Source organism: Aegilops tauschii, chromosome 7 (genome assembly GCF_002575655.3).
Source record: "Aegilops tauschii subsp. strangulata cultivar AL8/78 chromosome 7, Aet v6.0, whole genome shotgun sequence".
NCBI lineage: Eukaryota > Viridiplantae > Streptophyta > Magnoliopsida > Poales > Poaceae > Aegilops > Aegilops tauschii.
The window spans coordinates 187,995,467-188,067,555 of record NC_053041.3 but is presented as its reverse complement, the minus strand read 5'-3'; the positions used below and the strand labels follow the sequence as shown (position 1 = coordinate 188,067,555).

General features: G+C 44.3%; 2 protein-coding genes, 1 long non-coding RNA gene and 1 pseudogene across 4 annotated transcripts; all 4 read right to left on the bottom strand.

Annotated features, from left to right (window-relative positions):
- Nucleotides 1-34,207: 34,207 nt before the first annotated feature.
- Nucleotides 34,208-37,139, bottom strand: LOC109738563 (uncharacterized). The gene is made up of 4 exons (XM_073503932.1): nucleotides 37,079-37,139; nucleotides 36,523-36,973; nucleotides 35,923-36,441; nucleotides 34,208-35,874 (listed from the first exon to the last, which is right to left on the bottom strand). The coding sequence occupies exons 1-4, from the start codon at nucleotides 37,137-37,139 to the stop codon at nucleotides 34,332-34,334; spliced, it is 2,574 nt and encodes an 857-aa protein (XP_073360033.1). The 3' UTR covers nucleotides 34,208-34,331.
- A 1,459-nt stretch (nucleotides 37,140-38,598) lies between these two features.
- On the bottom strand, nucleotides 38,599-41,697 carry LOC109738560 (uncharacterized; annotated as a pseudogene).
- Nucleotides 41,698-57,225: 15,528 nt separating this feature from the next.
- On the bottom strand, nucleotides 57,226-61,891 carry LOC109738559 (uncharacterized). The gene has a single exon (XM_073505835.1). It carries the CDS (start codon nucleotides 60,709-60,711, stop codon nucleotides 57,472-57,474), a length of 3,240 nt encoding a protein of 1,079 aa, XP_073361936.1. The 5' UTR covers nucleotides 60,712-61,891; the 3' UTR covers nucleotides 57,226-57,471.
- A 5,722-nt stretch (nucleotides 61,892-67,613) lies between these two features.
- Nucleotides 67,614-71,228, bottom strand: LOC120969991 (uncharacterized). Of its 2 annotated transcripts, XR_005764716.3 has the most exons (3): nucleotides 69,749-70,139; nucleotides 68,820-68,988; nucleotides 67,614-68,024 (listed from the first exon to the last, which is right to left on the bottom strand). It is a non-coding gene; the product is annotated as an uncharacterized lncRNA (long non-coding RNA). The 2 variants fall into 2 exon arrangements; XR_005764715.3 differs by having other exon boundaries at nucleotides 68,820-71,228.
- Nucleotides 71,229-72,089: the final 861 nt, after the last annotated feature.

The following is a 72,089-nucleotide window of genomic DNA, read 5'->3' as shown; positions in this document are numbered from 1 at the left end:
TGTTGGGAAACGTAGCATGCAATTTCAAAAAATTTCCTACGCTCACGCAAGATCTATCTAGGAGATGCATAGCAACAAGAGGGGCAGAGTGTGTCTACGTACCCTTGTAGACCGAAAGCGGAAGCATTTGACAACGCGATTGATGTAGTCGAACTTTTTCGCTCTGACCGATCAAGCACCGAACGTACGGCACCTCCGAGTTCTGCACACGTTCAGCGTGATGACGTCCCTCGCCTTCTTGATCCAGCAAGGTGTCAAGGAAGTAGATGAGTTCCATTAGCACGACGACGTGGTGACGGTGATGGTGAAGTGATTCTCGCAGGGCTTCGCCTAAGCACCACAAAACTATGACTGGGGGTGTAAAGTGTGGAGGGGGGCGCCGCACACGGCTAACGATTGTTATTGTGTGTTCTAGCAGTGCCCCCATATATATATAGGTTGGAGGGGAGGAGAGGCAGCCAAGGGGGCGCCCCAAGTAGGAGGAATCCTACTTGGGGTCCTCCCCAATTCAGCCTCCCCCCTTTCCATGTATGCATGAAGGGGGGGGGAAAGAGGGGGGTGAGGGAAGGAAGTGGGAATCCTAATCCACACTTTCCTTTCCCTTCCCCCTTTCCTTCTCCTCCTCCTATGGCCTTATAGGGAGCACCATCCCCTTGTGGGCTGGTGTGTTCCTTCACAAGGCCCATATGGCCCATAGGATTGTCGCGGGTACCCGAAACACCTTCCGGTGACCCGATAAGTACTCAATACCCTCCGGAACACTTCCGGTGTCCGAATACCATCGTCCTATATATCAATATTTACCTCCCGAACATTTCAAGACTCCTCGTCATGTCCGTGATCTCATCCGGGACTCTGAACAACATTCGGTCACAAAATCATATAACTCACATAATACTATATTTTCATCGAACGTTAAGCGTGCGGACCCTACGGATTCGAGAACTATGTAGACATGACCGAGACACCTCTCCAGTCAATAACCAATAGCGGAACCTGGATGCTCATATTGCCTCCTACATATTGACATGACCGAGACACCTCTCCGGTCAATAACCAATAGCGGAACCTGGATGCTCATATTGCCTCCTACATATTCTATGAAGATCTTTATTGGTCGAACCGTTATGACAACATATGTTATTCCCTTTGTCCATCGGTATGTTACTTGCCCGAGATTCGATCATCGGTATCTACATACCTAGTTCAACCTCGTTATCGGCAAGTCTCTTTACTTGTTCCGTAATACATCATCCTGCAACTAACTCGTTAGTCACTTTGCTTGCAAGGCTTCTTATGATGTGCAATACCGAGAGGGCCCAGAGATACCTCTCAGATACACTTGGAGAGACAAATCCTAATCTCGATCTATGCCAACCCAACAAACACCTTCGGAGATACCTGTAGAGCATCTTTATAATCACCCATTTACGTTGTGACATTTGATAGCACACAAGGTATTCCTTCGGCATCCGGGAGTTGCATAATCTCATAGTCGAAGAAATATGTATTTGACATGAGAAAAGCAATAGCAATAAAACTGAACGATCAACATCCTAAGCTAACAGATGGATCTTTTCCATCGCATCATTCTCCTAATGATGTGATCCCGCTATCAAATGACAACTCATGTCCATGGTTAGGAAACCTTAACCATCTTTGATCAAAAAGCTAGTCAAGTAGAGGCTTACTAGGGACACATTGTTTGTCTATATATTCACACATGCATTTAGGTTTCTGATCAATACAATTCTAGCATAAATAATAAACATTTATCATGAATAAGGAAATATAAAATAACAACTTTATTATTGCCTCTAGGGCATATTTCCTTTAGTCTCCCACTTGCACTAGAGTCAATAATCTAGTTCACATCGCCATGTGATTAGCACCAATAGTTCACATCGCCATGTGATTAACACTCATAGTTCACATCGCCATGTGACCAACACCCAAAGGGTTTACTAGAGTCAATAATCTAGTTCACATCGCCATGTGATTAACACCCAAAGAGTACTAAGGTGTGATCATGTTTTGCTTGTGAGATAGGTTTAGTCAACGGGTCTGCCACATTCAGATCCGTGTGTATTTTGCAAATTTCTATGTCTACAATGCTTTGCACGGAGCTACTCTAGCTAATTGCTCCCATTTTCAATATGTATCCAGATTGAGACACAGAGTCATCCGGATTAGTGTCAAAGCTTGTATGGACGTAACCCTTTACGACGAACTCTTTGTCACCTCCATAACCGAGAAACATTTCCTTAGTCCTCCAAGGATAATTTTGACCGTTGTCCAGTGATCTATTCCTGGATCACTATTGTACCCCCTTTGCTAAACTCATGGCAAGGCACACAATAGGTCTGGTACACAACATGACATACTTTATAGAACCTATGGTTGAGGCGCAGGGAATGACTTTCATTCTCTCACTATCTTCTGCCATGGTCGAGTTTTGAGTCTTACTCAACTTCGCACCTTGCAACACAGACAAGAACCCTTTCTTTGACTGATCTATTTTGAACTTCTTCAAAAAAATCCAAGGTATATACTTTGTGAAAGTCCTATTAAGCGTCTCGATCTATCCTTATAGATCTTGATGCCCAATATGTAAGTAGCTTCACTGAGGTCTTTCATCGAAATTTTTTTATTCATGTATTCTTTTATGCTATCCAGAAATTCTATATCATTTCCAATCAACAATATGTCATCCACATATACTATCAGAAATGCAACAGATCTCCCACTCACTTTCTTGTAAATACAGGCTTCACCATAAGTCTGTATAAAACCATATGCTTTGATCACCTTATCAAAGCATATATTCCAACTCTGAGATGCTTGCACCAGTCCATAGATGGATTGCTAGAGTTTGCACACTTTGTTAGTACCTTTAGGATCGACAAAACCTTTTGATTGCATCATATACAACTCTTCTTTAAGAAATCCTTTAAGGAATGCAGTTTTGACATCCATTTGCCAGATTTCATAAATGTGGCAATTCCTAACATGATTCGGACAGACTTAAGCATCGCTACGAGTGAGAAAATCTCATCGTAGTCAACACCTTGAACTTGTCGAAAACCTTTTGCGACAAGTCGAGCTGTGTAGATAGTAACACTACCATCAGTGTCCGTCTTCCTCTTGAAGATCCATTTATTCTCAATGCCTTGCCGATCATTGGGCAAGTCCACCAAAATCCACACTTTTTTCTCATACATGGATCCTATCTCAGATTCCATGGCCTCAAGCCATCTGTCGGAATCTGGGCTCATCATAGCTTCTTCATAGTTCGTAGGTTCACCATGGTCTAATAACATGACTTCCAGGACAGGATTACCGTACCACTCTGGTGCGGAATGTGCTCTGGTTGACCTACGAGGTTCGGTAATAAATTGATCTGAAGTTTCATGATCATCATCATTAGCTTCCTCTCTAGTTGGTGTAGGCATCACGGGGATGGTTTTGTGTGATGAGCTACTTTCCAATTCGAGAGAAGGTACAATTACCTCATCAAGTTCTACTTTCCTCCCACTCACTTCTTTTGAGAGAAACTTTTTTTCTAGAAAGGACCCATTCTTAGCAACAAAAGATCTTGCCTTTGGATTTGTGGTAGAAGGTGTACCCAATAGTTTCCTTAGGGTATCCTATGAAGATGCACTTCTCCGATTTGGGTTCGAGCTTATCAGGCTGAAGCCTTTTGACATAAGTATCGCAATCCCAAACTTTAAGAAACGACAGCTTTGGTTTCTTGCCAAACCATAGTTCATACAGTGTCATCTCAACAGATTTAGATGGTGCCCTACTTAACTTGACTGCAGTTGTCTGATACGCCTCCAATGTATCTATAATTTTTTATTGTTCCATGCTATTATATTATCTGTTTTGGATGTTTAATGGGCTTTACTAAGCACTTTTATATTATTTTTGGGACTAACCTACTAACCCAAGGCCCAGTGCAAATTGCTGTTTTTTTGCCTATTTCAGTATTTCACAGAAAAGGAATATCAAACGGAGTCCAAACGGAATGAAACCTTCGGGAGAGTTATTTTTGGAACAAACGTGATCCAGAGGACTTGGAGTGGACGTCAAGAAACCAACGAGGAGGCCACGTGGCAGGGAGGCGCGCCTGTCCCCTAGGTGCGCCCCCACCCTCGTGGGCCCCTCGTAGCTCCACCGACCTACTTCTTCCTCCTATATATACCCATATACCCCAAAACCAACTAGGAGCACCACGAAACCCTATTTCCACCACCGCAACCTTCTGTACCCGTGAGATCCCATCTTGGGGCCTTTTCCGGTGCTCCGCGGAGGGGGAATCGATCACGGAGGGCTTCTACATCAACACCATAGCCTCTCCGATGATGTGTGGGTAGTTTACCACAGACCTTCGGTCCATAGTTATTAGCTAGATGGCTTCTTCTCTCTCTCTCTCTTTGGATCTCAATACAAAGTTATCCTCGATCTTCTTGGAGATCTATTCGATGTAACTCTTTTTGCGGTGTGTTTGTCGAGATCCGATGAATTGTGGGTTTATGATCAAGATTATCTATGAACAATATTTGAATCTCCTCTTAATTCTTTTATGTATGATTGGTTATCTTTGCAAGTCTCTTCGAATTATCAGTTTGGTTTGGCCTACTAGATTGATCTTTCTTGCAATGGGAGAAGTGCTTAGCTTTGGGTTCAATCTTGTGTTGCTCGATCCTAGTGACAGAAGGGGAAATGACACGTATTGTATTGTTGCCATCGAGGATAAAAAGATGGGGTTTATATCATATTGCTTGATTTTATCCCTCTACATCATGTCATCTTGCCTAATGCGTTACTCTGTTCTTATGAATTTAATACTCCAGATGCATGCTGGATAGCGGTCGATGTGTGGAGTAATAGTAGTAGATGCAGGCAGGAGTCGGTCTACTTGTCGCGGACGTGATGCCTATATACATGATCATGCCTAGATATTCTCATAATTATGCACTTTTCTATCAATTGCTCGACAGTAATTTGTTCACCCACCGTAATACTTATGCTATCTTGAGAGAAGCCACTAGTGAAACCTATGGCCCCCGGGTCTATTTTCCATCGTATAAGTTTCCAATCTATTTTTACTTTGCAATCTTTACTTTCAATCTTTATCATAAAAATACCAAAAATATTATCTTATCATCTCTATCAGATCTCACTTTTGCAAGTGGCCGTGAAGGGATTGACAACCCCTTTATCGCGTTGGTTGCAAGGTTCTTATTTGTTTGTGTAGATATGAGGGACTTGCGTGTGGCCTCCTACTGGACTGATATCTTGGTTCTCAAAAACTGAGGGAAATACTTACGCTACTTTGCTGCATCACCCTTTCCTCTTCAAAGGAAAACCAACGCATGCTCAGGAGTGTAGGAGATATGCCCTAGAGGCAATAATAAATGATATTATTTATCTCTGAGTTCATAATTATTTTTATGTTCCATGCCATAACTGCAATGATTCTCGAGTCCGCAATATCCACGAGGCTCGGAGGAAGACTCATATGCACGTGTGGAATAATAAACGGTAAGAAGTATTCCTAGTCTAGCCTCTAAGACTAGCTCAAGTGTTGCATGATGGTTCTGTTTTCCTGATCATGGGCATGTCTATGCCAGCAATTTTGAGGGCACAATGTTAAGAGAACATTTGTGTTGAATCGACCCGGATTGATGTTATGCTAAGAGATTCATTCGTCACAAGTTAATGGTGCATAACACAGAGATGGTTAATGTTTGCATGATTCCTTAGACCATGAGAGTATCGAGTTTCTTCATGCTTGCTTCATGAACTTTGGGGTTTGTTAAACGTCATCCGTAAATGGGTGGCTATTACGGCGGCTTACGGGTTCATGGAAAAGTGTGTCAAGTAACTTGATAGCTAAAGATTGGGATTTGCTCCTCCGACGATGGAGAGATATTCTCGGGCCCTCTTGGTATTACTGTATCCATCATCGTCTGGCCAGACACAGTGTGATTTGATCACTGGGATGCCGGAACACGGAAACGAGAAAAGAGAACAAAACCGGTAACGAGGTAACTTGCATGGTGGACAAATTGTTCGTCCACGGGGATGCAACAAATCTCACCTCGGGTATTTGTAACATATCGCGAAGCAACAGGAATAGCACACGGCAACTGGAGGTTCACTCGAATATTTATTCGTGTGCGTATAGGGGTCAAGATGGGTGTCCACGGCTCCGATGTTGATCATTGATCGGAAGGGGTTCCGGGTCATGTCTATACTTCACCGAACCTATAGGGTCACACGCTTAAGGGTCATCTATCTGCTGAATACTAGACAGGGAGTCTGAGAAAAAATCACCGAAAAAGTTTCAGACACCGAAAAGTTTCGGACAGCGGAATCATACCGCAGAGAGAGGTCATCGGATAAGTTTCGATGATACCAAAAAGTTGTTTCGGGATACACCATTAAGTCAAATTGGTTTCGGCACATGCCTGATAATTCTTGGAGGATGCCAGAATCATTCTGGAAGCTTTTTGGAATTTTCTGAGATAAAAACCGGAAATGTTCTGGAGCTGCCGGAGCCACTTTAGATGCGTTTCGCAGATGAAAATCACTAAAACCGGAATTGTTTCGGAACGCGTTGAAAATCATTTTAGTGGGTACTGGAAATGTTCTTAGCCCACATAAATATTTTCAGTTCGATCAGACGCTGAAAAATGTCGTCGTGAATAGTGAAAATCAGCTTTATGGTTACTTTATGGAAAGCCACCTTTTGGGGCTTTGCTCCAAAAGATCTTGGGGATGACATGGATGGATAGGAGCCATTTTTGGGCCCCTCATGGGGGTGTGGCCGGCCACATGGGTTATCCCCCCTTGGGGACCCTCTTGTTCATTGGTTTCACTCCTAGGTCCTTGTGGAAGGACTTCATTCATGTGCATTTTGGGTTTTTTGTGAAACTACCCTACCCCCTTGGGATTTCCTATAAATAGAGGTGGAGGGGCAGCCCTCCACACTCATCCCTTGCTCTCATACACATGCCATGCATTATCTGGCTTCTTCTCTCCCTCCCACGAAAAGAGTTTCGTAGAGCCGTAAGGCTGTCTGGGTTCCGACAGGAACTAGTTCTGGACGGCGAAGCCCTGCCGGATAGATGACACCGTATGTGTGCAACTCTGTAGAGAGATCGTAGTTTCGGTCTTAGTTCGTAAGTGCCTCCCGAAGGGCTGTCCGTGTGACCGTCCGAGTTTCGAAGGTCCTCCCGAAGGGCTGTCCTAGTGACCATTCGAGTTTAGAAGGTCCTCCCGAAGGGCTGTCCGTGTGACCGTCCGAGTTTCGAAGGTCCTCCCGAAGGGCTGTCCGAGTGACCATTCGAGTTTCGAAGGTCCTCCCGAAGGGCTGTCCACGACACCGTCCGGGGGGCTGTTCGACCGCCTCCCGGAGGGCTGTCTGAGGAGCAGATGAGGGTATACATCCTCGCGGTTGGGAGGTTGTAAATCCTAGCTGCGGGGATCTGCACCGCCGATCATCATCGACTCTACTTCCCGCTGCGCTACGAGTCGGTAACGAAAAAGATCAAACCATGTATGCAGTCTCCATAGTGGTCCTGGGCTGGTGCGTAGGTCAGAAATTTTTTGTTTTCTGCTGCGTTACCCTACAGTGGTATCAGAGCCAGGTTATGCGTAGATGCAGGTTGCGATCTAGAATACATAGAGATGTATGGGTATTGCATAATATAATTAGGTAGTAGATGAGATCTATTGCTGAAAATTATTTATGCGGGTGACAGATGAAATCTGTTACCCGACGTTCTTGTTGCTCCCCTAGAATTTGCGTTTGCTCAATCTCGAGACAGCATGGTGGAATTTGACAAAGTTCTGGAAATCCGTGATCCTGATTGATCATGGAAGTGCTATCAGTTCTTTGGGTTCTGCCGTAGTCAAAAGAACGATGAAATTCGCAGATGAAAGGGCATTGCAGATATGATCTGCACGGGGGTCATGCGTATGACGAAGTTTAGTATGGGGCTCGAGATTTAATTATCTCATGTTTTATACACCCCGAGATGTTAATCTAGCAACTTGAATAATCATACTTGATGATAAAACGTTGGTAGCTGCGGTTTAAGTCAAAACCTTAGAAGCCACGGAAAAGAAAGTTTTGCATAAACCGATTAGAGGCGTCTAACTTGGTTTTGTAGGATATGCATGTGATGTGGTATAGCAATGCTCATATTCAATTTGATTATGTATGAGATGACTATATGATGTAATTAACATGACCTGCGTGTCATGATTCGGCATGATGGCTGGAGCCATATGATTGTCACTTTAATGACCTGCGTGTCAACCTTAAGTAATGCACTTATTTTATTAGCTATAGAGATAGCAATATTATCTGGTGCATCAACAGGGTGGTGGCAATCTTCGTGAAGGTGAACACCGACGCGAATGCCGAAGACGAAGAAATGAAATACTTCTCCGTCAGAAAGGGCTATACCCTATCATGCTATTATGAATTGCCTGAGATGTTTATCCCTTATGATGCACCCTTCTTGATTGCACGGTAGTCGCTTTTTATTAGGGTGATCTCTCACTTAAAATATCAAAGTAGTTAGTGTTCACCCAAGTGTAGCACCGTCTGAAATTCGTATCTTTTCGGGGTGCGCCATGTACACATGAGCACGAACGAATCGAGAGGAATGAGGCGGGTGAGGTCAGACCACGCAGCAAGATCACTTGGTTGTCTTTGACATTCAGGCAGGAGAGTCCTGAGCTCGGAACACGCCCATCGAAAGATGGACAAGAATCACATGGAGATGTGATCGGCAAGTTGGCCTACCGATTGAAATTCGTGTCATCAGTGATGAACCAGTCAATGGCATCGAATAGAAATATGGATCTTGAATCACTCTAAATAAATTATGAGAGATATTGATTTGAGTGGGAGCGCACTGTTGAATTAACATGTTTAATTCTCAATGCAATTAATTATGAACACTGTCTAAGTGTTTCTTGCAAAATAGTTGTAGAATAATGGCTCGCGTTTCCACCTTCCCTGTTAAAATTGAATAGCTGTTAAATATCTGGTTAAAACTTTACGTTTGGTAACGTAATGTGAGGATTGTCCTCAAAAGTGCCGAGAAGGATTTTGTCCTATCGCATGCTTTCCGTATCCTCCCGCTAATGCTATGGATCATGTGACTCTCGTCCTTCGATCCAAAAGCTAGAATTCTGTTACGGTCAAGTGGAATATGTTTCTTCCATGAAACCCAAACTTCGAAAGTTGGGATAGTTATTTGATATTCATGGAACTGAAAATTATTTTCAGATACAAACAAAGCAATGTTTGTTTGCAAGTATTAGTAAAAGTGTTTACTATGCATTTGACTGTTGGGAAAGGGATCCAGAAGAACGCCTGTCATATAATGAAAGGTGAATAAAACAACAACTTAAAGATAAAGGAAGTGTCCAAAGGGTGTTAGTATGACTTACACGCCTAGGAAGTCCGGGGCTAACGCCACTCTTAAGTTGGGTGCTTCTTTTGCGAGTAGGAGAAATACTAAAAGTTAAACAGTTAGAAGTATAAAGGCAGAAAGAGAGATGACTGGAATATCCAGCTCATGTATGAATGTCATACAAGTTTTTTGATGTATAGTAGGCTGGTCAAAGATATAGTTCTTGGGAATTATGGTTAAACATGTTAATCACTAATTCTTGGGTATTGTGAGTTAATCACAAAGATACCCGCTCGATTGCATTCTGTTGCGAATCAATGTAAGAGCTACTATGGCCTAAAAATACTAGCCAGAAATGAGGTTAAGGTATACACAGGGAACATAGTAAATGTTACTATACTTTCCATCGGTGTATTGCCGTCTGTATTTATTTTCATAATTCATTTAGAGTTTTACAAACTCTAGCCCATTGCATAAGGTATCTTGCAAGAAGGTTGTTCATAAGAGAACTTTTTATGTTCGATGTTATGAATAACACAAGGGCCATACTTTCATTATGAATGAGATGTATGTTATGAACATTGATAATAATACAATACCTCTGGGTTTACTTTCATAATTCATTTTAGAGTTTCTTACACTCTAGCCCATTGCATAATGTTTATTGCAAAAGGGTTGTTCATAAAAGAACAATTGTTGTTCAGTATTATGAATAACATGAAGGGCCATGCTTCCATCCAAGATGGGATGTATGTTATGAATATTGATGGTAAAATGATACATCCATAACACTGACGCTAAATGTCGCAAGACTATGAGAATACCACACATGTGTGGAATTGCATTTGGTCACATTGGAGAAACCCGCATGGAAAATTTCCATTATGATGGATTTTGAAGTCGTTTGATTTTGAATCATCTGACACTTGCAACTTTCCTCCGAAAAGTGAAGTGACTGAAATACCGTTCACAGGCCATAAGGAACGAGCAACAAACTTATTGGTGATCACACATTTTGATGTGTGTAGTTCAATAAATGTTGTTGCAAGTAGTGGATTTATATATCTTCAGAAATGACTCAAGTAGATATATGGATATTTGCTTGATGAGACGTCAGTCTGGATCTTTTGAAATCATTCAAAGGGTTTTCAAAAATGAAGTAGAAGTTATTGTAACAAGGAAATTATGTTTCTACAATTTGATTGCAAAAAGGAATATCTGAGTTACAAGTTTAGCGAATGTCTGATGAGTTGTGAAAAGAGTTTCATAACTTTCACCTTCCGGAACACCACTATGAGTGGAATGTTTGTGAAGATGTAATCAAACCATTTATGACATGGTAAGGTCAAAGATGACATAAATAAATTTGCCATTATCCCTTTTAAAGTGATGCTTTAGAGACTGCGGCTTTTACACTGAAAAGAGCTACATCGGGTCTGTTGAAATGAAGCCATGGTATGGTACGCCCAACCATGTTATATCTTTTCTTAACATTTGGAATATGGGGCTTGTGTAAAAGGTTACAAACCTATTCCAAATCAGACAAGTGCTACTTTGTAGGTTATACCAAAATGTTGGGTATTCCTCCCTCACTATACCGAGGCAAATAGTTTTGCCGCGAAACGGTGTGCTTTTAAAGAGAATGGTTCTTTCAAAAAGGTGAGTGGGAGAATAGTGCAACTCGACGAGATAAACAGTATCTACGTCATCAGATCAAAGGAAAGAGACCTTGGGAGTAATTCCAGAGTTTCCTACTGCGACTGATACGGAAGTCTCTACAATAAAATGTATGAACTTCGGTCGAACTTGCAGCTGAACCACGTAGGCAAGGCTCGTGCAAACCTCTCAGGTGCGCAAACGAGATATTGTTGTTAGACAACATTATACCTACGATACACAAGGAAGCGTTGATTGGCCCTGACTCCGGAATTAGCTAAATGCCAATACAATCCGAGTTAGTTTCCATATAAGTGATTCAAGGTTAAAACCTTGATACACCTTTCGGAAGACTTAGAGTCTAACGAATATTTATGGAACTTAAAACTGATACGGATAAAAATGTTTTATCCATAAAGCTCGACTTGTTGAAATAACAAGTTCAAGAGTTGACTACGATGAGGTTGTTTTCATCATAGCGATGCTTAAAGTCGGTTCGGGTTGAACTAGCAATTAATACATATTTCAATCATGACATATGAAACATGGATGACAATAGGATTTCCATCTGATGGAAATGAAACCAAGGACTTGCATGTGTTACAGTCTAAGGCATTTTGTCTATCCGGAGGATGCTAGTAAGGGTGCAAACTTCACAGTTCCAGCGATGGATAGAAGAGAGCAAAATGGAGTTGGAATCTTCGTGCTTTGATGAAATGGTCAAAGGGGTTTGACTTCATCAATGGGTAATGAAGATGCTTGTAATTCAAGAAAGTAAGTGGGAAGCATAATAATATTTCTAAAAACCTTGTGTGCTTGACACATTGTTAATTGGAAATAAATTTCTTGACACGAATTAGGACTTCATTTGAAAATAGTTTTTTGATGAAGTGCTTAGGCTAAATAGCCTCAATATTAGGCATAATGATCTATGGAGATAGATTTACCTAATAGGGCTAAGCAATGAATACATATTGACAAGGTGCTAAAACCTTTTAGCATTTAAAACCGCCAGGGAGTGATTCTTGCCGGAGTCACATGGAAGAGTTTTTTGCAAGACTCGGTGTCCCAAAACACTGATGAGCAAAATACATGATGCAGATTCCACACACTTTTGTGTTTGGATTAATCATGTATTCCATGGTATGTAAAACAACCAGATATGTCCAATACTCCCAAGGTGTTGCGAGTATGGATACCAAAGTGATCAAATTACTGATCATGGGACAACAGTGAAAGATGTCACATAGCACTAGAGTAAGTACTGATGACATGGTTTTCTTGCAAGCGGAGATCATGAAGAGTTCGTTGTAAAATGTTACATCGATACATTCTTCATCTTTTCTCCATGCGATTTTCGATTTAAGTTAAGGGTTTTGTGTAATACACAATATGGTGGCACGGTAGTTGGCAATTGTTCCCAACAGGATACTGTGGCGAATTCTATAACAAATGACTAAGTATGTTGACGCTTTAGAAGCGACAAAAGAAGATGTTGAATCATATAGTTCATTCATAAACTTAGTATGGTTCCAATATGGCTTTTGTCAATGGGACACTACTACAGGTAGTTGCTCCATAACTCAGTCTGAGGAATCCAGGTTCGACCTATGATTCACATACATACAACGCCAAGTCCACACAAAATTTGAATTTTGTGAAAGCATGAAAATGCGAGGATATGCAGAGATACACACGGAGCTGAAATTGTCAGATCCGATGGACATCAGGCTATACCACATGCGAAGCATTTTTTACACCAGTATGCCATAGGTGTAAAGTGCATTAGCATTAACTAGATTATTGACTCTAGTGCAAGTGGGAGTCTGTAGGAGATATGCCCTACAGGCAATAATAAATGATATTATTTATCTCCGAGTTCATAATTATTTTTATGTTCCATGCCATAACTGCAATGATTCTCGAGTCTGCAATATCCAAGAGGCTCGGAGGAAGACTCATATGCACGTGTGGAATAATAAACGGTAAGAAGTATTCCTAGTCTGGCCTCTAAGACTAGCTCAAGTGTTGCATGATGGTTCTGTTTTCCTGATCATGGGCATGTCTATGCCAGCAATTTTGAGGGCACAATGTTAAGAGAACATTTGTGTTGAATCGACCCGGATTGATGTTATGCTAAGAGATTCATTCGTCACAAGTTAATGGTGCATAACACAGAGATGGTTAACGTTTGCATGATTCCTTAGACCATGAGAGTATCGAGTTTCTTCATGCTTGCTTCATGAACTTTGGGGTTTGTTAAACGTCATCCGTAAATGGGTGGCTATTACGGCGGCTTACGGGTTCATGGAAAAGTGTGTCAAGTAACTTGATAGCTAAAGATTGGGATTTGCTCCTCCGACGATGGAGAGATATTCTCGGGCCCTCTCGGTATTACGGTATCCATCATCGTCTGGCCAGACACAGTGTGATTTGATCACTGGGATGCCGGAACACGGAAACGAGAAAAGAGAACAAAACCGGTAACGAGGTAACTTGCATGGTGGACAAATTGTTCGTCCACGGGGATGCAACAAATCTCACCTCGGGTATTTGTAACATATCGCGAAGCAACAGAATAGCACACGGCAACTGGAGGTTCACTCGAATATTTGTTCGTGTGGGTATAGGGGTCAATATGGGTGTCCACGGCTCCGATGTTGATCATTGATCGGAAGGGGTTCCGGGTCATGTCTATACTTCACCGAACCTATAGGGTCACACGCTTAAGGGTCATCTATCTGCTGAATACTAGACAGGGAGTCTGAGAGAAAATCACCGAAAATGTTTCGGACACCGAAAAGTTTCGGACAGCGGAATCGTACCGCAGAGAGAGGTCATCGGATAAGTTTCGATGATACCGAAAAGTTGTTTCGGGATACACCATTAAGTCAAATTGGTTTCGGCAGATGCCTGATAATTCTTGGAGGATGCCAGAATCATTCTGGAAGCTTTTTGGAATTTTCTGAGATAAAAACCGGAAATGTTCCGGAGCTGCCGGAGCCACTTCAGATGCGTTTCACAGATGAAAATCACTAAAACCGGAATTCTTTCGGAACGCGTTGAAAATCATTTTAGTGGGTACTGGAAATGTTCTTAGCCCACATAAATATTTTCAGTTCGATCAGACGCTGAAAAATGTCGTCGTGAATAGTGAAAATCAGCTTTATGGTTACTTTATGGAAAGCCACCTTTTGGGGCTTTGCTCCAAAAGATCTTGGGGATGACATGGATGGATAGGAGCCATTTTGTGGGCCCCTCATGGGGGTGTGGCCGGCCACATGGGGTATCCCCCCTTGGGGACCCTCTTGTTCATTGGTTTCACTCCTAGGTCCTTGTGGAAGGACTTCATTCATGTGCATTTTGGGTTTTTTGTGAAACTACCCTACCCCCTTGGGATTTCCTATAAATAGAGGTGGAGGGGCAGCCCTCCACACTCATCCCTTGCTCTCATACACATTCCATGCATTATCTGGCTTCTTCTGTCCCTCCCATGAAAAGAGTTTCGTAGAGCCGTAAGGCTGTCTGGGTTCCGGCAGGAACTAGTTCTGGACGGCGAAGCCCTGCCGGATAGATGACACCATATGTGTGCAACTCTGTAGAGAGATCGTAGTTTCGGTCTTAGTTCATAAGTGCCTCCCGAAGGGCTGTCCGTGTGACCGTCCGAGTTTCGAAGGTCCTCCCGAAGGGCTGTCCGAGTGACCATTCGAGTTTCGAAGGTCCTCCCGAAGGGCTGTCCGTGTGACCGTCCGAGTTTCGAAGGTCCTCCCGAAGGGCTGTCCGAGTGACCATTCGAGTTTCGAAGGTCCTCCCGAAGGGCTGTCCGTGTGACCGTCCGAGTTTCGAAGGTCCTCCCGAAGGGCTGTCCGAGTGACCATTCGAGTTTCGAAGGTCCTCCCGAAGGGCTGTCCACGACACCGTCCGGGGGGCTGTTCGACCGCCTCCCGGAGGGCTGCCTGAGGAGCAGATGAGGGTATACATCCTCGCGGTTGGGAGGTTGTAAATCCTAGCTGCGGGGATCTGCACCGCCGATCGTCATCGACTCTACTTCCCGCTGCGCTACGAGTCGGTAACGAAAAAGATCAAACCATGTATGCAGTCTCCATAGTGGTCCTGGGCTGGTTTGTAGGTCGGAAATTTTTTGTTTTCTGCTGCGTTACCCTACGAAGAGGTAGCAAGAAGGATTTCTGGCGTCGTTGTCGGGGAGTCTACGCACAAGTCAAGACATACCAAGTACCCATCACAAACTCTTATCCCTCGCATTACATTATTTGCCATTTGCCTCTCGTTTTCCTCTCCCCCACTTCACCCTTGCCGTTTTATTCGCCCTCTCTTTCCGTTCGCCTCTTTTTCGCTTGTTTCTTGTTGCCTGTTTGCCCTAATGGCCCTTCCTAAAAACATTGATCCTTACCTTAAAAGGTTGGAAGAAATTGAAAACAACGTCAGAAGTTTTATGACTTTGCAATTCGAGCATAATAATTTCTTTAGAAATGAGCTTAAAGAACAAAAAAGCTTTATGGAGTACATGAATAAAGAGCTTGATGATATGTCTAAGGAATTTTATGGCTTGAGATCTCAGTTTGCTCATCTTGAAAAATTAATAGCCCAAATTTCGGATAAGCAGGCCACCTTAGTCAATAAGATGGCCGCTAAACCGGAAGATCTAGAGGGTGATGAAGATCTAAAAGTGATTGATGTGTCCCCTATTAAATCTTTGTTTTGCAATATGAATTTTGATAACAATGGGACTGAAGATGAGTCAACTGTAGTTAAAAGGCGTCCCAATGATTCGGAGTTTTTAGATCTTGATGCAAAAATTGGTAAAAGTGGGATTGAAGAGGTCAACACTTTACATAGCAATGAACCCACTATTTTGGATTTCAAGGAATTTAATTATGAGAATTGTTCTTTAATAGGTTGTATTTCCTTGTTGCAATCCATGCTAAATTCTCCGCATGCTTATAGTCAAAATAAGGCTTTTACTAAACATATCGTTGATGCTTTAATGCAATCTTATGAAGAAAAGCTTGAATTGTAAGTTTCTATCCCTAGAAAACTTTATGATGAGTGATAACATACTATTAAAATTAAAATCAAAGATCATGAATGCTATGCTTTGTGTGATTTGGGTGCTAGTCTTTCCATGATTCCAAAAACTTTGTGTGATATGTTAGGTTTCCGTGAATTTGATGATTGTTCTTTAAACTTGCACCTTGCGAATTCCACCATTAAGAAACCTATGGGAAGAATTAATGATGTTCTTATTGTTGCAAATAGGAATTATGTGCCCGTAGATTTCTTGATATAGATTGCAATCCTTCATGCCCTATTATTCTTGGTAGACCTTTCCTTAGAACGATTGGTGCAATTATTCATATGAAAGAAGGGAATATTAGATTCCAATTTCCGTTAAGGAAAGGCACGAACACTTTCCTAGAAATAAAATAAAATTACCTTATGAATCTATTCTTAGAGCCACTTATGGATTGCATGCCAAAGATGGCAATACCTAGATCTATCCTTGCCTTTATGCCTAGCTAGGGCGTTAAACGATAGCGCTTGTTGGGAGGCAACCCAATTTTATTTTTGTTTCTTGCTTTTTGGTTCTGTTTAGTAATAAATAATTCATCTAGACTCTGGTTAGATGTGTTTTCATGTTTTAATTAGTGTTTGTGCCAAGTAGAACCTTTGGGAAGACTTGGGTGAAGTCTTTTTGATCTTGCTGTAAAAAACAGAAACTTTGGCGCTCACGAGATTAGGTACAACTTTTTACTGGAGAGTGATATTTAGTTGATTTTTTCATATGATTAATAGATAAATTCCTAACGTCCAGAAATTTATTTTATAATTTTTGGAGTTCCATAAGTATACGTTTGATACAGATTACTACAGACTGTGCTGTTTTTGCCAGATTCTGTTTTTCGTGTGTTGTTTGCTTATTTTGATGAATCTATGGCTAGTATCGGAGGTTATGAACCATAGAGAAGTTGGAATACAGTAGGTTTAACACCAATATAAATAAATAATGAGTTCATTACACTACCTTGAAGTGGTGTTTCGTTTTCTTTCGCTAACGGAGCTCATAAGATTTTCTGTTAAGTTTTGTGTTGTGAAGTTTTGAAGTTCTGGGTAAAGATTTGATGGATTATGGAACAAGGAGCAGCAAGAGCCTAATCTTGGGGATTACCAAGGCACCCCAAGGTAAAATCCAAGGACAACCAAAAGCCTAAGCTTGGGGATGCCCCGGAAGGCATCCCCTCTTTTGTCTTCGTCCATCGGTAACTTTACTTGGAGCTATATTTTTATTCACCACATGATATATGTTTTGCTTGGAGCATCTTGTATGATTTGAGTCTTTGCTTTTTAGTTCACCACAATCATCCTTGATGTACACACCTTTTGGGAGAGACACATATTAATCGTAATTTATTAGAATACTCTATGTGCTTCACTTATATGTTTTGAGCTAAACAATTTTGCTCTAGCGCTTCACTTATATCTTTTAGAGCACGGTGGTGGTTTTATTTTATAGAAATTATTGATCTCTCATGATTCACTTATATTATTTTGAGAGTCTTTTAGAACAGCATGGTAGTTTTCTTTGGCTATAAAATTAGTCCTAATATGATAGGCATCCAAGATGGGTATAATAAAAACTTTCATATAAGTGCATTGAATACTAAGAGAAGTTTGATTCTTTATGATTGTTTTGAGATATGGAGATGGTGATATTAGAGTCATGCTAGTTGATTAGTTGTGAATTTGAGAAATACTTGTTCTAAAGTTTGTGATTCCCGTAGCATGCACATATGGTGAACCGTTATGTGATGAAGTCGGAGCATGATTTATTTATTGATTGTCTTCCTTATGAGTGGCGGTCGGGGATGAGCGATGGTCTTTTCCTACCAATCTATCCCCCTAGGAGCATGCGCGTAATACTTTGTTTCGATAACTAATAGATTTTTGCAATAAGTATGTTAGTTCTTTATGACTAATGTTGAGTCCATGGATTATACGCACTCTCACCCTTTCACCATTGCTAGCCTCTCTAATACCGCGCACCTTTCACCAGTATCATACACCCACCATATACGTTCCTCTAAACAGCCACCATACCTACCTATTATGGCATTTCCATAGCCATTCCGAGATATATTGCCATGCAACTTACCACCATTCCATTTATTATGACATGTTTCATCATTGTCATATTGCTTTGCATGATCATGTAGTTGACATCGTATTTGTGGCAAAGCCACCTTTATAATTATTTCATACATGTCACTCTTGATTCATTCCATATCCCGGTACACCGCCGGAGGCATTCACATAGATTCATATTTTGTTCTAAGTATTGAGTTGTAATCTTTGAGTTGTAAGTAAATAAAAGTGTGATGATCATCATTATTAGAGCATTGTCCCAAGTGAGGAAAGGATGATGGAGACTATGATTCTGCTACCTCTTGAGCACTGCGTTGGTTTTCCCTTGAAGAGGAAAGGGTGATGCAGTAAAGTAGTGTAAGTATTTCCCTCAGTTTTTGATAACCAAGGTATCAATCCAGTAGGAGACCACGCGCGAGTCCCACGCACCTACACAAACAAACAAGAACCTCGCAACCAACACGATAAAGGGGTTGTCAATCCCTTCACGGTCACTTACGAGAGTGAGATCTGATAGATATGAAAGGATAATATTTTTGGTATTTTTATGATAAAGAGTAAATAAAGATGCAAAGTAAAATAAACGGCAATAGAAATAACTAAGTGTTGGAAGATTAATATGATGGAAAATAGACCCGGGGGCCATAGGTTTCACTAGTGGCTTCTCTCAAGAGCATAAGTATTATGGTGGGTGAACAAATTACTGTCGAGCAATTTATAGAACTGAGCATATTTATGAGAATATCTAGGTATGATCATGTATATAGGCATCACGTGCGTGACAAGTAAACCGAAATGATTCTGCATCTACTACTATTACTCCACACATCGACCGCTATCCAACATGCATCTAGAGTATTAAGTTCATAAGAACAGAGTAATGCTTTAAGTAAGATGACATGATGTAGAGGGATAAACTCATGCAATATGATATAAACCCCATCTTTTTATCCTCGATGGCAACAATACAATACGTGCCTTGCTGCCCCTGCTGTCACTGGGAAAGGACACCGCAAGATTGAACCCAAAGCTAAGCACTTCTCCCATTGCAAGAAAGATCAATCTAGTAGGCCAAACCAAACTGATAATTCAAAGATACTTGCAAATATAACCAATCATACATAAAAGAATTCAGAGAAGATTCAAATATTGTTCATAGATAAACTTGATCATAAACCCACAATTCATCGGATCTCGACAAACACACCACAAAAGAAGATTACATCGAATAGATCTCCACGAAGATCATGGAGAACTTTGTATTGAGATCCAAAGAGAGAGAAGAAGCCATCTAGCTAATAACTATGGACCCGAAGGTCCGAGGTAAACTACTCACACATCATCGGAGGGGCTATGGTGTTGATGTAGAAGCCCTCCGTGATCAATTCCCCCTCCGGCAGGATGCCGGAAAAGGCCCCAAGACGGGATCTCACGGGTACGGAAGGTTGCGGCGGTGGAATTAGCTTTTCGTGGATGCTTCTGATGGTTTGGGGGTACGTAGGTATATATAGGAGGAAGAAGTACGTCGGTGGAGCAACGTGGGCCCCACGAGGGTGGAGGGCGCGCCTGGGGGGGTAGGCGCGCCCCCCTGCCTCGTGCTCTCCTCGTTGCTTTCCTTACGTGGACTCCAAGTCCTCTGGATCACGTTTGTTCCGAAAAACACGTTCCTGAAGGTTTCATTCCGTTTGGACTCCTTTTGATATTCTTTTTCTGCGAAACTCTGAAATAGGCAAAAAAAACAGCAATTTGGGCTGGGCCTCCGGTTAATAGGTTAGTCCCAAAAATAATATAAAATTGTATAATAAATCCCATTAAACATCCAAAACAGAATATAATATAGCATGGAACAATAAAAAATTATAGATACGTTGGAGACGTATCAAGCATCCCCAAGCTTAATTCCTGCTCGTCCTCGAGTAGGTAAATGATAAAAACAGAATTTTTGATGTGGACTGCTACTTAGCATAATTTCAATGTAGTTCTTATTATTGTGGCACGACTGTTCATATTCGATATGATTCAAGATAAAAGTTTAATGTTGACATAAAAACAACAATACTTCAAGCATGCAAACCAAGCAATTATGTCTTATCAAAATAACATAGCCAAAGCAAGTTATCCCTACAAAATCATATAGTCTGGCTATGCTCCATCTTTCCCACACAAAATATTCATATCATGTACAACCCCGGTTTTAGCCAAGCAATTGGTTCATACTTTTTAACGCGCTTCAGCCTTTTCAACTTTTACGCAATACATGAGCGCAAGCCATGGATATAGCACTATGGTGGAATAAGGTATAATGATAGGGGTTATGTGGGAAGACAAAAAAGGAGAAAGTCTCACATCGACGAGGCTAATCAACGGGCTATGGAGATGCCCATCAATTGATGTCAATGCAAGGAGTAGGGATTGCCATGCAACGGATGCACTAGAGCTATAAGTGTATGAAAGCTCAAACAAAAGAAACTAAGTGGGTGTGCATCCAACTTGCTTGCTCACGAAGACCTCGGGCATTTGAGGAAGCCCATCATTGGAATATTCAAGCCAAGTTCTATAATGAAATTTCCCACTAGTATATGAAAGTGACAAAATGAGACTCTCTATCATGAAGATCACGGTGCTACTTTGAAGCACAAGTGTGGTAAAAGGATAGTAACATTGTCCCTTCTCTCTTTTTCTCTCATTTTTTTATTTGGGCCTTTTATTTTTTGCCTCTTCTTTTTTTCTTTTTATCTAGTCCGGAGTCTCATCCCGACTTGTGGGGGAATCATAGTCTCCATCATCCTTTCCTCACTTGGGACAATGCTCTAATAATGATGATCATCACACTTTTATTTACTTACAACTCATGAATTACAACTCGATACTTAGAACAAGATATGACTCTATGTGAATGCCTCCGGCGGTGTACCGGGATATGCAATGAATCAAGAGCGACATGTATGAAAGAATTGTGAACGGTGGCTTTGCCACAAATACGATGTCAACTACATGATCATGCAAAGCAATATGACAATGATGGAGCGTGTCATGATAAACGAAACGGTGGAAAGTTGCATGGCAATATATCTCGGAATGGCTATGGAAATGCCATAATAGGTAGGTATGGTGGCTGTTTTGAGGAAGGTATAAGGAGGTTTATGTGTGATAGAGCGTATCATGTCACGGGGTTTGGATGCACCGGCGAAGTTTGCACCAACTCTCAAGATGAGAAAGGGCAATGCATGGTACCGAAGAGGCTAGAAAATTGCGGAAAGGTAAGTGTGCGTATAATCCATGGACTCACATTAGTCATAAAGAACTCATATACTTATTGCAAAAATTTATTAGCCCTCGAAGCAAAGTACTACTACGCAAGCTCCTAGGGGAAGGGTTGGTAGGAGTTAACCATCGCGTGATCCCGACCGCCACACAAAGGATGACAATCAACAAATACCTCATGCTCCGACTTCGTTACATAACGGTTCGCCATACGTGCATGCTACGGGAATCACAAACTCCAACACAAGTATTTCTCAATTTCACAATTACACAACTAGCACAACTATGATATTACCACCTTTATATCTCAAAACAATTATCAAGCATCAAATTTCTCATGATATTATAATCAAAGCAAATTGCCATGCTGTTTTAAGACTCTCAAAATATTATAAGTGAAGCATGAGAGATCAATAGTTTCTATAAAACAAATCCACCACCGTGCTCTAAAAGATATAAGTGAAGCACTAGAGCAAAAACTATATAGCTCAAAAGATATAAGTGAAGCACATAGAGTATTCTAATAAATTCCGATTTGTGTGTGTATCTCTCAAAAGGTGTGTACAGCAAGGATGATTGTGGTAAACTAAAAATCAAAGACTCAAATCATACAAGACGCTCCAAGCAAAACACATATCATGTGGTGAATAAAAATATAGCTCCAAGTAAAGTTACCGATGGAAGTAGACGAAAGAGGGGATGCCTTCCGGGGCATCCCCAAGCTTTGGCTTTTTGGTGTCCTTAGATTATCTTGGGGTTCCATGGTCATCCCCAAGCTTAGGCACTTGCCACTCCTTGTTCCATAATCCATCAAATCTTTTACCCAAAACTTGAAAACTTCACAACACAAAACTTAGCAGAAAATCTCGTGAGCTCCGTTAGTGAAAGAAAACAAAACACCACTTCAATATACTGTAATGAACTCATTCTTTATTTATATTGGTGTTAAACCTACTGTATTCCAACTTCTCTATGGTTTATAAACTATTTTACTAGCCATAGATTCATCAAAATAAGCAAACAACACACGAAAAACAGAATCTGTCAAAAACAGAATAGTCTGTAGTAATCTCTAACTAACGCAAACTTCTGGAACTCAAAAAAATCTACCAAAATAGGAAGACCTAGAAAATTTATTTATTGATCTGCTTCAATTGGAATCAGTATTTTATCACGTTCTGGTGATTTTTAACAATTATTTTCGTGAACAGAAAGTTTCTGGAATTTTCAGCAAGATCAAATAACTATCATCCAAGAAAATATCCTATAGGTTTAACTTGGCACAAACACTAAGTAAAACATAAAAACAAATATAACCAGAGGCTAGATCAAAGATTTATTCCTACACAGAATCAAAAAGCAAAAAACTAAAATAAAATTGGGTTGCCTCCCAACAAGCGCTATCGTTTAATGCCCCTAGCTAGGCATTGAGATTTCAATGATGCTCACATGAAAGACAAGAATTGAAGCACAAAGAGAGCATCATAAAACACGTGACAAACACATTTAAGTCTAACATACTTCCTATGCATAGGCATCTTATAGACAAACAAATTATCACGGCAAGCAAAAACTAGCATATGCAAGGAAGCGGAAAGAAACAATAGCAATCTCAACATAACGAGAGGTAATTTAGTAACATGAAAATTTCTACGACCATATTTTCCTCTCTCATAATAATTACATGTAGGATCATAAGCAAATTCAACAATACAGCTATCACATAACATATTCTCAACACGATCCACATGCATGCGAAGTTGACACTCTTCCAAAATAGTGGGATTATCATTAACTAAAGTCATGACCTCTCCAAACCCACTTTTATCAAAAATACCATAAGATTGAATATTCTCCAAATATGTGGGATCTAAAGTTGACACTCTTCCAAACCCACTTTCAATATTATTGCAAGCATTATTATCAATCTCATATTCATCATGGGGCTTAAATAAATTTTCAAGATCATAAGAAGAATCACCCCAATCATGATCATTGCAACAAGTAGTAGACATAGCAAAACTAGCATCCCCAAGCTTAGGGTTTTGCATATTATTAGCATAATTGACATCAAGAGAATTTATAGTAAAATCATTGCAATCATGCTTTTTATCGAAGGAACTACCAAGTGTGGGTGCAATAGCAACGATCTCATGTTTAACGTAAGGAACTATAGCAAATTCATCTTCATAAATATTGGCATCATGGCCACAAGGATAGCAAGCATCATGTTCATCAACGGATATTTCAATCAAATCATCAGAATCATAATTATCTATAGATTCATGCATATCATTATTTTCTTTAGAAGCAACGGTCATTCTTTCAATAAACTCTTTGACATAGACATTATGGGCATAGTTTTCATAGCAATATTCAAGTATGTCAAAATTTTCATATTCGTAAAGAGTAATATCATACTTTTCAATCAAAGAAGCAACTTCAAAAGAACCCTTAAAAGCAACAAATTCTTCAATTTGTTCGATATCATAGTAGCTATAAACACCCTTTGCATAAGAAGATAAGATTTCATTTTCATTAAACTCACATAGGTAGGGGAGGTGTTTTTTAGGGTTCTTAGAGCAACAAGTAATATCACAAATTTCACAAAGATTCCAGGCATAACACAACAATTTGTTTATTTGATTCCATAAGAGTCTCCCTTTTTCAGACAAACGGTGATGCACAAAATGAGCATGCTCATCTAAAGATTTCCCATCAACTAGGCTAGTTGGGGTTTCAGCACGAGCGCATAAGGATCGAAGATGATCCAAGTAGAACACTTTAAGTGGATCCATATCAATAGATTTTTAGCAAGCAAAGATGCAAGCAAATAGAAGGCACGTGGAAACACAAACAGAAAGGCATACGTGAAGAAGGCGAATAAAACGGCAAGGGTGAAGTGGGGGAGAGGAAAACGAGAGGCAAATGGCAAATAATGTAATGCGAGGGAGATGAGTTTGTGATGGGTACTTGGTATGTCTTGACTTGTGCGTAGACTCCCCGGCAACGGCGCCAGAAATCCTTCTTGCTACCTCTTGAGCACTGCGTTGGTTTTCCCTTGAAGAGGAAAGGGTGATGCAGTAAAGTAGCATAAGTATTTCCCTCAGTTTTTGAGAACCAAGGTATGAATCCAGTAGGAGACCACGCGCGAGTCCCACGCACCTACACAAACAAACAAGAACCTCGCAACCAACGCGATAAAGGGGTTGTCAATCCCTTCACGGTCACTTACGAGAGTGAGATCTGATAGATATGAAAGGATAATATTTTTGGTATTTTTACGGTAAAGAGTAAATAAAGATGCAAAGTAAAATAAACGGCAATAGAAATAGCTAAGTGTTGGAAGATTAATATGATGGAAAATAGACCCAGGGGCCATAGGTTTCACTAGTGGCTTCTCTCAAGAGCATAAGTATTACGGTGGGTGAACAAATTACTGTCGAGCAATTGATAGAATTGAGCATAGTTATGAGAATATCTAGGTATGATCATGTATATAGGCATCACGTCCGTGATAAGTAGACCGAAACGATTCTGCATCTACTACTATTACTCCACACATCGACCGCTATCCAGCATGCATCTAGAGTATTGAGTTCATAAGAACAGAGTAATGTTTTAAGTAAGATGACATGATGTAGAGGGATAAACTCATGCAATATGATATAAACCCCATCTTTTTATCCTCGATGGCAACAATACAATATGTGCCTTGCTGCCCCTGTTGTCACTGGGAAAGGACACCGCAAGATTGAACCCAAAGCTAAGCACTTCTCCCATTGCAAGAAAGATCAATCTAGTAGGCCAACCCAAACTGATAATTCGAAGAGACTTGCAAAGATAACCAATCATACATAAAAGAATTCAGAGAAGATTCAAATATTGTTCATAGATAAACTTGATCATAAACCCACATTTCATCGGATCTCGACAAACACACCGCGAAAGAAGATTACATCGAATAGATCTCCACGAAGATCGTGGAGAACTTTGTATTGAGATCCAAAGAGAGAGAAGAAGCCATCTAGCTAATAACTATGGACCCGAAGGTCTGAGGTAAACTACTCACACATCATCGGAGGGGCTATGGTGTTGATGTAGAAGCCCTCCGTGATCAATGCCCCCTCCGGCAGGACGCCGGAAAAGGCCCCAAGATGGGATCTCACGGGTACAGAAGGTTGCGGCGGTGGAATTAGGTTTTCGTGGATGCTTCTAATGGTTTGGGGGTACGTAGGTATATATAGGAGGAAGAAGTACGTCGGTGGAGCAACATGGGCCCCACGAGGGTGGAGGGCGCGCCTGGGGGGTAGGCGCGCCACCCTGCCTCGTGCTCTCCTCGTTGCTTTCTTTACGTGGACTCCAAGTCCTCTGGATCACGTTTGTTCCGAAAATCACGTTCCCGAAGGTTTAATTCCGTTTGGACTCCGTTTGATATTCTTTTTCTGCGAAATTCCGAAATAGGCAAAAAGCAGCAATTTGGGCTGGGCCTCCGGTTAATAGGTTAGTCCCAAAAATAATATAAAAGTGTATAATAAAGCCCATTAAACATCCAAAACAGAATATAATATAGCATGGAACAATCAAAAATTATAGATACGTTGGAGACGTATCAGATTCCCCCACAAGTCGGGATGAGACTCTGGACGAAAAGAAAAGAAAAAGAGAAAGAAAAGAGGCCATAAAAAGAAAAAAGAAGAAGAAGGCCCAAATAAAAAAATGAGAGAAAAAGAGAGAAGGGACAATGTTACTATCCTTTTTCACACTTGTACTTCAAAGTAGCACCATGATCTTCATGATAGAGAGTCTACTATGTTGTCACTTTCATATACTAGTGGGAATTTTACATTATAGAACTTGGCTTGTATATTCCAATGATGGGCTTCCTCAAAATGCCCTAGGTCTTCGTGAGCAAGCAAGTTGGATGCACACCCACTTAGTTTATTTTGTTGAGATTTCATACACTTATAGCTCTAGTGCATCCGTTGCATGGCAATCCCTACTCACTCACATTGATATCTATTGATGGGCATCTCCATAGCCCATTGATACGCCTAGTTGATGTGAGACTATCTTCTCCTTTTTGTCTCCTCCACAACCACCATTCTATTCCACATATAGTGCTATATCCATGGCTCACGCTCATGTATTGCGTGAAGATTGAAAAAGTTTGAGAACATCAAAAGTATGAAACAATTGCTTGGCTTGTCATCGGGGTTGTGCACAACTAAGTACTTTGTGTGATGAAGATAGAGCATAGCCAGAATATATGATTTTGTAGGGATAACTTTCTTTGGCCATGTTATTTTGAGAAGACATGATTGCTTTGTTAGTATGCTTGAAGTATTATTATTTTCATGTCAATATTAAACTTTTGTCTTGAATCTTTTGGATCTGAACATTCATGACACAATAAAGAAAATTACATTGAGAAATATGCTAGGTAGCATTCCACATCAAAAATTTTGTTTTTATCATTTACCTGCTCGAGGACGAGCAGGAATTAAGCTTGGGGATGCTTGATACTCCTCCAACGTATCTGTTCCATGCTATTATATTATCTGTTTTGGATGTTTAATGGGCTTTACTAAGCACTTTTATATTATTTTGGGACTAACCTACTAACCCAAGGCCCAGTGCAAATTGCTGTTATTTTTGCTATTTCAGTGTTCCGCAGAAAAGGAATATCAAACGGAGTCCAAACGGAATGAAACCTTCGGGAGAGTTATTTTTGGAACAAAAGTGATCCAGAGGACTTGGAGTGGACGTCAAGAAATCAACGAGGAGGCCACGAGGCAGGGAGGCGCGCCTGCCCCCCTGGGCGCGCCCCCACCCTCGTGGGCCCCTCGTAGCTCCATCGTCCTACTTCTTCCTCCTATATATACCCATATACCCTGAAACCAACCAGGAGCACCACGAAACCCTATTTCCACCGCCGCAACCTTCTGTACCCGTGAGATCCCATCTTGGGGCCTTTTCTGGCGCTCCGCCGGAGGGGGAATCGATCACGGAGGGCTTCTACATCAAAACCATAGCCTCTCCGATGATGTGTGAGTAGCTTACCACAGACCTTCGGGTCCATAGTTATTAGCTAGATGGCTTCTTCTGTCTCTTTGGATCTCAATACAAAGTTCTCCTCGATCTTCTTGGAGATCTATTCGATGTAACTCTTTTTGCGGTGTGTTTGTCGAGATCCGATGAATTGTGGGTTTATGATCAAGGTGCTCTCCGGTGAAAGTGATCACGAGATCCTAATGTTAGATATAGCAAAATTCATTTAACCCGAATAGAAGAGAGAGATCAGAGTCCCAGAGTATAGACGAGGAATAAATGATCCTAATACCACCCAATGGCGACGTGGGCCCATGGGCCGCACAACCATGTTAGTAAAACAGTTTTCATCGACTAGACTCAACTTCGGCCAAGGAGTGTGGAAAGGGATTCATACAGGTAGTCGGCTCTGATACCAACTTGTGACGCCCCCGATTCAATTGTACACTAATCATACACACAAACGTGTACGATCAAGATCAGGGACTCACGAGAAGATATCACAACACAACTCTAAAAAAATAAGTCATACAAGCATCATAATACAATCCAGGGGCCTCGAGGGCTCGAATACAAGTGCTCGATCATAGACGAGTTCGCGGAAGCAAAAATATCTGAGTACAGACATAAGTTAAACAAGTTGCCATAAGATGGCTAGCACAAACTGGGATACAGATCGAAAGAGGCGCAGGCCTCCTGCCTGGGATCCTCCTAAACTACTCCTGGTCGTCGTCAGCGGCCCGCACATAGTAGTAGGCACCTCCGGTGTAGTAGGAGTCATCGTCGACAGTGGCGTCAAGCTCCTGGGCTCGAGCATCTGGTTGCGACAACCAGGTAGAATGGAAAGGGGGAAAAGAGGGAGAAAAGCAACCGTGAGTACTCATCCAAAGTACTCGCAAGCAAGGATCTACACTACATATGCATGGGTATCTCTGTAAAGGGGCAATATCAGTGGACTGAACTGCAGAATGCTAGAATAAGAGGGGGATAGCTAGTCATGTCGAAGACTATGCTTCTGGCAGTTGCAGCATGTAGAAGAGAGTAGATGGCAAGTTCACCAAGTATCATCGCATAGCATAATCCTACCCAGCGATCCTCTCCTCGTCGACCTGTGAGAGAGCGATCACCAGTTTGTATCTTGCACTTGGAAGGGTGTGTTTTGTTAAGTATCCGGTTCTAGTTGTCATAAGGTCAAGGTACAACTCCGGGTCGTCCTGTTACCGAAGATCACGGCTATTCGAATAGATTAACTTCCCTGCAGGGGTGCACCACATTACCCAACACGCTCGATCCCATTTGGCCGGACACACTTTCCTGGGTCATGCCCGGCCTCGGAAGATCAACACGTCGCAGCCCTACCTAGGCACAACAGAGAGGTCAGCACGCCGGTCTAAATCCTATGGTGCAAGGGTCTGGGCCCATCGCCCATTGCACACCTGCACGTTGCGAGGGCGGCCGGAAGCAGACCTAGCCTCCCTAATACAAGAGCAGGCGTTCCAGTCCAATCCGGCGCGCGCCGCTCAGTCGCTGACGTCAAATAGAGCTTCGGCTGATACCACGACGTCGAGTGCCCATAACTGTTCCCTCGCAGTTGGTTAGTGCGTATAGGCCAGTGGCCAGACTCAGATCAAATACCAAGATCTCGTTAAGCGTGTTAATTGAAGTATCCGCGAACGCCGACCAGGGCCAAGCCCACGTCTCTCCTAGGTGGTCTCAACCTGCCATGTCGCTCCGCCACAAAGTAACGGTCGGGGGCCGTCGGGAACCCAGGCCCACCTCTACCGGGATGGAGCCACCTGCCCCTTCAGCCCCCATCTCCGAACAGTATCGTAAGTAATGTAACAGTATAACGTATATAGCATATGCCCGTGATCACCTCCCGAAGTGATCACGGCCCAGTAGTATAGCATGGCAGACGGACAAGAGTGTAGGGCCACTGATGGAATACTAGCATCCTATACTAAGCATTTAGGATTGCAGGTAAGGGTAACAACTGTAGCAACAATGACAGGCTATGCAGCAGAATAGGATTAACCGAAAGCAGTAACATGCTACACTACTCTAATGCAAGCAGTAGAGAGAAGGAATAGGCGATATCTGGTGATCAGGGGGGGCTTGCCTGGAAGCTTAGCTGAGAAGGAGGGGTCGTCAACACCGTAGTCGATCTGGGTAGCAGCTGCGTCGGTCTCGGAGTCTAGCGAGAGAAGAGGGGGAAGAAACAATAAATATAATGCAAACATATGCATGACGATGCATGACATGACAATGAGCGTTGCTAGAGGTGCCCAAACGCGGTAGTAGGTGATACCGGCGAAGGGGGGAAACATCCGGGAAAGTATTCCGGTGTTTCGCGTTTTCGGACAGATGAATCGGAGGGGGAAAGTTGCGTGTTTGCTATGCTAGGGATGTGTGGCGGACGAATGTGCTACGTATCCGGATTCATCTTGTCGTTCTGAGCAACTTTCATGTAGAAAACATTTTCATCTGAGCTACGATTTATTTTCTATGTTTTTCTAAAGTTTTTATTATTTTTAGAATTTATTTAATTATTTTAAATCAACATTATCCAGAATAGTGTATGCTGACGTCATCATGATGTCAGCAGTCAACAGGGCGTTGACTGGGTCAAACTAACGTGTGGGTCCCAGCTGTCATAGACTTAGACTAACTAATCATGTTAATTAGTTTAACTAAACAGATTAATTAAGTTAAGCTAATTAATCTAAATTAATTAAGTTAATTAATTGATTAATTAAATTTATTTATTTCTAAATTCCATCTCTTTTTTCGTTTTCGTTTCAGGGGGTGGGGCCCTTTTGTCATAGGCCCATAGGGGCCTAAGGGATCGGGCGAACGGGTGCGGGTGCTCGCACCCGAGGCCACGAGAGGCGAGGGCGAGCGCGCCCGGGGCCTCGGTGGTCGGCGACGGCGGGAGTAGTGGGGCCGCGCGAGGCCGCGGCGGAGCAGGCAGGCGTGGCCGTGGGCGCGCGGGAGCGCGGTCAGGCACGCGCTGGGCGCAGCGGGGAACGACGCGGGTGCGCGCAAGGGAGCAACGGGGCGCGGCAGTGCGTTGAGCAGAGGAGGCGCGCGGTGACAGGGGAGCAGGGGGTCCGCGGGCACGGGCCGGCAGCAGCGGACGCCGGCCGACGAGCAGAGGCAGGCGGTGGGCGAGGCTATGGCCGCGCGGGCCGGTGGCCTCGGCGAGCAGTGACGCGGGCAGCGGGAGCAAGGCGTGAGCGGCGACTACGGTGGGCGGCAGAGAGCATGCGGGGGGGAGGAGGCGTGGCTCCGGGAGGTGAGGTGAGCAGCGGGGCCGGGCGGAGCCGGGCGCGGTCGGCGCGGGGCTCAGGGGTGAAAGCAACGCGCGCGGGCGGCAGAGGCGAGGCGCGGCGGGAGCGGGTCGAGGCAGAGGAGGAGCGCATGTCCGCCGCGGCGAGCGCGCGCAGGCACGTGGTGACCGTGAGGGACGGGGATAGAGGAGGGGCGCGTGCTCACGGTGGCCGTAGGGGAGTGGCAGTGGGGCGCGGGGAGGAGGACGGGGACAACGGCGACGATGGCGGAGACGGGGAGGCAGTCCAGCGAGGTGGCGGTCCAGCGAGGTGGTCTCCGGCGACGGCGTCGAGCGGCGGGGGCGGAGTCGGGCGTCGAGGGCGCGGGATCGATCCCGATCCAGATCGGATCGAGAGTGGGGAGTGAAGACGTAGGGAGGGTGGGAGCGAGTGGGGAAGGGGGTTAGGGTTTCGGGGGTTAAGGTGGGACGGGGTGGGCCTCCTGGTGGCCTAGAATGGCCAGATGGACCATCTGGCCCAGGTAGAGGGGTGGCTTAGCCCCATTTCTTTATTTTTATTTTTATTTGTCTCGTTTTCTGTTTTTGTTCTTTTACTATTTTATTTTATTTAGTTTTATAAATCACAACAGTTGTGCCTAAATTTTTATCACTAATTATACCTCTACTACAAAAAGTTTAAACCTCCAATTAAAAATAGTTTAACATCTTATTAATTAGAAAAGGCGTTCAATTAATTCTTTTGCTACTGTTTTATTTATTTTAAGACACTCAAACACTTTTAAAGATGTTGGTTTCTCCACCACTATTACTTATGCATTATTTGTCACAACGAGAACAATTTGGTTTTAATATTTGAAAACTTTTATTGTTTGGTTTTACTTTAAAATTTGAAATTTGAACTGGGTCTCGAACTGACGCGAGTTTATCAAGAGTAACCGAGGTGACGTGGCATTATTGGCGGAGGTTCACTATAGCTTAACTACCCGGGCGTCATGATTATCTATGAACAATATTTGAATCTCCTCTGAATTCTTTTATGTATGATTGGTTATCTTTGCAAGTCTCTTCGAATTATCAATTTGGTTTGGCCTACTAGATTGATCTTTCTTGCAATGGGAGAAGTACTTAGCTTTGGGTTCAATCTTGCGTTGCTCGATCCCAGTGACAAAAGGGGAAACAACACGTATTGTATTGTTGCCATCGAGGATAAAAAAGATGGGGTTTATATCATATTGCTTGAGTTTATCCCTCTACATCATGTCATCTTGCCTAATACGTTACTCTGTTCTTATGAACTTAATACTCTAGATGCATGCTGGATAGCGGTCGATGTGTGGAGTAATAGTAGTAGATGCAGGCAGGAGTCGGTCTACTTGCCGCGGACGTGATGCCTATATACATGATCATGCCTAGATATTCTCATAATTATGCACTTTTCTATCAATTGCTCGACAGTAATTTGTTCACCCACCGTAATACTTATGCTATCTTGAGAGAAGCCACTAGTGAAACCTATGGCCCCCGGGTCTATTTTCCATCGTATAAGTTTCCAATCTATTTTTACTTTGCAATCTTTACTTTCAATCTTTATCATAAAAATACCAAAAATATTATCTTATCATCTCTATCAGATCTCACTTTTGCAAGTGGCCGTGAAGGGATTGATAACCCCTTTATCGCGTTGGTTGCAAGGTTCTTATTTGTTTGTGTAGGTACGAGGGACTTGCGTGTGGCCTCGTACTGGATTGATACCTTCTCAAAAACTGAGGGAAATACTTACGCTACTTTGCTGCATCACCCTTTCCTCTTTAAGGGAAAACCAACGCATGCTCAAGAGGTAGCACTGTCTCTAATGCATAACCCCAAAAAGATAAAGGCAAATCGGTAAGAGACATCATAGAACGCACCATATCCAAAAGAGTATGGTTATGACGTTCAGACACACCGTTACGCTGTGGTGTTCCAGGTGGCATGAGCTGTGAAACTATTCCACATTATTTCAAATGAAGACCAAACTCGTAACTCAAATATTTGCCTCCGCGATCGGATCGTAGAAACTTTATTTTCTTATTACGATGATTCTCTACTTCACTCTGAAATTCTTTGAACTTTTCAAATGTTTCAGACTTATGTTTTATTAAGTAGATATACCCATATCTGCTCAAATCATCTATGAAGGTCGAAAAATAACGATACCCACTGCGTGCCTCAACACTCATCGGACCGCATACATCGGTATGTATTATTTCCAATAAGTCATTGGCTCGCTCCATTGTTCCGGAGAACGGAGTTTTAGTCATCTTGCCTATGAGGTATGGTTCGCAAGTATCAAATGATTCATAATCAAGTGTTGCTCTTTGGGGTGGGGTGGGGGTCTTTTTGACAGGAAAAAAATTATGTGTTCTTTCCTTCCTGCTATAATGGATACAAGCCAAAAACTGAACATTTCACACCTGAAGCCTAGCCAGGCCAACCATTTCAACTGTACCTGTATGACAAGAGCTCTTTTGGTCACAAGACCTGAACAAATGGGACAAATTAATTTTTGAATAAGAACTGAAACTTGGTATGGTTAAGGAGAAGCACATCTGAGGAGAACCTTAAGAAACAAAAGGAGACCAAGCAAAACTTTCCAGATTTTAATTCTGACCTGACAAACAAAATCTGAAGCATTTGTCCGAGAATGCAAAACCTAAGCAGCACTTGAACAGCACGGTTCAGCAGTGTTTCCTTGTAGAATCTGAAATTGAGCATCCATGAATAGCTTGACTACAAAAGCTGGGGAAAACTCACAACAATATGACTCTAGAGTCTGGGAAAAGAATGAAATAAAACGCTCGCATAGTATAATCAGTGTAGTGGCAGATGATCGGCAATGTGAGACAAACAGTGTGCACTGAGAACTTGGCACTGATCTGAGAGACTACTAAAATGGATATGTACAGCAATAAAACCATGATTTGAGGAAATAAACAATAAAGCAATTGAATATAATTTTCATAAAAGGGTAAATATATTCTGGACATAGACATTTCAGATGCACAAGATAAAAAAAGATCCAATATCAAAAATTTATCAACTAGTCAATAAATCTCATAGTTTTGCTTGGAATTTGTTTGCTGATAATGCATCTATGTCATCGTGATGTTTGATATAGCTGTCCAAACTACAAATAACCAGCATAATGTTTAATCAACCTCTTTTGACAAATATATAGAAGAAAGTTTTTGTTAGAATTCCTCTGGCGATGAACGGAAGTATGTGAGTTTCGGCAGATTACAGGAATGCTACATTCAACACGAAATTTGAAACCATGAAGGAACTGCATTACATATTTGGTGCAAAACTATGTCTTGAAAGATTGAAAATTCTCAAACTTAAACAAGTGGAGAAAATACATTCTTAGCATAACCACAGAAACTTGAATAAATTGTACAGAAAGAGTTAAGATGCACAGCTAGAAGCATCTCTCAAGGTTGTTCAGTAGATGGGTCATGGTTTGAAGGTTCAATTTCAATGAGTACCCATATCTTCGTCAGGCATGGCATCCATTGTTCTCCCATAGTCCTTACCAATCGTGCCATTTTATCGAACGACAGAAAAATGTGAATGACAATATAGATGAAGACAGCAATGACGAGTGCGAAAATATATGCCGACGTTTTCAAGTTCCTACAACTGCCTGCAGCATACGCCCCGAGCAGACCAAGCAAGTCCATCACCATTGCTGTTTTCATTGCAAGTAGAGACCTCTTGTACTTACTTATTGTGCTGTTCAGCAGCATGATGACTATAACCATCGATGCCATGAACGCCGTGGCGTTGCAGTAGAAGAATACCTTATACCGTATCGGATGGGTATCATGGATGACTGGATCACCTGTGAAATGGCCATCGCGGTCATCAGGCCAAAGGGCACCTGGAGGAAGGAGCCCAGCTTGGTACGTAACGGACACTGTGAAAGTTCCAATCAGCATCAAGTCTTTACGCCATTTTTGGCTAGTTTTTTTGTTTACTTTGATGCTTCTATCATGATTCTTGGGTGGATTCGGACGCTTGAAAGCAGTGATGTGAAACATCCAGTTAAAGAAGTTGATCACCTTATCTTTTGCAAAAGTCAGAACCAGAACTAGAATCATGATGCACGCAAAGACAGCAGCCAAGACTAGAATGACATAAACCGACACTGACACTTTTCGGCAGCTTCCAGTGGCAAAAGCACCCATGAGACTGATCAGATCTAGTAGCACACATGCACGCAGTGTGTACCCCTGCAATCCCTTGTGGCACAGCCTTCTACTAATAAGCAGCATAATTACAGCCAATGATGCCATGAAAGCAGTGGAATTCAAGTAGATGAAAGCCTGGTAACGGCGTGGAAACTCATCACTGAACAATGGGTGACCTGCCTCGTGGCTATCTCTGTTGTCAGCCCAGAAGCCACCAGGTGGACTTATACCAGCTTGGTATGTGCTGGATTCTGCCAGAATTGCAAGCATCATTAGAAACTTGCGCCGCTTCTCCAAATCTTTCACTTCAGGGTTATCATCTTGCTGCTGAGCTGATTCATCGGGAACTCTTGCGTCCACAAATAGCACACTATGGAGCACAACATAAGAGAAAACAAGGATGACTAAGATTATCACATAGATTGATGTGGATAAAGCCCGGCTGCTGCCAGCAGCATATGCCCCCATTATACTGAAGAGGTCAAAAACCATGGCTGTCTGCAGCACATATCGTCTCATGGCACCTATGGTGATTAGCTGGCTCTGGAGTAGGGTGATGATAACCAATGATGCGACGAATGCAGTGGCGTTGCAGTAGAAGAATGTTTTGTACCACATGGGATGGATGGCCTCTAGGATTGGATCTCCAGCAAGATGCTCATCTCGACTGTCTGGCCAAAACCCGCCCGGGGGGTGCAACCCAGCTTGGTATGTAATAGTCACAGCAAGGATGCCAAGCAATAAAAGGTATGTGCGCAACTTCCCCAAGTCATCTTTCACATTACTAACAGTGTTTGATGCATCATTGTTGTATGAATGTTGCCTATCATACTCTAATGGTGTCACCTGCCCACTGGATCTGCTGCAACTGTCCATAAAGGAGTTTACCTTCAACATCAGCTTATTCTGCTCTCCTTCCATCCACTTGATCCACTCCCTGATAAATCCTGGCTTGGGCACCATAGGAGCGACCCATTGAATGATGAGGTAGAGCCGGAACGCACCGACAAGCGAGAACACAAATATAGACGTACGGACTTCCCTGCAACTCCCTGCAGCATAAGCAGCCATAAGGCCAAGCAGGCTAATCAGAACCCACAACCGAAGTACGTTTGACTTGGAAATGTGATTCACTCCCGCTTTACTGAGGAGCATGATGATGATGACAAGGGATCCAGAAAAGGCAGTTGAATTGCAGGCCATAAATGCCTTAAAGCGGCGGGGGTAGTGATCTTGAAGCACCGGGTCACCGGCAATGTGGCTACCATTGTTGTCAGGCCAGAAGCCACCCGGAGGACTTAGCCCTGCAGTATATGTCACTGTTGCTGCCAATGTAGCAGGCCATAAATGCCTTAAAACTCATCACTGATTCTGCTCCAGTGCCTCCTCTTTATCATGGAGAGGAGCATCTGGTTCATCTCTGATGTTGTGCCTTCTGCTGAAAACTTGTGCTATAGAATCCTCCCAGAACCTCTGGATATTCCTGAATATGTCTCGGAGCCATTCAGGCGCTAGATGCCGGAAGAACACTACATGAAGTGCGACATATGTGAAGATGCCAGCAAGTAATACCCAAATGTAAACAGATGTTCTGACCTCCCTGCAGCTCCCAGCAGCATAGGCCCCCATAAGTCCCAGCAGGTTAACCAACATTGCAAACTGCAGCGAACGAAGCCAAATTGCATTCCGGCTCAGCTCCCTGACCAGGAGCAGGATCGGAACAATGAGTGATGCCATGAATGCTATTGCGTTGCAGTAGAAGAAAAACTTGTACCGCTTGACGTAGCTATGTAGCATGACAATGTAACTGGCAAGGTGGCCTTGCTGGCTATCTGGCCAGAGACCACCTGGTGGAGCCAGCCCCGCCTGGTAGGTGATAGTGGCTGATAAAGTTGCCAGCAGGATCAAGTACTTCCTTAGCTTCCATAGAAACTCTGCTTCATCAGCACTACTCGGTGTTTGGTCATCATACTAATGTTGTTGCTGACTTGTGGTATTTTGAGGTTCATGTCCATTATTACTAGGCTGTGGCTCGGACTCCATGACCATGTGCTCATAGACCCAAAGCAAATCTCGGCTAAGAATTTGAAGCCTGAAGATTGCCGCGTTCATTTGTCATTCTTCGGATTTGGAATATTCCCAGGTTCTGATCCTTGTTATTATCTCCAGAAGTTAAGAGGGTGTGAAGAGAACAAATAGTGAAATCAAATCCGATGAATTAAGAGGGTGTGAAGAAAACAAACAGTGAAATCAAATCCAATGACAAATTTACTGACAGAAACAGTCAAAGGATATTAGAAAATAGCTTCAGATTTAGCCATGGAGAAACGACCATGCTATCGTCAAAAGGGAAAAGGAAACAAAAAAATTAATAGTGTTTCCATTTGGTTATTCCTAGTTGATGCACAGCTTTGTGTAACACTTTCAAAGTATTTCTTGCAGTGGCCCAACATAGACAGTAAAAGGGGTTTGAATCCTGTAATGCCGTATTTCTATGCTATTATGTAAGAGTATTCCTTGTCCTTGTTTAGGAATGTGTGTAATCACTGATATGACCTTTTTTAATTATTGTCTCTCGCTGATTATAAGCTTCTTTTATCCCTTTGATGAAATCATCTTCAAAACACTGATTGTGACATTTGCGATTTGTCTGGTAGTATTTATTTTCTCAATCCTGCACAAAGTAGACAGTTCCTCGTGTTCTTGTCTTTTAGTTGACCTGGTTGGTGTTGAGCTTATTGTTGATAGCAGCATCTAATCTTAATGTCAGAGAATCTACTTTCAGATTACATATGGCACAATATTTAAGTCTCATTTTCCAACTATAAGATCTAATAGTATGGGTGTAAATTTATCAGATATTCAGATTATAAAATAACGTATAAACTATGAGGTATATCAAACTAACCCCTAAAAAGGAACCATATATATTACCTTAATTATAGTTATCTTATTGCCAGTCAAGAAGTGATGTCTGTCCATCCCTCTACTTGCTTTAGGGCCATATCATGTGATTACATATTGGCACATCAAACATTCAGATTGCTTGTCATTTACCAATTTTATAGGTAATAAATGCATCAATATAGTTTACAACTGCAGAGTGAGCCTTGTGCACACTCCCATGATCCACAGGCACTTGTGTTACCAGGGGGTTCTGCCCTGGTAGACTAGTAGTACGCGAGGAATGCAAACTAGTTTCTTTCATTAAACGAGTTTTGCTTTATGTAATAAAGTATTGTATAATGCGGCAAGATATAGCATGAAAGCTACAACAATTATAGATATGTTTAGGACGTATCAGTCACTCAGGCTTCCCCCTAAAAAATTAATTAATGTAAAACTATGTTTGTGAAAGATTGAAAAATCTCATACGTGGAGAAGATACATTCTTAGCATAACCACAAACAGCTGAATTAATTGCATGAAAAGAACTAAGACACACAGCTAGAAGCCTAGAAGCATCTCTCAAGTCTGTTCAGTAGATGATAGCCGATGGTTTGAAGGTTCAGTTTAAATGAGTAACTGTATATTTCGTCAGGCATGGCATCTGTTGTTCTCCTATATTCTTCAGCAATCGCGCCATCATATCAAACGACATCAAAATGTGAATGACAATGTAGATGAATACATCAATTAGAGTGTGAAAATACATCAGACTTCTTCAGGTCCTGCAGCTGCCTGCAGCATACGCCCCGAGCAGACCAAGCAAGCCCATCATCATTGTTGTTTTCATGGCAAGAGAATATCCCTTGTACTTCCTCATTGTGGTGTTCAGCAGAAGGATGACTACGACCGTCGATGCCATGAACACTGTGGCATTGCAGTAGAAGAATACCTTATACTGCACCAGATGGGTATCATAGATGGCTAGATCACGTGTGAAATGTCCATCGCGGTCAGCAACCCAAAGGGCACCTGGAGGAAGGAGCCCAGCTTGGTAAGCAAAAGACACTGCGGAAGCTCCAATCAGCATCAAATCTTCACGCCATTTTTGGCTAGTTTTCTTGTTCCCTTTGATGCTTCCATCACAATTCTTGGGTAAATTCAGACGCTTGAAAGTAGTGATGTGAAACATCCAGTCAAAGAAGTCAATTACCATATCTTTTGCAAATTTCAGTAGTAGAACCTGAATCATGATACAGGCTAAAACAATAGACGAGATCAGGATGACATAAACCGATGCCGACACTGTTCTGCAGCTTCCAGCTACAAAAGCACCCATGAGACTGATCAGATCTAGTAGCACGCATGCATGCAGTGTGTATCCCCGCAGTCCCCTGTGACACAGCCTTCTGCTAACAAGCAACACAACTAAAACCAATGATGCCATGAAAGCAGTGGAATGAAGTAGATGAAAGTATTGTAACAGCGTGGAAACGCATCGCTGAACAATGGGTGACCTGCCTGGTGGCCATCCCTGTTGTCAGTCCAGAAGCCACCTGGAGGGCTTATGCCGCTTGATATGTGCTGGATGTTGCCAGAACTGCGAGCAGTATTAGAAACTTTTGTCGCTTCTGCAAATGTTTTGCTTCAGCGTTATCATCTTGCTGCTGAGCTGATCCATCAGGAACTCTTGCATCCACAAATAGCACAATATGAACAAGGATGACTAAGATTATCACGTACATTTGTGTGGATAAAGTCCGGCTGCTCCCAGCAGCATATGCCCCCATTATACTGAAGAGATCAAAACCCATGGCTATCTGCAGCACATGTCGTTTCATGGCGCCTATAGTGATCAGCTGGCTCTAGAGTAGCATGATGATAACCAATGATGACACAAATGCAGTGGCGTTGCAATAGTAGAATGCTTTGTACCGAATGGGGTTGATGGCCTCGAGGATTGGATCTTGACTGCGTGGCCAAAACCCACCGGGGGGATGCAACCCAGCTTGGTATGTAATAGTTGTAGCAAGGATGGCAAACCATAAAAGGTATGTCTGCAACTTCCCCAAGTCATCTTTCACATTATTAACAGTTCTTGATGTGCCATTTCTGTATGAATGTTGTCCATCATACTGTAATCGTGTCACCTGCCCAATGGATCTGCTGAAACTATCCATAAAGGAGTTCAGCTGCAAGATCAGCTTATTCTGCTCTCCTTCCATCCACTTGATGCACTTCCTGATAAATTCTGGCTTAGGCACTATAGGAGCAACCCATTGAATGATGAGGTGGAGCAGGACTGCACTGAAAAGTGAGAACACAAAGATAGATGTATGGATTTTCCTGCGACTCCCTACGGCATAAGTAGCCATAAGGCTGATCAGAATCCACAACCGAAGTACATTTGACATGGCAATGTAATTCACTCCCATTTTACTGAGAAGCATGATGATGATGACAAAGGATCCAGAAAAGGCAGTTTTATTGAAGAACATAAACGCGTTGAAGCCGAGGGGGTATTTGTCTCGAAGCACCAGGTCGCCAGCAATGTGGCTACCCTTGTTATCATACCAGTAAGATCTGCCACCTGGTGGACTTAACCCTGCAGTATATGTCTTTGTTGCTGCCAATGTAGCTACAACCAGAAAGAAACCATGATTCTTCTCCAGTGACTCCTTTTCATCTTCGATAGGAGCATCTAGCTCATGTTTTATGTTGTGCCTTCTGTGGAAAATGTGTGCTATAGAATCCTCCCAGAACCTCTGGATGTCCCTGAATATTTCTCCAAGCCATTCAGGAGCTAGATGGCGGAAGAATACTACATGAAGTCCGACATATGTGAAGATGCCAACAAGTAATACCCAGATATAAACGGATGTTCTGACCTCCCTGCGGTTCCTGGCAGCATAGGCCCCCACAAGCCCGAGCAGGTCAAGCAGCAGCGCAAACTGCAGCGAACGGAGCCAAATTGCATTCCATCTCAGCTCCCTGACCAGGACCAGGATCAGAACAATGAGTGATGTAATGAATGCTGTTGTGTTGCAGTAGAAGAACATCCCGTACCGCTTGGTGCGGCTAAGAAACATGACAACGTCACTGGCAAGGTAGCCTTGCTGGTTATCTGGCCAGAGACCACCCGGTTGTGCCAGCCCCGCCTCGTAGGTGATAGTGGCTGATAAAGTTGCCAGCAGGATCAAGTACTTCCTCAGGTTCCATAGAAGCTCTGCTTCATCAGCACTACTCGGTGTTTGGTCATCACACTGGTGTTTTTGTTGCTGACTTGTGGTATTGTGAGGTTCATGACCATTACCAGGCTGTGGCTCGGACTCCATGACCATTAGCTCATAGAACCAATGCAAATCTCAGCTAAGAATCTGAATCCTGAAGATTGCCGCGTTCATTTTTCATTCTTCGGACTCTTAATATGCTGAGGTTCTGTTCCTTGTTATTATCTCCAGAAGTTAAGAGGGTGTGAAGAAAACAAACGGTGACCTCAAATCCAATGACAAATTTACCGCCAGAAACTGTCAAAAGGATAGTAGAAAATAGCTTTGGATTTAGCCACTAAGAAATGATTGTGCTTTCATCGAAAAAATAAAACAAAGCAAAGAAACTAATAGTGTTTCCATTCGGTTATTCCTAGTCGATTCCCAGCTTTGTGTAACTTTTTCTTATGCAATCAAAGCTTTGTGTAACTGTTTCAGGTAAAGTATCTCTTTGCAGTAGCCAGCATAAATAGTAAATCAGGTCTAAATCCAGCAGTGAGGTATTTCTATGCTATTGTGTAATAATCTGTGGAATTCGCAATTTGTCTAGTAGTATGTTTTTTCTCAATCCTGCACAAACTAGACCGTCTCCCCTTGTTCTTGTCTTTTTAGTTGACCTGGTTGGTCTTGGGCTTATTGTTGATAGCAGTGTCTAATCTGAGTGTGTCAGAAATCTGCTTGCAGATCACACATGGCAAAATATTTTAGTCTCATTTTGTAACTACAAGATTAATAGTATGGGTGTACATTTATCAGATATTCAGTTATACATTATGAGGTATACAAAACTAATCCCTAAAACGGAACCAAATGTATTAACTTAACTATACCACTCCTCTACTTGCTTTAGGGCCATCCGATGCATAGATCGCGTGATTCGAATATATAGACAGCCATTTCCAACAAAAATTCGAATCACTTGTCATTTATCAATTTTTGGACCCACTCCTCCGGCCCTGCAGGCTCGCACGCTCGGCCTGCTGGGTGCGCCGGCCCCTGCCGTGATTGTGGCGGCATCATCAAGCCGGCTCCTGGGGCGGTCCTCCCGGGTCACCTAGCCACCGGCCCTTGCTGTTGAGGTCCCTGTCCAGGAGGCCCCCGCCCCCACGCAGCCTCGCCCGAGTCCACCAGTACCTCTGCTTTGCATGGCTACCTGCCTCGCCAGTTTCCCGCCTAAGGTGGCCCCTGCTTCCCCGATGGTTGTGTCTGTGGTGGCGGCCGCGGAGGTGACCAATCTGGTGGCCTTCCATCCCCACCCACCACGGACTGCGGCCTACTCCAGGCAGATTAGGTCTGCCCCGACACCGGTGACCGCCTCTCGTCGCAGCGCTCGACTTGACGTGGCAAGACCGGTGGACAGTTCTGCACCGTCCATCCCCGAGCGGCCGGAGATCCGGGCGGCCGTCCAGAACCTTGAGACAGGTACCCTGGACATCACTGCTAGTTCATCAAATTGCTCATTTTCTGCTCTCGAGTCAGCTCCGCTCAGCCATCTGGCTAAGGTCGCGGCAGACTTGGCAATCATCTTCAGGGGAGAAGTGGGTCCCCCCCAGTCCATATTGATTCCAATCCGTGCACGCGAGATCCTAGATGGGAAATTAGCTGAGACTCGGGCTCGCCTTCTTAGCGCCTCCAACCCGGAGACATCCAACCCCCTGATAAACCCCGTAGTCGGGTCGACCTCGACGGAGGTGGTGGAGATCCGTGGCCGCACCCGCTCCCGCACTGCTGCCCTGCACGCGCGAAGTGCCTCCCTCATCCTGGGGTCAAGCAGGCCTCGATGGCTCCTTGATGCAGACTTTCTTCTGGAACATTCATGGTTTTGGCCAAGATGGCCGACGCCGCCAACTCATCGAGTACATGCGTGATGAGAGGATCGACGTCGTGGCCATCCAAGAAACCATGCGTTCGGATTTTGCTCTTCTGGAACTAGAACGGTTAAGCACCGACCTATTTGCCTGGCACTAGCTCCCTTCTACTGGGACCACTGGCCATTCGGGTGGCATCCTTTTAGGCGTAAACCGTAAAGGATGCCATCTTCGAGGTGGGCAGCATGGACAGAGACGAGTTCTATGTTAGCATGGAGATCTTCGAGAGGGCCCTCAACTTCAAATTGGAAATTGTCATAGTCTACGGCCCCGCCGACCACCGTCGTTCTGAGGCCTTCCTCGACAAGCTTACGAGGAAAGTTTCGGCTGCTTCAACTTGATTCACTCGATTGAGGACAAGAGCAATCATTTAGTCAACTACCCACGGATGTAGTTGTTCAACGACTACATTGCTGATCTCGGTCTCCGAGAATTAGATAGGGTTGGTGCCAGGTTCACCTGGACCAGCCGCCAAGCTGACCCGACGCGGTCCGTCATCGATCGCGTTTTCATGTCTCCGGAGTGGGAGCTTTGCTGCCCCCTAGCCTCCCTCCGGGCCATCACACGAATCGGTTCTGACCACGTTCCGCTTCTCCTATCTTTGGAGAGCGGGTGGCCACCTCCACCTCCCCTCCCGGTTCTGGTTCGAGACCTTCTGGCTTAACCAACAAGGGTTCGTCGAGGCCGTCCGCGATTGGTGGATTGCAGCCCGCGTAACCCCTCATCGGTCCCTTTCTGCTGTGAAGGGTTGGGGGTGCCAACCTCGGCCGGAATTTGAGGGGAACGTAAGAAAGCTCTTCTCGCATCCATCCAGACATTAGACCTCCGGGCAGACTTCTCGGGCTTGTCCTCCGACAAATGGTTGTTCCTGTATGACCTTGAGGACTAGCTTACGGTCATTTACACTGATGAGGAGGCCTGCTGGCGCCAACGAGGTACCCAGAGATGTGTCCTCAAGGGCGATGCTAATACGGCGTACTTCCAAGCCATTGCCAATGGCCGGAGAAGTCATAACACCACCCCTCTCCTATGGGACAGTGATAACCTCCTCCAACATCCGGCGGAGATTCGCACTCACGTCGATGGATTTTATAAAGCCCTCTTCTCCTCCCCTAGGGGAGGGGGGCTCTGGCCCCAGACGTTTGGGCCGAGCATCAGCATGTCTCGGTGACCGAGAATGATGCCCTCACAACGCCTTTCTCCGACGAGGAGGTTTTGATGGCCATTAAGGGCATGAATCCGGCATCCGCCCCGGGACCTGATGGCCTACCTGTAAAGTTCTTCCAGACATTCCGGAACATCATCAAGCATGAAGTGATGGCGCTCTTCGAGGAGCTCTACGTGGGCTCCTGTCCCGACTTAACTACGGGATCATCACTCTCATCCCCAAGGTGTCAAGGGCCTCGGGCATCCGCCAGTTTCGCCCAATCACGGTGATCAATGTGATCTTCCGCATTCTGGCGAAGGGGTACGCCAATAGGGTGACCTCACTTGCTGAGCACATCACCCATCCAAATCAGTCAGCCTTTATCAAGGCCGATATATCCTGGATGGGGTCTTGCTCTTCCATGAAGTACTTCATGAGGTCCACGCCAGACATTAGAAGGCGGTCTTCTTGAAGATTGATTTTCATAAAGCCTATGACACGGTGCACTGGCCTTCCTTCGGGAAGTTTTACTCTGTAAGGGCTTCGATGATCACTGGGTCACCCGTGTCATGCAGATGGTCTCCTCCGGGCGGACCACGGTCAACATTAACGAGGAGATCGGCCCCTTCTTCCCCACCCTATGTGGGGTTAGACAAGACGACCCTTCTCCCCCTTTCTGTTCAATATGGTGGTCGATGCTCTCGCAACCATTCTAGACAAGGCCAAAACTGTGGGTCATATCCGCTGTGTGGTTCCGCACCTTGTGGGAGGGGTGGGGTCTCCCTCCTGCAATACACCGATGACACCATTATCATGGTGGAAGGCTCCGCGGCCGACATCGCAAATTTGAAATTCCTCCTCCTCTGCTTTCAAAAGATGTCAGGTCTCATGATCAACTTTAACAAGAGCGAGGTGATGGTTATGGGCTACTCGCCTCCCGAGTGTCAGAGCATTGTCGACCGACTTAATTGTCAGTTGGGTTCCTTCCCTGTCCTACCTGCGGATTCACTTTGTGCATTTGAAAACCCAACCGAAAAACCATATCGAAAATAAACCGAACCAAACCAATTTTACGGTTTTTATGGTTTCTCGTTTTGGTACGGTATGAACTTTTCATACAATTTTGAACTTTGGTTTTTATGGTATATACCGAATAAACCGAAGTAAAAAATAAATTTATATTTCTTGAGATGAATAACCATACAAGTTGTCATTTTTCTTGTACATGAGTCAAATTCACTACTAAGCACGTAAATGTTTCTTTTAACATAGTTATTTTTCTCTTTTTAAAATGCTAAACACGTCCATAATCATCAACAGATGAATCAATGCATGCACATAAACTTATATATAGTTATATACTATTTGTGTAAAATAGTATGTGTTTTGAGTCATAAATTTGTAAATTATTATTACGTCATTTTTCTTCGCGTCAACTTTGGTTTTTATGGTATGTACCGAAACCGTACCGAAATAATTTGGTATATACCGAAACCGAACCGTATTTTAATTTTATACCATATTTACCGAAGTATTAATACTGTGCAAACCGAATAATCGTATAAACCGAACCATGTAAACCGAATAAACCGAACGCACATAGTGATATGGCCTCCATGAGACCCTCCATCATGAGATCGCCAAGTATGAAGCGAGATTCTTCTGGGCTGGGGAGGGCGGTAAGCAAAAATACCATATGGTTCGCTGGCCCGAATTTGCAAACCCAGCGACCAAGGCGGGCTCGGGATCATGTCGTCCAAACACATGAACATCGCCCTGCTGACTCATTGGTTGTGGCGAATTGCAAATGGGGAGGGCGACCTTTGGCTAGACATCATCAGGAGAAAATATCCCCGAGGACAACCGCTTGCCTTCTGTCAGCGGTCTGGCGGTTCACAGGTCTAGCAGTCCATCATACAGCTGCTTCCTGTTCTCCGCATCGAGACCCCCCATCTCGGTGGGGTCCGATGCATCGACCTTGTTCTGGTTCGACGGGTGGGTTGGGGATCGCCCCTTCACCACCTGATTCCTGGATTTGTTCTCCATCGCAGTGGAACCTAGGATCTCTATCGAGGTGGCCCTTATTGACTTAGGGCGCCTCGCGTTCCGGCGGCCATTTGGGCCTCCGGAATATGCCGCCTGGCATGAGCTCCTTGAGTGCACACTACTAGGAAAATGCTTATAGACAGTAGCATAGTAGGAGCGCTTTTTATAATAAAGCGCTGCTACTACTTATCAGTAGCGCTTTTTATAAAAAGCGCTACTACTATGCACTTACCAGTAGCGTTATTTTAATAAAAACCGCTACTACTACAGCCAGGCCGTTGCCGGCAGGCCAGGCATAGTAGTAGCGCTTTTATGTAGGAAGCGTTACTACTACGGGCTCCTTATCCAGCCCAACGACCCGCGCTCGACCTCTCTCACTCCCTCGGCCCTCACACTCTCATTCTCGCGTGCCTCTCCGCCGTCGTCGTCGCCGCCCTCCCCCGCGCACCGCCGTCCCCCGCGCCGGAGCTCTCCCGCGCCGACTCTCCTCCCCCGCCGGACACCCTCCCCCGCGCCGGCCTCCTCCCCCGCCGGACACCCTCCCACGACGGCCTCCTCCCCCGCCGGCCTCCTCCACCACCGTGAGGTACTCCCCCTCCCTCCTCCCTCTAGGTTAATTAACTTAGGTGAATTTAGTTCATTAGGTTAATGTGACTCCCCCGTTCAATCGTACACTAATCATGCACGCAAATGTGTACGATCAAGATCAGGGACTCACGGGAAGATATCACAACACAACTCTACAACATATATAAATCATACAAGCATCATAATACAAGCCAGGGGCCTCGAGGGCTCGAATACAATTGCTCGATCATAGACGAGTCAGCGGAAGCAACAATATCTGAGTACAGACATAAGTTAAACAAGTTTACCTTAAGAAGGCTAGCACAAAAGTAGCAACGATCGAAAGGCAAGGCCTCCTGCCTGGGACCTCCTAACTACTCCTCGAAGCCGAACTCCATGTAGAATCATCCTCGGGATCTCTAGCTCCTGGACTCCAGCATCTGGTTGCGACAACCAGGTATAGAAAGGGGAAAAGAGGGAGAAAAGCAACCGTGAGTACTCATCCAAAGTACTCGCAAGCAAGGAGCTACACTACATATGCATGGGTATATGTGTAAAGGGCCATCTCAGTGGACTGAACTGCAGAATGCCAGAATAAGAGGGGGATAGCTAATCCTGTCGAAGACTACGCTTCTGGCAGCCTCCATCTTGCAGCATGTAGAAGAGAGTAGATGGTAAGTTCACCAAGTAGCATCGCATAGCATAATCCTACCCGGCGATCCCCTCCTCGTCGCCCTGTTAGAGAGCGATCACCAGGTTGTATCTAGCACTTGAAAGGGTGTGTTTTATTAAGTATCCAGTTCTAGTTGTCATAAGGTCAAGGTACAACTCCGGGTCGTCCTTTTACCGAGGGACACGGCTATTCGAATAGATAAACTTCCCTGCAGGGGTGCACCACATAACCCAACACGCTCGATCCCATTTGGCCGGACACACTTTTCTGGGTCATGCCCGGCCATGAAAGATCAACACGTCGCAGCCCCACCTAGGCAAAATAGAGAGGTCAGCACGCCGGTCTAAATCCTATGGCGCAGGGGTCTGGGCCCATCGCCCATTGCACACCTGCACGTTGCGAACGCGGCCGGAAGCAGACCTAGCCTAGCAGGCGTTCCAGTCCAATCCGGCGCGCGCCACTCAGTCGCTGACGTCACGAAGGCTTCGGCTGATACCACGACGTCGAGTGCCCATAACTGTTCCCGTATAGTTGGTTAGTGCGTATAGACCAAATGGCCAGACTCAGATCAAATACCAAGATCTCGTTAAGCGTGTTAAGTATCCGCGAACGCCGACCAGGGCCAGGCCCACCTCTCTCCTAGGTGGTCTCAACCTGCCCTGTCGCTCCGCCACAAAGTAACGGTCGGGGGCCGTCAGGAACCCAGGCCCACCTCTACCGGGATGGAGCCACCTGTCCTTTCAGCCCCCTCATCAGAATCACTTGCGGGTACTCAACGAGCCGACCCGACTTTAGTCACCACATGTGTCATGTATATAAAGTATATAGTATATACCCGTGATCACCTCCCGAAGTGATCACGGCCCAGTAGTATAGCATGGCAGACGGACAAGAGTTTAGGGCCACTGATGGAACAGTAGCATCCTATACTAAGCAGTAGGATAGCAGGTAAGGGTAACAACTGTAGCAACAATGACAGGCTATGCATCAGGATAGGATTAACGGAAAGCAGTAACATGCTACACTACTCTAATGCAAGCAGTATAGAGAAAAATAGGCGATATCTGGTGATCAAGGGGGGGCTTGCCTGGTTGCTCTGGCAAGTGAAGGGTTCGTCGTCGATGTAGTCAATCACAGGGGTACTGGCAGCGGTCTCGGGGTCTACCGGAAAGAAGTAACGGAGGGGGAACATAATGAATAACATAGCAATCAAAGCATCACAAAGCCTAACATGGCAATACGCGGTGCTAGGGGTGACCTAACGCAGTACTAGGTGCTACTGGCGAAGGGGGGAAACATCCGGGAAAGTGTTCCCGGTTTTTGGCATTTTCGGACAAATGAAAGGGAGGGGGACGGTTGCATGTTCGCTATGCTAGGAACGTGTGGCAGACAAACGGACTGCATATTCGGGTTCGTCTCGTCGTTCTGAGCAACTTTCATGTACAAAGTATTTTCATCTGAGTTACGGATTATTTTATATGATTTTTCTAAGTTTAAATGATTTTCTAAATTTCCAGGATTTAGTTTAATTCGAAAATAAAAGATAAATTGCTATGGGTACACATAAGTGTATCCAGAAGTGTGCGCATGAGACTAACATGTGGGCCCAATCAGCAGTTGACTGGGTCAACATTGACTGGTCAAGGGGGGCGCTGGGGTCCCACCTGTCACTGACTGGGACTGCCGAGTCAGTGGTTTTACTGGTCAAAAGACCAGTGGGACCCATGTGTCAGTGAGACATTTCAATTAACAAATTTCTGTTATGTTAATTAGTGTTATTAGCTGTGGGGGCCCTGCCGTCTATAGCATAGTGTTTAAAAGCTTGATTAATTTAACAGATTAGCTGGGGGCGCATGTCATTGACTTCCATACCTTTAAACATGCTTTTAAATGAAATGGGTCCACATGTCATTTTTAGTTATTCAAATAAACCGTTTTATTAGGTTCTAATCAGGTGGTTAGGGGAATAGTTAAACCGGGCAGGCCCACACGTCAGTGGGTCAACCCACTATTAGAACATGTGTGTGCGTGTGCGTGCCCGTCGGTGAGTTCAGAGAACGGCGGCGCCGTGCGGAGCCGGTGGCTCTGGCGACCAAAAGGGGCAGCCCCGGGTGCCAAACGGATAAGCGCGAGGCGTCGCGTCGAGACGTGCCTTCGTCTGAAGCTAGGGGCGACGGAAGGCGGCGACTAAGGCAGAGCTAGCGGAAAACGGTGCTGGAGGGCACGGGGAGGAGGGGAAAAGGTCGTGGGGGGCCGGAGGCTCACAGCAAAACCGGTAGGGTGCTCGACGGAGCCGGAGGAGGTCGGGGCCGAGCGGATCGACGACGAGGTTAGCGGCGGCGTCCAACAGTGTCGCGGGAGGGGGGCGCCGGTCGTCGAGGGGACTTCAGTGAGGGGAGCAAGGCGAGGGAGGACGGATCCGCGACGGGGCCTCCAGGATCCTTCCCCTCTCCGGCGAGGAGGCGGCTTGGCGCGACACGGACGCGGAGGACGAGGCGGGTGCGGCTATGGCCGGAGCTTCTGCATGGCGGTGGCGCGAGGACGACGATAGGAGGCGGATCCGGCGACGTCGGCGGGGACGACCGGGGCCGGCAGGCAGTGGGGAGGACGGCGTGGTGGAGGGAGAGGAAGGAGACCGGGATGGGCGGCGCCGGTGAGGTGGCATCATGGGCGATGACGGAGGCGCGGCGGGACGGCGACCGATGAGCGTCGACAGTGCCAGGGGCGGGGCGCCGCCCAGATCGGGATAGGGGAAGGGGGCGAGGGGGATCGTGGGGGTGAGTTGGGAGGAGTGGGTGTCTAGGGTTAGTGGGGTGGGGGTTATACTGGGTCAACGGGTGGGCCGGCCTGATTGGCCCCGAGGCCATCTGGGCCGTGGCCCAGCGAGGGAGGGCGGTGTTCTCTTTTTATCCTTTTGTTTTTTTTACTGTTTTACTTTTAATTTTCTTTTTAGTTTAGTTTTATAAAATATAAAATTAGTTTCTAAAATAGTGTTACTATTTATTCTAATGCCAAAATAACTTGGGCTCCCAAATAAATTAGCTAAACATTTCATATATTATAAAAAGCATTTACTTATTGGTTTTAGCTCCTGTTCGGCTCATTTTAGAGTATTTACACATTTTATAAAGGTGTGGTTTCTCCACCAATATTACTTAGGATTTATTTGTTCCATTTTGAACATTTTAGTTTTAATTGTTGAAAACTTTAATTGTTTTGACTTTAATTCAAACTTGAATTTGAATCAGTTTCTAACTAACGCGAGATTAGCAACAGTAATCGAGGTGACGTGGCATTATTAGCAGAGGTTACTGTAGCTTGATTATCCGGGCGTCACAGTTAACTAAGTTGAACTAAGTGAAGTAGCAAGGTTAATTAGGTTTACTAACAGGTTAATTAGATGTTTTTTAGATCTTTGGTTAACTAGTTTGGTTACTAAGTAGATGTTAATTTGGTTAGGGCAGTTGTGGTACTATTAATTAGATGTTTTTTAGTTAGGAAAGTAGGTTAGGTAACTAATTAAGTAGATGTTAATTTAGGGCAGTGGTGTTTAGTTTATAGAAAAAATTCAATATAGTTTTTTTATTGTTTTTTAGTAAGTGTTTAATAGAATTAGTTAGAAAATTAATAGAACTAGTTAAACTAGTTTATTTTTAGTAAGTACTAGTTTATTTTATTTATAGTAAGTGCTTAGTTGAACTAGTTGAATTAATAAAACTAGTTTACTTTTAGTAAGAAAATTTAGGTATATGAGATTTGATGATCTAATTAAAATTTTACTATAGAACTAATTTATTTTTAGTAAGAAAATTAATAGAACTAGTTTATTTTTTTAGTTAAACCAATTATTCCCGCATCGACGTCGACGATGCCTATCCCGCATCCTCATCGTTGACTCGGCGGAGGAGGCCTGCTTGATCAGAGGGGCCATGTCCGGGACTGGGCTCCGCCGGGCTGGTACTGGGAGGTGCTACCTTCCAGGGGGCGCAGCTTGGTGAGGAGCCAGCTCGTCGTTGACCCGAACCTTCTTTGGTGGCGGTCGCGTGGGCCAGTGACGGTGCGGAGGCTTGAGGACGCCGCGGAGGTGGTACGTCACCGTGTCAGCGAGGAGGACGAGCACGTCCGTCGCTACATGGTTGCGTTGGAGGGCGGGTTCTCCAATACCTGGCAGGTTCTTCAGGGATCTCACTGGAGCTATGATCCTGTGATGGTTCCTTCTCTTTGGGTGTCCACCGCCCGCGCCGACACCCGTCGCTCGCTACGGTTTTAGCTGTATTAGTGATGTTATATGTATGATACTATTCGAGGTGTATTAGTGACAATATTCGACGATGTACAGACGAAAGAGATGATTTAGTTTTGCTTATTGAATGCATGCTAATTTGAATACTAATTTATTTTACGATTTGGTTTTGCTTATTGAATGCTCATATTGGAAAACTACTCCTACTTTGAATGCTAAAATTCGAGAGCACTATGAAAGGCGTATGCATTTGATTAGTTGGTAGCTTATAGGGGTTTTGATTTTGCAGAAATCAAGGAGCCCCTCCATCATCACCGTCGTCGTCCCCGTCACCGACCCCCTCCGACCTCGAGGTGAGACCCCCTCCGTCATCGACCCCCCTCTATCGTCCCCATCAAGTTTGAATGCTCATATGATGTAGATATAAACATGTATATCTTGTGTTGCTCAAATAGGATATGTGCTTGCCCAAGTGGCCGGCCATGTTTGCAGGTTACACCTCCTATAGTGGCATATGTTTTGCCAGAGTGTTGATTAATTTCTGTTCCGGCAAATTTCAGGCGCTCGATATGTCCTTTTTTAGCAAAGGTCATGCCGGATGTTTTCGTGAATTCTGGCATGACTTGTGCTAGAATATGTAGGAAATATCGAGTGGCCTGGATTTTCTAGAAAAATAATTAAACGGCATTTTGGGCTGACTTTAAGTCTGTCGAGGCTCCATCACCGAAGGTTGAAAAATCAGTGAGGGAGTGTATCCACCATATATAAGAGAGGACGAAGAAGCCCGACTGTTGTCGTGGGGGTCGTTTCTCCTTCTTCTCCGGGTGCTAGACCTTTGTTATGCACTAGGGGAAGGAGGAGTAACAACCATCACCGACGGTCGCAAATGTCAGAGAGGAATCAGCACATATGAGAGGACGAAAAATCCTGACTGTTGTCGTGGGGGTCGCTTCTCCTTCGTTCCCGTGTGCTAGACATTTTGGTGTAATACACTCGGGAACGAAAGGAGGAGCGACCATCACCAACGGTCGAATGTATACACCACGCGAGCTGAGAGTTTTCAAGAAAAAGACTCGACAGACCGATAGTCAACCCGTGATGAATAATAATGATCTAATTTAATTTTTGTAGTACATATATTGAATTGTACAAGTTTAATCTTTGAATTATGAATGTAGGAAATGTCGTCATCGGACGACGAAAGTCTCCCGGGGGAGTGCAGCTGGTGCAACGACGACCGAGGTCTGTGCGACAGGCCTCACCTGGACGAAGATCGGCGCTTCAGCATTAAGCTCCAGGAGACCTTCGATGTTGAAACGGTACGCAACGACGACAAGTGTTTTTTTCGTAATTAAGCATGATTTCAACTATTTCAATGTGTAATTTTCATCTTTTATAATTCGAGTAGCTTATCCCATGCCATGCAAGACGCTATGTCTTGGAGAGGATGGATTTTGAAGACCATGAAAATTTCGAAACAAAGAAAATTCACCTAAGGACCCATCATGGTATGGATTTTGAAGTAAATCTATACAATTCTGAGAGCGTAACCCATTTTGGTTGCAAAAATTGGGAAGCACTTTGCAAAATGTATGGTTTTTATGAGGGTATGCTTGTCACCATGGATCTTGGTGATCCTGACATCGACCAAGACAATATGAACATTTGGGTCCTTATTAATACGCTTCCAATTCTACCGCTATGTGAGTTTCTCAAACATAGTTATTAACTAACTTATATTGTTTATTTCAAAATAGTTGATAGCTTATTTCCATTGACAGCTTATTTTCATTCTTCAAACAATGTGCGGAAGATAGTAGACTGAACCTACTACACCGATGGCTCTGAGTTAACTTATCAGGAGAAAAATCATCTGATCGCATTTTGTACTGATCTTGAGAATTACAATATCTATTATCAAACTCCTCCACATTATGGTGAATACGTGCCACTAGTGCATGTGTTGAACCACGGTAACATCCATGGAGATGCCATGGTAAGATTTTTTACTATTACGATATCCGTGCATCTTTTGCATAAATTCTTTTAAAACTTAAGTACATTACTAACTACAAAGTTATTACTATGTTTTTCAACAGAAAATCCCGTCGGATTATGTGCCTCATCTGATGTATCAGAATGGTCGCCTTGATGTTTTGAACATACAGCCAGGTCATCCTACGAGTCACACATGTCCATATCGGATTTCTAAAACCAGTGAAGACATGATAATCAAAGAATGGAAAAAATGTATGGTCAGTCGTAGGGAGGTTCTTGGAAGCAAGATTGTGCGAAAGGCAAGAATTGGAGACAGGATAATCTCCATTCTCCATAATGGAGAGTCAGGGGCTATCTTGTTTTATGCTATTTTACCTAGGAGAAGGTAGTAGGTCCTAGCTAATACTCATGATCATGTGCTAAGAACAACTAAATAGGATTGGTTAGATGATTATGATGATGATGTGGTATCGAGTAGAAGTTGTATGATCGATGATGATGAGTATGACTTGTTATTATGAAACCAATGATGAGTTATTTATTATTATGATCGATGATGCATGATGCTAAGTTGTTATATGAGCATGATGAGTTATTATATATATCAGTAGGTGAAATGAACATGGATTAGATTCAAGTGGAGGCAACATGTGGTGCACATCGAAAGTACTACTAATCCAAACTAGATCAAGTTTGGATTAGTAGTACTTTCGACATGCACCACATGTTGCCTCCACTTGAATCTACTCCACGTTCATTTCACCCACTATTGTATATAATAACTAATCATGGTCATAAAATCGTATGATGAAAGTACTGTATATAAAACCACAACGAAAATAAGCTGTATTTTTAAAAATACAGGAAAAGTTAGCAGCAGCGCTTTTCAGAAGAAGCGTTACTGCTACTTAGTACTATCAGTAGCACTTACCAAAGAAAAGCGCTACTGCTAACTAGGTATAGCAGTAGCGCTCCCTTTCCAGCGCTACTGTTACTAGTTAGCTGTAGCGCCTTAGTGGTAGCGCTTGTACAAGCGCTACTGCTAGCTTAAAAACAAGCGCTACTACTAGGGTTTGCCCTAGTAGTGGCATCACCCTCCAGTCGCTTGACGTGGATCAGTCGAGCGATCTCATCTCCTGGCATCTGGAGTCTTCGGGCCGATTCTCCGCCAAATCGCTATACCGGGCCATTGCGACTACTCCGGGCCCTGAGCCCCCGGTCGATATCTGGGCTATTAGACTTCCGCTGAAGATTAGGATCTTCCTGTGGTAATGGATTCGAGGCCGGGTACCTTCAAAGATGGAGGTCCTCAAGAGGAACGGCCCTGGTGATGGGCTTTGCCCCTTGTGTGGGACGGTGGAGGACTCGAATCACATCTTCTTCACCTGCGTATTCGCACAATTCCTTTGGAGTTGCTTCCGGGAGGTGGTCGGTAGACGTTGGTGCAACAACAACTTCCCTGACATCTTTGTGGAAATCCAGGCCTCTCCGCAGCATGACCGCCACATTAGGTGGCTGGGTATTGGGGTTCTCCCTTGGACGCTTTGGACGGTCCGCTATAGACTTATGATCCAGCGTGCGCCTCTTCGACGAGCTACTGACGCGGTTTTCAAAATGTGTGGCTATTTGTAGCTCTGGCGGCTGCTTAGCCGCCTGCAGGACCGAGACACCATCGACATCCTCATTGCAGATCTTCGCGCGATGGCCCTCTGCTTTGTGCCGCCGCTTCCTCCACCACCTCCCGAGCCGAATTAGCCACTTGGTGGCCTGAGATACCCCCTTTTTCTCTTTATTTAGGGCTTGTTGAGTTGTGCCCGCAGCAAAACCCTCTTGAACCTGTTTGTGTGCTACCTGTGTGTGTGTGCTGTGAACCTCTGTTGAATCTTGTGGCTCTGATGGTTTGCTTTATATATATAAAGCGAGACGAAAGCCTTTTTCAGTAATGCATTAATATAGGTTATAACTGCACAATGAACCTTGTGCACACTCTCCTGAACCACAGTCGGTTGTGTTACCAGGGGTACACTAGTACGCGAGGAATGCAAACTAGTTTCCTTCATTGCTGGGGCAGATAGTAATGGAAACACATGAAGGTTCCATTATTCTGTCATCCTAGTCTTTCTCGAATGAATAAATGCTTGGGAACACAATGAATAAACTCAGTTATTCATGGACATTTAGTTTTCACTGGCTTCTAATGTTGATGGCAAGCCCACACTGAAGCAAAATCATTTAGAGCATAGGCCTTCCACTATGTGTCCGATGCCATACTTCTGAAAAGTATGCCATGTACGCATCAATGCCAAATATAAAAAAAAGGCACTGCTCTCACAACGTGAGAGAGTTTGGCACCGTTGTGCACACAGTCCCACATATATAGAAACTAATCAATAAACCCAACTACACCAGCCTCTCCCTCTCCCATAAAAGTGTTTTTTTATTGCGTGAGTGAATTTGGCACTGAAGCAAGTAAGTGCTTCGATGCCCTGAATTTTTTTGAGGGCACCGGCTGAGCGTCATCGATGCCAAATGCATCAAAAGTGGATTTGGCACCTGTTTTGGCCTACATAGTGGAGGGCCTAAGCAGATGCCCTGTCCAACCTAGCATTCTGCACCTCCCAAAATCAGGTCCTCATCCCAATCATTCCACTGAGTTTGGGCCACGGATGGCCCATGCCAATTAGTTTGGCAAGCTGAGACGCAGTGTTATTTGTGCAATCTCCTGGCACTTTGCCAAGCAGTTGATGCGCTGTGTTACAGAGAAATTCATCAGACACTGACAAGGGCTCTTCCTCACGGGCCCTGTTGATGGAATTTCATCACAGAAACCAGGGAGGTCCTGGTAGTCCCGCCAAAGATCTACTCCTTCCTCTCTTGCAAAAACGAAAGGAAGGTTTGCTCCTGCCATGTCTCTCCATCCTTGAACAAGTATCTTCCACCCCCCCCCCCCCCCCCCCCCCCCTTGAATTTCTTTTATAAAATCAGAGAAAGTACAGTGCCTAGAAATAATGCATACCCAAAATATCCTCATACCTAGACATTATTTACACAAAAATAACAGGGCAGCTCAACTCAGAATCCAATGAAGGTGTCAGCGTCTCTGTGTTGATAAAATACTAGTGACACCACCCTGCAGTAAACTACTGAATTGCTTCATTTTCAAAGAGACTATTTAGCTAAAATTACATCCTCACTTTGGAACATTGCTCCTATTATCTCTCTTTCAGTATTGTTCCAAGGATTGAGTATCTATGCAGACTGTTTTGCCCCTCTCCACAAGATGCTTATTCTGTTGTCATTGCAAATTTGGATATTGTCAGTTAGCATTCTCTACCACTAATAAATATTGGCATATTGCATTTCTGGGCTACCATATGATCTGCATATTCGTGTAGGCAAACAATTTTCACTTCAGAAGGTAATTCCACAAATTGTTAGCTAAGAAAGAAGAACTACTTCACATCTCACAGTTGTCATTTATATCATCTTTTGCTCACATTCAAAGAATGCACCAAATAATACTACATGATGGCCTTGAGCAACAATAAAACACAAATTACAACTTTGGAGGTTGTGTCTATCTCATGAAGTCATGATAGACTGAACAAATGTCACAATTGAGACTACTCTTACACAGGCAGAGGACTTTTTCCCGGTTCCCCGTCAGATGGTTGATTGTTTGAATCAGTTGCAACACAAGCACCTTTTCAGACATGGCACCCACCTTTTCCCCTTCTCCTTCATTAACCTTGCCACTTCGTCAAATGACAACAAGACATGAATGACGATGTAGATGATCACGGCAATGACAAGTGCAAAAATGTACGCAGATGTCTTCAACTTCCTGCAGCTGCCCGCGGCATATGCCCCAAGTAAACCAAGCAAGTCCAAGACCATTGCTGTTTTCATGGCAAAGAGAGATCTCTTGTGCTTGCTTATTGTGTTGTTCAGCAGGAGGATGACCATGACCATTGAGGCCATGAATGCTGTGGCGTTGCAATAGAAGAATACCTTGTACCGTGTTAGGTTGGTATCATGGAGGATTGGGTCACCTGCAAAATGGCCATCCTGGTCATCAGGCCAAACTCCTCCTGGCGGAAGCAGACCGGCTTGGTATGTGACAGTGACTGCAAGAGTTCCAATCAGCATCAAATCTTTGCGCCATTTGTGCTCTGTTCTCTTGCTATCAGTATCATGTATACTTCTCGTGTGATTCATTGATGGATATTGGTGCTTAGAAGGCCACAGCAACTCATTCCACTTATCTTTTGGTGTCAGAACCAGGACTTGAATTATGACATAGACAAACACTGCAAGAACAACAAGAATGACATAGCCAGATGTTGACACTTCTCTGCAGCTTCCAGTAGCAAAAGCACCCATGAGGCTGATCAGATCAACCAACACGCATGCACATAGAGCATGGCATCTCAGACCTTTGTTGCATAGCCTCTTGTTAACAAGCAACAGAATTACTGCCAGGGATGCCATGAAAGCAGTAGCATTGAAGTAGAAGAACACCCTATAGCGGTTTCGGAACTCGTCACGGAACACTGGATAACCTGCTCGGTGGCCGTTAGTCCAAAAGCCACCTGGTGGGCTTATACCAGTTTGGTATGTGATAGAAGCTGCTAGAATTGCGAGCAACATCAGAAACTTGCGCCTCTTCTGCAAATCTTTTTTTTCTTCAGGAGTAGGTTCAGAAGAACTAGGATTTTGGGAGGTTAAATCTTTTTTTTCTTCAAGAGTAGGTTCAGAAGAACTAGGATTTTGGGAGGTTTCTGGCATGGAAACCCCAGTATTCCCTACTGTGCTCTCAGTACTCCCTGCTGTGCTCTCAGTACTCCCTGCTGTGCTCTCAGTATTCCCTGCTGTGCTCCCAGTATTCCCTAGTGTCCTCTCATATAGAATATGAAGTACAACATAGGCGAAAACTAGGAGGACTAGGACGAACACATAAATGGATGTTGAGAACTTCCTGCTGCTTCCAGCGACGTAGGCTCCCATAAGACCAAAGAGCACCAGTGTCATTGCTGTTTGCAGTACATGACGCTTCATGGCATGAATGGTAATCAACTGGCTCTGGAGTAGGATGATGATGGCCAAAGAGGCTACAAATGCTGTGGCATTGCAATAGAAGAATGCCTTGTAGCGCTTGGGACTGATGGTCTCCAAAATTGGATCACCAGCAATATGCCCATCACTGGTATCTGTCCAAAAACCTCCTGGTGGATTCAGCCCAGCTTGGAAGGTGACTGTGGCGGCAAGGATGCCAAGCAATAGAAGGTATGTGCGCAACTTCTGGAAATTACCAGTGCCTCGAGTGCTATTTTCTGACTGAACTTGTATTGGTATGCCAGGTGGTTCTAACAAGTTAGTGATGAAAGTCCTCAGCTGCTGAACCATTTCTTTATTTCTCTTTTTCACACGAGTGATGGTGTTTGCAATACATGCCAACTTAGACAGAGCAGGCTCAATACACTGGATGATGAGGTAGAGCAAGACTGTGCCAACAAGTGCAAAGACATAGATAGATGTATGTACCTCCCTGCAACTTCCAGCAGCATATGCCCCCATAAGCCCAAATAGACTGACTACCACACACAACCGCAGAGCATTTGACTTGACAACATGATCCACTGCTGTTTGACTGAGGACCATGATGATGATGACAAGTGATCCAGCAAAAGCAGTGGCATTGCAATAGAAGAAGGCCTTGAATCGGCGTGGATAGTGGTCTCGCAGCACCGGATCACCAGGAATGTGGTTCTTGTTGTCATCAGACCAGAAGCCACCTGGAGGGGTTAGCCCTGCCACATATGTCACTGTTGCTACCAATGTGGCAAGAACCAGCAAGGAGCTGCGATTTCTTTCAAGATCTTCCTTTTCTTCCTCTCTGTCTGCAGCCTCTTTCTCCTTTTTCTTCTTCTCTTCTTCTGCAAGAACCTGCACGGAGCTGCCATTTCTTTCAGGTTCTTCCATCTGGATTGAAGTCACTCCCTCATCGGCTACCCTCTCTGCATTTGAAGCCTTTTGCTCATCTGGTTTTGATGACGTGAAAATGTCCCCCAGAGTTCCCTTCCAACGTTTACTGAAACCGGATAGAAATTTTCGCAGCCGCTCAGGTGCCAGGTGCTTGAAGAACACCTCATGGAGTGTGACATAGGCGGAGATGCCAAGGAGTAACACCCAGATGTAAGCAGAGGTCCTCACCTCCCTGCAGCTCCCAGCGGCAAAGGCCCCCATGAGCCCCAGTAAGCCAAGGATCATGGCGAACTGGAGCGCGCGGAGCCAGGCCGCCTTGTGGGTCAGCTCCCTCAGCAGGAGCAGTATGAGCACCATGAGCGAGGCCCCGAACGCCATGGTGTTGTAGTAGAAGAAGGCAAGGTACCGCCTGGGGTAGCTGGACTTCATCACGATGCCGCTGGCGACGTGGCCATGCTCGTCGTTGTGCTGCCAGAAGCCGCCCGGCGGGGCCAGCCCCGCCTGGAACGTGATGGCCGCCACGAGGATGGCCATCAGCACCAGGTACTTCCTCAGCTTCCACAGGAGCTCGGCCTCCTCGTTGGCGCCCTCTTGCTGCGCCTCGGCCTCGTCGGCGCCGTCTTGCTGCAGCTGCTGCGGCTCGTCGAGAGTGTTGCCGGCAGCTGCAGGGGCATGGGCATTGCCATTCTGCTCTCCGGGATCCTCCATGGCTCTGAGATTTCTTGAAATCTTTAGCTCCTCTCTAAAGATTGTAGCGTATGTGGGCTTGCGAGACTGAGGTTTCCACAGTGCCACTGCACAGGGGGTGGGGGGGGAGCGGACAAGATAAAGAACTACTCCACTCTTCAAAGCCACATCGCAGTCCCAGCCCAACAATAATATCACATGGACAAAAACGTGGACCGTTTCAAATAGCCGAATCTTCGCCGTTGTGGCCATAAAAGCGCAGCAGTCCTTTTCTGCAGTCTACTCCTAGTGAGTTCTAGCTTCATGCAGCTATTTACTACACTCCTACCTATAATTTGGAGCAGCACAAACTTACTTATGTGGGCAAAATGTGTGCTGGGTTCAGATAATCTCAGATTACAGCATACTACTATGTACAACATCCATGCATGCCTACCGAATAGCAATAGGATACCTTGAGTATTCGCAAGCCATGATACAACTTGCACAAACATCCAAGAAAGCCTGTCGACATCCTTCATGTCTTTCCATCTGAATACCATATTATACTGTATGATACTCCGTGACTGTGCCTGTGCCTATGCCTGTGTAGTATCCAGCGAGAATCGTGCTAGATTTACTTTATTTAAGTGCCAAGTGCATGCCAAGCTAATATATAAGCCATTCAAGTACCAGGTTGCCACAGGGACAGAGGTCGGCATGTTTTTAAGTCCGGCCAGGACGACAAGACAACAAGCTGCGACCAGATGCACGCATCGTCGGACTGAAGACTTGCCAATCCCCTGGGTCCTATCAACAGCCGCTTAAGATTATGCAAATCCATTTCCCAATAGTTTCACACGGCAAGCAGAGGAGGGAGTGACCTTTTTCTGAACTTTTGCACATTGATAACTAAAATACCCACGTTCGTTGCCTCGAAAAAAGTGTAGAAAATACCCATGCCCAAGCAGCCCCATCATACAGCGCGAGCGCAATGAAACGCAAGCAGCTGGGCACGTGCATACCTGTTACAGTAGCAGGCGCCTCGGGCGCTGCAGCAGCGCAGCGGAGCGGGCGGGCGGCAGGCGTGCATCGGGTCCATTAGGATTTTCTTGCACGCGTTACCCTCGAGCGCCTGCCGGGCCATGCTGCCGGCGCATTTCGTCGAGCACCTGTCGGGCTATGCTGCCGGGGCATTTCGTCGAGCACCTGCCGCGCGCTCCTCGCAAGCTGCACCGTGCGCCCACCCAGCCACTCCGTCGCAAGCCGGTCACCTCCTGCATTCCCAGCGGCAGGGTCGCCGGTCGGAGACATGCTGCGGTTGCGCTGGTGCCGGACAGCGCGATCAGTTGGAACATCAGCGACAGAACTCCCGGCGCCGTCTTGTGTGTGTAGTCGCGGATCGAGTTGAGGTGGAATACGTCACTGAGGTCGATGTCACCGATGACGTTCATCGAGTGATGCGAGACCCGGATGTCAGCCAGACAACGCGTGATGCAAGAAGAGGGGCTCCGTGAAGCCGGGCTTGCTGGACAGTGGGGACTACCTGTAAAGGCAACACCAAGCATTAAATCAGAGACGGACACGTCCGTGTAGCAGATTGGCGCGCCTATCCAACTCAGTGCATCAAACGTCATTTCAAGTTTATCTCTATCTCTATCTCTCTCTCTCTCTATATATATATATATATATATATATATATATATATATATACACTACCTAAAAAGAACGTAACGTTCCCTCTCCCCTCTTACATCGCCCATCCTTCGTCCATCCTTCTCTGGTACGACCCCCACCCCACCATTGGTTTTCTTTCTTCCCTTCACCGGTTTTCTTTCTGCTGGTTCCTATTTGCCGGTTTTATTCACATCTGGCTGGACAGACTCACTCTATTTTTTTGGCAACCAGATAATTCATGTATGGTAACCAATCTTTTGTTTGGTAATACAAACGCGATCAGTATATATATGGTAATGAATATCCTCTATGGTAATGCAATAAACTTAATGAAGGTCATCAATTTCCTTTCTTCTTTCAACCAATCGGTAAACAAATCAGAAGGAGGCAATCACATACATGTATGGAAGATAATCGCGGAGACCGCGCGTGACATGCAGGAAGAAATTGTTGAGATCCGCGGAAAATACTACCTAAAAAGAACGTAACGTTCCCTCTCCCCTCTTACGTCGCCCACCCTTCGTCCATCCTTCTCTCGTACGACCCCCACCCCATCATTGGTTTTCTTTCTTCCCTTCACCGGTTTTCTTTCTGCTGGTTCCTATTTGCCGGTTTTATTCACATCTGGCTGGACAGACTCACTCTATTTTTTTGGCAACCAGATAATTCATGTATGGTAACCAATCTTTTGTTTGGTAATACAAACGCGATCAGTATATATATGGTAATGAATATCCTCTATGGTAATGCAATAAACTTAATGAAGGTCATCAATTTCCTTTCTTCTTCCAACCAATCGGTAAACAAATCAGAAGGAGGCAATCACATACATGTATGGAAGATAATCGCGGAGACCGCGCGTGACATGCAGGAAGAAATTGTTGAGATCCGCGGAAAAGAAGGAAAAAATCTCTAGGCCGCTCGCACTCCCCCATCAATGGCCCTGCACATGCACTCCCGATTTGGATTTTCTAAAATCGTGATTCACATATATCTTTCTTATCCATATGGCCGATCCTTGTGGGCACGTTTCATCTGTAGACGCGGGGGACCGGACGGCAGCCGGGACGGGCTCGCCGGTGTACCGCACCTCAAGGCCGTCCTTCTCAACATGTTGCGCCACGACCGCCTGCCATGTCCGTAGCACCCGCTGAGGTGAGCTCCTTGCATTCGCATACGTGCATTAGCAACAAACAAAGCAGAGAGATCACCAATAAAAAGGCAGCAGCAGCAGCTACTGTTGCAAGAGCAAGACAGGACAACGAGAGCATGTGACTCCAATTAGAGATTCAGATAAGAACAATCATGCAGTAGTGGATAGTCCTTATCTTCTCAGATCATGCTGATGTTGCACATGAGAAATTATAAGGGGGGAGCACAGATTCAGGTGGTGAAACGGTTAAGGAGTACAAGCTCAAGACATTCAATGATTCAAGGCATGCACTAATGTTCAGAATTGCCACACATTCCAGTATGTTGATATGTATAACTTGTAAATTGTGATCATATGCCATGGGCACTGTTGATGGGATTTCGTACGGGACTGCCAGGGGCAAGCAAGGTAATCTTCTTCCCTATGATATGATTTTTATTTCTTGTTCCTCCGTCTATCTAAACGCCTAAGAGATGTTCAATGAAATGACTCTACATGTTGCAGTTAAGAGTATAACATAGTTGTTTCTCGAAGGGCCGTTGGCCGAACTTTATTAGATGGGAAAGAAGTACAAGCTGGTTAGCAGTCTAGGTGCACTAGAACTGAAAACCAGAGGATGTTGTTGTTCTCTTTATATTCAGTAGAGGCTCACCTTACTTCGATGTGCTAGCTCAAGGGAGAAAAACGAACATGGATAAAGGAGCCCACTTCGTAGAAGTTAACTCATAATTTACTCCTGAGTCCTTACTACTAATGGATTCGTGATATCATTGCATTGACCACATAACATCATGTTGTACTACTCTGTATTTAGAATCATCATTCCACGCATCTTTGATTATTTTTTGTAAATAAGAAATTTAATATGCAGTCACCTGCACCACAGTCGTTCCATTTGAAAATTAGACATATAGTACACTTCATCTCCCAAGATATGTGAGACCATTTATAGATCTACTAAATTTAGAAAAAATATGGTGTGCAAGCGAGGTAGACGGCAATACGAGGATGTATGTGCCGGTGTTAGAAAAACACAAGCAACTATTCCCTCTGTGACGTAATATAAGACATTTTTGACATTATCGTAGTGTGAAAAAATATCTTGTTATAGAGGGAGTAGAACTCAATCTTGGGGTTTCATGGCCCGCTCATATTCTGTCCATATAAAAATGGGATTGAAGGATGCATTACATCTTATATTTGCTTTCAGACGAAATGTTTATGAACAAGACATGATTCGGCAAGATGTGCGTAAGGGTTGTAAAGGTATATATTTGCCATGATTGTACTAAACTATTAGAATATTCATGCCCCGTTCAAAGTATATGTTGGTCGGGTGGGGGTGGTGAGCCGGATGCATCACTCATAGGGGTGGCGAGCTTGGATTGGGAAGCTTGCTTTAACGGTAAAAAAAGCATACAATACAAGATGTGCATGTTGATTCTGAAGGTATATGTTAGACATGATTAATACTGAACCATCAAAATATCATAATAAATATATCCTGTTGCAACGCACGGGCAATTAACTAAGATGAGGGAGAGAGACTTACTAAGATGCGAACAATGTGAATTATAAAAAACTGTACGGTGGGGTTGAAAGGGGGATTGCGAGCTAGCTACACCATTGACAAAGGTTGTACGCTTAGATTTGTATGCCAGAGATAGTGGGTAAGGAGGTAGAAGAAGGAGGAGAAAGAAGAAAACTGATTTTAGCAATAGAAAGGCCGACAATATCATCTAATGCTAGCGGTAAAAAATACAACAGTGTCATCTGATGTGCATGAGGATCCTACATGTATATGTTAGCCATAATCAGTGTTGAGTCAACAGAATATGTATGCCCCTGTGCAACGCACGGGCACTTACCTAGTCTTTCACAAGAATGGATGGAATTAATATTTATTAAATTTTGATATATTTATAACCAAAAGGACAAAACTTAACGAAGTTCAAGCACCGAATGAAATTTGAACCAAAATTAAACTAAGCAAGGTACCAGACGGTGACCTCGCGGGATGGGCTCCGTGGCCGTCAATACCTCCATCATCGGCCAGTTCGTCGTCATCATCCTTCTAGTGGCGAACATCCCCTTCTAGTGGCGAACAACCTCTCAGGAGTCGCGGCAGCCCTGGTCGATCGTGATGCAACCGCTCCACCTCGTGCAGACAATCGGTCGCGTCCAGCTGGCGGTGACGGTCGGGCATGGACTCCAACCCGCACGCTCCAGCCCTTGCCCTTGTTGGTAAGGGCACAAGCGACTCGCTCGGACTCGGCCAGTCTGATCTTGTAGAGTTGATCGCTGATGAGGAAACATTTTTTCGTTGGCGCTTCTGTATGCGTAAACTCTTGGTCTTGCTCATGGCGGAGGGAGTGGAGGCACATGTGTCGGAGTGTGTTCTCCCGAACTAGGGATCAAGGATACCCTGCATTTGTGAGTTCTGCCGGGGCTAAACGCCTAGTCAAACCACTATCAAAGGCACAAAAAAAAGTAAGGACACAAGGGATTTTATACAGGTTCAGGCCGCCATGTTAGTGTAAAAACGTACAACATGTTGGTATTGATATAATCTGAGAAATACAAGTGCTCCGGTGTTACAAAGATGGTGGTCCGGGTGAGACCAGTATTGGTCGGGGTACTAGCTAGAGTGCCCGAACACTCCTATCTCTACTCTTCTTCTTAACTACTAGTCTTCTGCTCAATGGTGGTTGCTGATAGTGTTGCAGGTGCTAACCTGCTTCTCCCTCTTTCGATCTTGGCCCTCCCCTTATATAGGCCTGGGGTACCACATTTGATCAGTAAAAACATGTGTGTTGTTATACAAATAATGGTCGGTTGAGGCATCCCACTTGCCTCTGTCACGTAGCAGTAGACGACCTGACGCTGGAGTGTGTGTCGTGGTTTTTTCACGGCAAATGTCCTCATAGGAGAACTAAGTGGTGATGCCATTGCTGCTAGGTGTAAGCTTGGACGGGGTTGATTGAAACCGAAAAACACGAGTTTACCCAGGTTCAACCCCTCACGGCGAAGGTAAAAGTCTACTCATGCTTGATTGCTATTGATGACGATGATCTCAATTACAAGGGTGCTATTTCGCTAGCTAGTTTTCGAGAGATTCTAACTTGTCTGTCCCTTTGGACGTCCCAGGAACCCCTTTATATAATAGGCTGGGTCCCTGGCTTACAGTGGATTCTGGGTTGTACCCATAATCTGAGTCCTACTCTAAATCTTGTAGATCTTCTGTGTCTTCCAAGTTAAGAGAACTCCTTCTGGCTTGGGATTTTTCGTAAGCCGGCTCCCCTGGGCCGGCTTTTCCTTACAAGCCCATGGACTAGTCGACATCTCTTCCAATGCTACCCAGTGTGGGCCTTCTGGATCTTGGCGGGTCTCAACCCAGGCCGGGTTACACTTCCAGGCCTTCGCCGAGTTTCCTCTGGCCGGGTCTTGCCCGTGGGGAGTATCCCCAACATTAGCCCTCGAGTTAGATTGGATTTATTCCTGCTAAGCTTTCCCTGAAAATAAGAGTAAGCTAACAGTATTAAGGACCGAAATACGGGTCTCACCTGCAACAGTCAGCTTTGGCCCATGCTTCGAGCTAAGATGTCTCTTATTCCACCTCTCGGCCATTTCACTGGTCATGAATACTTCTTTCATACTTATCTTTTATTTTTGCCCGTTCTCTTCTGGTACTCCCAATCTAGGCCAAAACATGTCAACGCGAGAATCGAGGCGCCTTCTTAGCAAAAAGTCACTGCGCCACCTAGGGTTTGACCGTGACGCTTGGGTATTTACCCTGTCTATAAATAGGATGGCAGGGCTCCCAGATCCATTTTTACCCGACGCCCGCTCGAACCTTTCTTCTTCCTCTCGCCCGCGTCGTTCTCGTGTCCACTCGAGCCCGTCAACCTTCATCGGCGCTGGAGCTCTCCTGTGATGGGACATGGCAACCATTGATACACCCCATACATCAAAGGAGAAATCATGGTGACCGCTAACTTAAGTTTACCTTGTAACCTTGATGACACAACTATGCTTTCATCTCCTTGTCGTTGGTTATTTCAGGTGCAATATCGAAGGAAGCGAATAATATCTTAGCGCATGAAGAAACAAAGTCAAAGAAACGGGAACGACTACAATAGAAGAAGGGCCACCAGTGCAAAAATAGAAAAACAGCCATGAGCCATTGGATCGTAGGTGGATGGCACAGATTCTGGTGGAAGAATCTCAGCCACTTCCCCCCCCCCCCCCCCCCCCCCCTACTAGCAATTAGTTATAAAACAGAACTTTTGCAGCAACCACCTCAAGTACTTCATCTCCTTCTCCATTCATTTTGTCCAACGGCGGCTTATGGCACAGATTTAGTCACCTTTTGAAGCATAACAAAACATCAAACTGGACCATCCCAGATTGAGCATATCACAAGCATATACATATCTTGATGAGGCATGGTAGCACCATTTTTAGTACATGGCCAGCAAAACAGAGTATTAAGGACTAATATCTTGATGGTACATAACAGAAAAGCTCTACCCTTTCCCTCCAATTCTACTACTTGCTCATGAAGCTTCTTGTTCTGGGAAAGATCACACCAAGCAAACCCAATTCAGTTGAGCACAGGCACATACAGATGCATGATCAAGAACGGAGTTAAATTTATCTTGCAGAGAAATTCTCTCAATTGTCAGAAAGGGAAGACTTTGATAAAAGCTTCTTCTATCCATCTGTAGTCCTGATGTTTCCGGTTGTGAGAGCGCATCTAGAAATACAAGGAAAAAATAGTTTACATTACAAGGGAAGAAATAGGAAAATAATGTTCTCTAATCCTAATCGCGTATGTATTGAACAATTAAGAATGCAATTCAAGTACTTTTGCTAACTCGTAGATGACAAAAGTAAAATTTTGATGCTGCAGCACAAAGGCACATGTTAGACCAGTGAAGAGACAAGGAAAATAATATTGTATGGCAAATATATTCACAGCTTGACAATGACGGATCACTTGTATCAATTTTCGCAGCTCATCATCCCAGTAAGACTTGCTTAGCGCAAATAGCTTATTACCGGTTGTACTGCTGTATTGATATTACATTATGGATCAATGGCTGGTTAGCAACCAAAGGTCTATCCCAAATCAAGCCCAAGTAGGTCAAAACAATCAGCCGTTTGCTCCCTCCAACAGACATTTCCTGCTAATTATATCTTGTGCCCTAACATTGCCTGAATGCACACATCTTTGCTGACAGCAGCACTACAAGTGCAGACCAGTAAACCAAAAAGATACCCTAATAATGGACGTACAACAATGGCAATTGTTCACATTGAGCAGGAACAATATATGTACGTCGACATAACATCTTCTGTTATAATACTTTTTATTGGAAAGAGTTTAATATAAAAAAATTGGATACTCCACTAGGTCGTGGCTTGATTAGTTCACTCTTAAGCTTGATTGGTTCACACCAAACAAATATGACTCATCTAAAAACATATATTATTATGCAGTAATAAAAAAACAAAAAAATAGGTAGTCTTCAAAGCAAGAAGCACGAACCTCTACTGTTGTGTCATTTGTTTCTTAGAGCATGTCCTTGCATCATGGAACGCCACTCCCTTACAAATGCTGCACTTGCATGCGTCTTTTTGATGAATTCCAGGTCTTCTTTTCTTCTAGCTGAACTCCTCACACTATTCCTGCGTCCCTTTATTCTAGAGCAAGTGCCCTTTTTGGAAATTAAAAATACACAGAAAGAATGTCTTTTTTTAAGGAAAAAAGAATGTCTTCTTTTCTACATACACACACAGGCAAGCATACAGAGGGATATTGTTTGCAGTACAGATATTGAACAAAAATGATTTCCTAAATAAATGTTACATAATCAACTAAGAAAAATTAGTTGCAACCTCACAGGCAAACATACAGAGGGATATCCTTGTCATTGCTCTCAAGTTGAAAGCAAGCATAACCCAGATGAGCACAAACTAGTTGGCCAGTCCAAATTTTGAAGTAAGCACACATTGTGTTTTTTTGTTATGGCTAATCAACACTGGATAAAGGTCTCTCAAAATTAACTGAATTTGGTATAGAGAAATGTGTGTACACACTACTATACTAGTGGGTTTGCTACTGTACTACTCAAGCATACTTCTGAATATAGCCTTTGCCCAAAAATAATTGTAAGCTTCCAAGCTACTGCTACTAACGATAAAAATATGTTAATCTAAACTAAATGTGCATATGCTTAGAATTTTCAAAATGTTGTCACTCATATCATTTCCAAAGATGCAGAATTATACAACATCCAACAACGATACAACATACTACTATGCTCCAAGCACACTCTTTTCAAAGCAAAAGTACTTTCAGGGATGAAGGACCAAAATATGGTGTAGATGATATGGATAGTTGAACAAAATATTTTCGAAATGAAATGCTACAGAATTAACTATGAAAACTCGTAGCAACCTGGCAGACAAGCATACCAGAAGGCTGGCTGTAGTTTTCTTCTCAGGCGTTCCCAGATGCCGGAGCTAGACGGGCAGGGGTGCAGGCGACATGTGGAGAATGGTCTGGTTGGGTAGGAAAAAGGATGGAGCGAGGTTGTCCACTGGACGTCGGAGCAGAGTACCTTGGAGAACTTGTCCGCACAAGGCCGCAGCTTAAAACATGGGAGGTCCGTCGGGGCAGCCAGACCGCCGGCGACAAGACGGCGCAGTGCTGGATCTGGACCTCCACTGGCCGCAATCTCCCGGCTAGGCACCGGATCTGGCCCGCCGCTACCGTCGGCAGGGCTTGTCCAAGAGTAGGCGGCCACACGTTGGGGGATTTGGTCCTGCTCTGTTGCGTTCCTACGGTGGAGAAGATGATCCTGAAAGCAAAACAACTATAACCAAGGGTGTTTTCTGCAAAGTACCTAGCACCAGTGCGCTCAGATCCATCCACTAGAATCTGGACCATTCAGCCGGGATCTAATGGCCCGGACAGATTTTTTCTATTTTTGCACCGGTGGCCCTTCTTCTATTGTAGTCACTCCCCGAAGAAACAAGTGTTGTCAAAACAAGTTTCAAGTGAAGTCGATGCTGTCAATTTTTACCTATGGTGTTTCAGTGTGCCACACCCATTTTGAGGAGAGACGGGGAACCAACAGGGGGGTGTTTCAGTGCACCCTAGTGGCTTGTGGGGCCCACGAGGCTCCGTTTGACCTAACTCCGCCTCTATAAATTCTCTAAAATCGTGGAACCAACAGGGGAGTCCAAAAAATACTTTTTCCACTGCCGCAAGTTCCAGAACCACAAGATCCCATCTGGAGGCCTTTTTCGGCACTCTGCTAGAGGGGGATTCTATCACGGAGGGGGCTCTACATCATCCTTGCTGCCCTCCAATGATGCGTGAGTAGTTTACCACGGACCTATATATGGGTCCATAGTTAGTAACTAGATGACTTCTTCTCTCTTTTTGATTTTCAATACAATGTTCTCCTCGGTATTCTTGGAGATCTATTTGATGTAATAACTTTTTACGGTATTTTTGGATTGGCCAACTAGATTGATTTATCTTGCCATGAGAAGAGGTGCTTTGTAATAGTTCGATCTTGCGGTGCTCAATCCCAGTGACAGAAAGTGACATGACACGCATGTATCATTGCTATTAAGGGTAAAAAGATGGGGTTTATTCATATGCGGGTTTATCTTCTCTATATCATTTCATCTTGCTTAAGGCGTTACTCCGTTTTTCCATGAACTTAATACATTAGATGCATGTTGAATAGCGATCGATGTGTGGAGTAATAGTAGCAGATACAGAATCGTTTCGGTCTACTTGTCTCGGACGTGATGCCTATGTATGATCATTGCCTTGGATATCGTCATAATTATTTGCTTTTCTATCAATTGGACAATAGTAATTTGTTTACCCATCGTATGCTATTTTCTTGAGAGAAACCACTGGTGAAAACTATTCCCCCCGGGTCGATCTTTTATCATATATTAAAACTAAAAATACCTTGCTACAATTTTCTTTTATTTATTTTATTTTGTATTTTTGTCCGATCTATCTATCACAAACTATACAATTTAATCTTGCTCATAACCGTTGAAGGATTGACAACCCCTCTACGCGTTGGGTTGGAAGTATTTGTTGTTTGTGTGCAAGTGTTGTTTACATATCTGAGGAAAATACTTATCTCTACTGTACTGCATCATCCTCTCCTCTTCGAGAAAATCTCAACGCAGCTCACAAGTAGCAGTGACCAGGATATCAAGGCTTCGTGAATTTCCGAGGAGCTCTCCAACAACTTCCAAAGTTGCCTCCTTATTCCCCCAAGGAAGATGATGTGGAGCATCCTACGGTCATCCCCATGGACCTACCTTCGTCTCCCACAAAACCACATGGACCAATGACTAGAGCTCGAGCAAGGGATATTGAAGCTAAGGTGAACTCGCTCCTCTCCGAACTAACATTCCACATGTGAGACATGGCTACTACCTCAAGCGCGGACCTTGTGTGTGATCAGGTACTTACAGAAAATCCACAGAGCAACTACATCCAATGGACAAGCTGGCGAGGACGACGAATGCGAGCACCAAGAGGAAGGGCTGACAAGATGTCACAGCCACCGAGCGACCGGCCCTTACCGGACGTCCGATGCCTGGAGGGTCAGCCAGCTAGAAGGCCCAGTCAATGGCCGCTACAGTGGGCGGACGACCAACAATTACCGGATGTCCGACACACTCCAGCGACCGGACGTCCAACACACTCCAGCAACCGGACGTCCGACCATCTCCGAAAATCCGGTATCACCAGTCTAGTACGGAAACGACAGAA

What these genes read in the sequence shown, in the direction of transcription:
- LOC109738559 (XM_073505835.1), bottom strand. Translation starts at nt 60,711, where the DNA reads ATGGCCACAACGGCGAAGATTCGGCTATTTGAAACGGTCCACGTTTTT.
- LOC109738563 (XM_073503932.1), bottom strand. Translation starts at nt 37,139, where the DNA reads ATGGTCATGGAGTCCGAGCCACAGCCTAGTAATAATGGACATGAACCT. An exon ending in GCACAAGTTTTCAGCAGAAG is followed by an intron (nt 36,442 to 36,522) that starts GCACAACATCAG and finishes ATGAGTTTTAAG; the next exon opens with GCATTTATGGCCTGCTACAT. An exon ending in GGGCAGGTGACACCATTAGA is followed by an intron (nt 35,875 to 35,922) that starts GTATGATAGGCA and finishes AAACACTGTTAG; the next exon opens with TAATGTGAAAGATGACTTGG.